At 34.6% G+C, this 72,089-nt stretch overlaps 2 protein-coding genes across 11 annotated transcripts; one reads left to right on the forward strand and one right to left on the reverse strand.

Annotated features, from left to right (window-relative positions):
* Positions 1 to 1,269: 1,269 nt before the first annotated feature.
* Positions 1,270 to 6,199, reverse strand: LOC120251714 (putative MYST-like histone acetyltransferase 1). Its single transcript, XM_039260350.1, has 9 exons — positions 5,863 to 6,199; positions 4,174 to 4,262; positions 3,749 to 3,808; positions 3,456 to 3,668; positions 3,239 to 3,307; positions 2,865 to 3,026; positions 2,419 to 2,512; positions 1,851 to 1,993; positions 1,270 to 1,714 (listed from the first exon to the last, which is right to left on the reverse strand). The coding sequence occupies exons 1-9, from the start codon at positions 6,134 to 6,136 to the stop codon at positions 1,511 to 1,513; spliced, it is 1,308 nt and encodes a 435-aa protein (XP_039116284.1). The 5' UTR covers positions 6,137 to 6,199; the 3' UTR covers positions 1,270 to 1,510.
* A 15,150-nt stretch (positions 6,200 to 21,349) lies between these two features.
* LOC120251608 (zinc finger BED domain-containing protein RICESLEEPER 1-like) lies at positions 21,350 to 28,951 on the forward strand. 10 transcript variants are annotated; one of them, XR_005533456.1, is made up of 7 exons: positions 21,352 to 21,602; positions 21,710 to 21,811; positions 22,269 to 22,341; positions 22,436 to 24,414; positions 24,518 to 24,594; positions 24,897 to 25,025; positions 26,170 to 26,555. XR_005533456.1 is itself a non-coding variant. In XM_039260191.1 (6 exons), the coding sequence occupies exons 3-5, from the start codon at positions 22,331 to 22,333 to the stop codon at positions 24,592 to 24,594; spliced, it is 2,067 nt and encodes a 688-aa protein (XP_039116125.1). In that variant the 5' UTR covers positions 21,351 to 21,602; positions 21,710 to 21,811; positions 22,269 to 22,330; the 3' UTR covers positions 28,831 to 28,951. The 10 variants fall into 10 exon arrangements, 8 of the variants coding, with proteins under 8 accessions (XP_039116129.1, XP_039116125.1, XP_039116126.1 ...); XR_005533457.1 differs by having other exon boundaries at positions 26,185 to 26,555; XM_039260191.1 differs by lacking the exons at positions 24,897 to 25,025; positions 26,170 to 26,555 and adding an exon at positions 28,831 to 28,951 and having other exon boundaries at positions 21,351 to 21,602.
* Positions 28,952 to 72,089: the final 43,138 nt, after the last annotated feature.

A 72,089-nucleotide genomic window follows, 5' to 3' on the forward strand; every position in this document is an offset into this window, starting at 1 on the left:
CAGCCCCTAAGTACATTTGTTAAGTCGTTGTATTTGATTGTAATGACATACTATCTACTTGTATAAATTCCAAATTTTATGTTTTGTTTCATATTGACAACTATTAAGAGATTTTTTTTTTTTTAAGTGTTTAAATGTTGGTTTGACAAGTTTGTTGAGCTCTTTGTTGAGTACTTTTGATGTTATCATATTTTTATCTATATATCTATGTAGAGTAGTTTTCATATTCCAAAATGTAATAATATGTTTGCAAATAAAAAATCCCTGTGAGGATCCCTACAGGAAGGGAATCCCCGAGGGGATGGGGATGTGGATGGAGAAGCAAATTCCCCATGTTGGAGAATCAGTAACGTGGAATCTCCATCCCCGCCATTGGCAGAGACAGGGACGGGGACGGGAAGGGCCTCTCTGCCGTTGCCTCGTCCGGTTACCACCCCTGGATATAGGGTAAGCAGAAGTTGTGTGTGTATTGAAAAGTTAATATGTGAAAGTGGGAACCCAAATGTTAATTTAATTCCAAAAGATTGGAACTAGCATATTATTAACTTGCAGTTCATGTGCGATGATCCTTAGCTTTGTCCCTATTCTACAAAAGGATAGAGCTTTGTCCATTTTCTTTCATTACTTTCGTAGAAACTTTTGTAGTGTGAAATGTGAATATCATGTTTGATATAGCAAAATACCCCTATATTATCTCTTTTAAAAATACAAAATAATTAAGATGCCACGTAGGATAAATACTCATAGCCAAACTTGGAACAAGAAAAGTAGAAGATCACTCACTTGTGGTGGACAAAAGTTACATTAAGTCAAAGAATATAATGTTCTTTTGCCAACTCAAATGCTGAAATGTCTAAATTCAAAATTTGTAAGTCGTTATTAAAAATTAAGATATTATTAACAATTATTCGCAAGCTTGTAGTAGTCTCAAGCCAAACGGATATGCGCAGTGCGAGAAATACAAGTTTCATCATTAATGGCACCAGGGCGTAGGATAGTTTGTAGTAAAAAGGTACCTAAAAGACCACCAATTTGCAAGAGACCCAAGGAATTTTTTTATTTTTTATTTTTTATTTTTTTATTATTATTATTATTTTTTGTTGCCATCAGATGAAAAAAAAACCATAGCATGATAGAGGACAAAACCCCCATACACCTAGTGTTAAAACCACCCACACAATTACTACTCACCGTTGATTCAAACTCTCACCGCTTACGATAAATTTTAACTTTTTGCAAAAAGAGTACCTGCGTTGAAGTCACCTAGCAAGTGTCAAATGGTGACAACTACAATCCTCATATATCTGGTCAATATTTACAGAAAGAACTACATATAAGCATAGTACAGGCAAAGAACAAGACTGATCTAGCAGAAGGCAAATTACCCAGCCATTGTTTAACGCATATTCAAGACAATAAACAACCTAAGCCTTGATTAAAAGTAATCTGGTCACTAATGCAATATTTGAAGGATCTGGCATGCACAGAATTTATAAAAGAACCATCAACACTAGCCCTGTTCTTTGTATGGGGTCCAAATCAATTTGCTAACATCGACTTCCAAGCCACCCCGACCAGCAGCCTTAAGGTGACGATCGAGCACCTTGGGATCGGCACATATTGCGTGCTGCCCTTTCCTGTATTGTATCAAGTCTAGGCTCTGTAAAGTGCTCAAGATGTCATCAGCTTTGATCGCAGTCATATCGCTCAGCTCCTGGAAAATAATACCCAATACCTCAGCTGATATATATCACCAGATGATGTAATCAATAGCAATCCATACCAATGCTTTTCCAGCAGCAGCCAAACCAATGTAATCAGTATCTGCAAGGGTCACAAATGAAGCTTACCTTTATAGAGATGTTGCTTTTATGTTTTTTCAGGATCTCAAGAAGAACCCTAGTCCAGTACCCTCTGTAGGAAAGTAATCCTAGGTCAGATAGTGGCCGCTCTGGTGTCCCCACTTTGCCCTCCTTCTTTGAGAGCTCATATGCTGATCAAAATAGCAGGTAATCATAATCTCATTTTGTAAAAGGAAACGAGGCATGCAACAAATTGCATAAATGTTCATATTGAGAGCTTTAGTAAGTTCCAAAAATTTATGCATTGAGCCATTATAATCTGGGATCATAAACCAAAAGGCTGCTAGTGGAGAATGATCAGACAAACAACAAAGAGATTTGAAAGGTGAAACAGGAAAATGAAATAAAACTGACAACCAAATGCCTGGTATGAAACAAAAAATGAACCAAAAATTGGATAATCACATCAGACATAAAAATCGGAAAATCACAACGCAAAAGCTTCAAGGCATCACAGCATAGAAACAGAAAGGCAAGCATGAATGGAAGAGGAATATATACATATCCCAACAGCAGTCATTGCTTGGTGAAATTAGAAGCACATAGTAGAACTTACAAAATGCTATTAGAAATTTTCCATATCCTTTTCTCTGGTAAGGAGGAAGAGTCAAAATGCAGGCCAAGTTGTAGGATTCTTCAGAATGCTTTTCCTGTATATTAAGAGAATAATGAGAAGATAAATCTATAACCTAATAAGCAAGATGATAAAAAAAATAGTCTATTTTACAGGAAATACACGTGTTGTCTGCTAGAAAATAATGCAGCTAACAACAAACAATATTCTGCTGATAAGAAAAATATATTACCGGTACATCTTCAAACCAATGAATGAAAAACAGATATGCTCCCATATGAAGAAAAACCAGATGTGTTATGAACACCCCACCATTTATTGTCTAACAGTTACTAGATACATAGTTGTGCATACAACCACTAGAAGATAGAATTGCTAAATAGAAACAGCTTGTTTTAGAAGTTGCGAAAAGAAAGTTGAATAAATACCTTAGAGAAGTAACCGACCATATGGCAACCTCGATCATCACATTCACAAAGAATGTAGAATAAGAATAAATCTACATCATAATACAGAGTTTTGTGATCAAGAAATAATTTTGCCAAATAACAGAGGTTCTGCCCATAAACCTTGTTCTTCTTCCCATCAACCTGTCACAAAATAGTTATAAAGACAAAATCATAAACGCAACTCTATGCAGAACATGGTAATGCAATTTTTATATGAAAAAAACTATAAGTGCAAACGCTGAGAAGCAAACAGTCCAACATAGTTTTAAAACCTGAAAACAGCACAAAAGTAGAACATATATATTCACACAAAAACAATGGAAAAAAGAAATGTTGTATGAAGAAATCCTTGCCTCAAACATAGACAGGGTTCCATTTCGGTAGATCTCATCGCCAGGAGGATGCTTTAGGTCACATTTCCTCTGCACAATACAAAAAAATTTTGTTATTTATGAATAAACCAAATGAAAAAAAGCAAAAATGGCACTCAGTAAAAATACAAACTTCAATGCATCAAAGTCTTGATTATTAATGCAAAGTGCAACTAGTGAAAATGCTGGCATAACTCACCATATGCCTCTGAAGCTGTTCTTTGCGCTTCATAAAATTAAGGCAAAACTCACAAAAGTACAGCTTCACAGAGTCATTATATTCTGGCGGAAAGGGGGAGAAATACCATGTGTCTATCTCATATCTTCCAAGTTCAATTTTGGCAATATTTTTCACTTTAGTGAATTCCTCATGTTCGCGCAAACTAGCAGCATCAAGTTCTTCATGGCCTGCCTGTTCAAAAATGGAATTATCTCAGTCAGGATCATAGCATTACAAGATTGACTAGTAAAAGCACAATAGCAGAACAAGACCTCAACATGTGTCTCATCAATCTTCCGCTTTTGATGACGGGTCATTTTTAAGCTTGTTGCCTGGATTGAAAAAGCACAAAGGACGCGCAGAGGCACTTCATGAGTACAAATATATCAGTAACATTCATCAAAGCAAAAGGCGTCTATACACAACAAGGAAAACTGTCCAGAAGCAGCCAAGGATTGCCAGATGACCACATAGACATCATATAGAAACAGTAACAGTAACATTTGTTTAAAGCCTCAACTATTCATTTAAGAAAATTCAAACTAAAAAAAATCAAGATGCAGGCAGATCCTAATGGTAAATGATCTAGCACATCCTTTCAGCTCAACTAAGTCAACGTGATTTTCTGTCAAACAGGAACCAGGTTAAAAACCAACCTGGTTTTTTATCAAGGGAAAGAAACTTATAAGCACAATACCTTGTCCTCAACTTTCTCATCAATGTCAGTCTCCACTGATGCAAGATCTAGCTGCTCAAGTTTAACCCATTCATCAAGCCTCCTATTAACTGCATAACAGTAGCATATCATGCATCATACATAATAAATGAACTACACATAAATCTCAAAAATAGTTTTTCAACCAAGTATCAGAAACACATACTTTCAGCTCACAAACAAGAGTTATACCAACAGGATCAGATTATAAATGGAATATAGTTTAAGTTTAAATATCAAGCCTGTGCCAAACAACTAGAGGGATATACTTCAAATCTTCCACACAAATACCAAATATATGGTTTGTTGTACTTGCAGGGGCCCATCGTTAAGCTATATACAAGGGGCACAAAATGGTAATATCTAGGCCCAATGGTATTTCTACTACCAATAAATGCTTTGAACAAACAATTTAGGAAGGTTTTGTGTAAAAGAAAATTCTAAGACCAAATTTCACCCTAGAAACCGATCTTGCCTTCACAAAATAGCATTGCGGTTGAGGGCAACAGACATAATCGATATCTATGGTAAAGGAAGCCCTAAGACAGAAGCCTTCAGGTGAACCTCAGTTTCATTTCAAAACAAGAACCAAGGTTAAACCTTTTAACAAATAAAAAAAAAATTAAAGAAAAAACTCAAAATAAGATACTAAAAAAAACAAACCCAACCATCTTCATGTTATTCCAATGCACAATCCCCACATTTTCAAGGGCATAGATGTACATCTTCCACTGCTTTAAGATGATCTAATTATGACTGAATACTGAATATAAACCACGACTCGATAAACCATCCAAGAAGTAGCATGATCCATGTCGATCTTCAGGAGTTACCATTACATCACCATGATTCCACTGTGGGCTTTCTCAATAGTCTGCCAATATTTTATTCTTTCACAGGGCATCAAAACAGAACTTTGAGGCATGACAGAATGCTTTAGTTTTTGTTTCACCCAGTTCAGATCACAAGTATAAAGAAGATTTTTGCATAATTCCTCCAATCATATATCTGTCTCTAGCATCGATCAATACATGGAATTCTCGACATAAATCATGAAATACAAATAACCACACTTCCGTCAAACACGGAGAAAAAATATTACAAATTAGGAGCACTTTCTTCTAATAATTCTGCAAATGATTAGGTTCCAGATAAGGCAGTAAAGAACAACTTAAAACTAGAATCCATGGACTTCAAAATGCTTACTTTACCATTAAGGACCACATACTCATTCAGATGACTATTGCCATGCCATAAAGCAAAAGTTTTTACACATTAATATCTTGTACAGATGACCAAAATAAAAGGCAAACAATCAAATTCCAAAACCCTCAAATAGCTACATTCCCAATTAATCCTTGCTACAAGATACAAAACTAATTCATGCGTTCCAAATCCTGAGAAACCTTAATGATGCCAAACCTTACCGTTCGCTCAGCCTCCTTCCTATATATTTCATCTCTAAAACAAGTTCCTAAAATCCGAGCAAATCAGCAAACCCTAACCCAGCCTGAGCTCTAAAAACCTAAATACTATTTTAATGAAAAATTCATAAGCAATTGGAATCCAAAAAATTTTCATGGCTCTAAATCTCCACAAACAAAAACCTTAAATACGTGAATCCAAATCAAGAAGATAAGTAGACGCGATCAAAGAGTAACGAGAACTCACACTCCGTATAGTGGACATAGTACTCGTAATCAGAGGAATTCAAGGAGGAAACCTTGCGTCGCTCAATGACCTTCACGGGGTGGAGCTTCTGGTCACGCCACCGACACATCACCCGCGTCCCAACCTCGAGAGGCAGCGCCACCGCCCCAGTCCCCGCCTTACCTTTCCTCCCGGCCAGCGAATCTCCGCCATTCGCCGTGGGGCCGCCGCCGTTATACGCCGGCGCGGCGGATCCGCCGTTCGCTTCCGCCCGAGGCGGCTCCATCGATCCCATCGCTGAAGATGACCGGGCCACAGCAATGGACGGTGGATATGTTGCTTTGAATGGTGTTCTCCGCGATTTTCTAGCCCTAAATCGTTCTGCTGTGTGCCATCAAATAGGATTCAAGGATGCAATGTTTATACGTGGCACTACTTTATTGGTGTGTAAAGTTGAGAGGAAACAGTAGAATAGATATGTACTCGACGAGACACAGAATACAAGAAAAACAGTGTTTGGATAAAGAGAATTGACATTAGGAATGATAAAAATAAAAAATAAATAAAAATAGAGTAAAATAACTTTTATACTTTTAATATAAACAAATTAAATTAATATATAAAATAGTGAACTAGTATATTCCACTCAAATTTTCATAATTAAATATTTAAATAAAATATTAATTGTAAATTATTATATTATTTTAATTATTTTAATTAATATTTTACTTTATCTAATATTTAAATTAGATTACAAACCAAATATGATGACGTAGACAATTTATAATTAAATATTTGCATAAACAATTACTCAAATAATTTGTTGTTTATAATTATGTAGACATTTAAATATTTTTCATACAAAATTTATGTATGGCGTTTGGTTCACCGAATGGAATGGAATGAGAAAAAGAATAAAACGATAGGAATAACAATGGGAATAAAAACTGTATTTAGTTTGAAGTTATGTCATTGACAATAAATCGAAGTAAAATAAAAAATGAGACAAACCTACCATCATACCCTCAATACAATTAATTAATTTTCATATATAAAATAATGAGTAATATTCAATAATAATTTTTTATTTATAAAATATTTTAAATATCATTATTCAAAATAATTATTATGATTAAATATTTAAATTAAATATCTATTTCATCATTATTAAATTTAATTATTTTAGCTAACTATTTAAATTAATAATTTATATTTAATTAAATATCTCTTAAGGGTAAAAGTGTCATTTCACTTTAATTATTTTTTTTAATTATTCTAACTAAATATTTAAATTAGTCCATTTATGTTAATTATTATTTATTATAATTATAATTAGTTATTTAAATTAATGGTTTTTATTTAATTAAATCTTAATTAGTGGTAAAAATGTCATTTCATTATAAATAGTGTCCATTACTCCCCATTCCCCCCAATTTTGGGGGTAATATAATTCTTTAATTGTAAATAATTGGATTATCTATAGTATTCATTCCCATTCCAATAATAGTGTACCCAAACATGGGATTAAATCATTGTACATAATGACTCCCATTCTAATAGTGGTCATTACTTGGATCCAAACGCCCAAGTCAGTATTCACTCCAATTAGGATAATTTATATTTAAATTAAATTATTCATATTACTTATTATTATTATTAATCTAACATTGAAAGCTATTATTCTCTAAATTTTGTTATTCGATAATTAAATTAAACAATTCATTTTAATCACTTTGTCATTTACAAAGTATAATTACATCTTTTATTTTAAAATAAATGACAATCATTAATTAGGCTCAAAGAAAATATGACATGGGCTCAAAGAACCATAATTTTGATACATCCTCAAGATGATTTTCACACATGCTCACAAATTGCTTTTATGTCTGCATAATATTTTGATATAATCATCACATATTACATCCTTGTTGAACATACAAACTAAAAACAATCATTTAACACCACAAACATTACAAATACAAACAAAACCATCAATTAAGCACCATGTTTCTTGAACCAACAATATATATAAATACCAAAGCGTTGACATAATCCAAAGCAGAACATCTTTTTTGAACTGGCAATAAACGACTTTCATTGTTCTTTGAACATACAAACTAGAACATGGCACATATGTTGTACCTTGTCCTGATTTAGACCTCGGGCCTATTTAAATTTTTATGCTTGCATTAGGGGTAAATGGTCATTTTGTAGTAGTGCCATTTTTGCATGTTTGCATAGTAGCTTTTATGTGAAATATCAGGGCAATTTCGCCATTTGGATCCATTCTGATAAACGCCTAAATGAACGTATTTTATATGTATTGATCTTGTATTATTTGTATATATCTTAAGGATTTGATGCCCGTTTAAGTATAAATTTGTTATTTTGGTGCTGCAGATCTTAAATGAGCCGAATGAAGCTCAAAAATGCAAATTGGATGAATTCGACACCAAAAACGGCATTTTTGGGGTTCCAGACTGTAGCACTGTAGTGTTACTGTAGCGGGATCACTGTTCATGCTGCGAGCATTCGGCTGTGAGCTTCACGGGCTCCATGCGCCCTCATGGGTGCCCGTGAGGTTTGCTGGAATTTCACAACCCTCGGTTACCGGAGCAGAAACACTGTAGTAAAGCACTGTAGCAGAATTATTGTAGCTGAGTACTGTAGTACCGACATATTTTCTGGGCGAAACGGCAGTGAGCTTCATGGGCTCCATGCGCCCGCATAGAGCCCGTATGGACCTGACGGGATATATTTTGGACTGAATTCTTAGGGCAAAGGGGAGAGGTTTTTGAAGGAGGCTTTTGGGGGAGTTCCTGGAGCCGACTTCCACCAGTTCAGAGGAGGCAAGATCACATGTTTTGGAGAAGGGGAATCAAAGGGAGAAGCTTGATTTGGCTAGATCTTCATCGATCTCTTCTTTGGGAGCTTGTAGATGACAAGGGAAGCCGCCCCGATCGCGGCGTCCGTGGAAGCTTTCCACCTCACTTGGCTTGTCATCTCACTTCTATTGTTTGAGGGAGTTTTCTCATGCCATTTGTAGTTGTTTTCATGGACCTACCCCAAGGTCACCGGATGCCGGTGAACCTTGGGGTGAACTTGTGTATTTGGATGATCTAGTTTTGTTTATTGCAATTGTTGTGTGTTTGTGATTCATTCTTGGTGCATTTGATGTGTTGCTTACATGAGAACTCTGTAAACCAACTCCTAGGTTGTACTTGGTAGCGTGACCATCGCCCTTGTACTAAACACACCAAGTTTGGAAGGGATTTATGTATGAATACGCCGTGACCATCGGGTATTTTGTACCCCTCCAACATTAGGGCTAGACCAAGTCGTGTTCCGGCTCTAATTAGGGATTTTCCCCTTTGTTAATGCAATCGTATGAGGATTTGATCGGAAGAAATTCTGTATCAATACTTATACCGGATTAGGGGTCAATTGCCGTGACCATCGGGTTGATCTAATTTAGGAAATCTCTAGGTCCAAACCCTCAATTGCATGACACTCTTAGCATCCTTTGCATTTTAGTAGCCCCTAGGGAATCCGTATCCGTGACCATTTCTTTCCCCTGATTTTATACCCTTGCCTTATTTTAGACTCCACTAGTAGTTCTTTCATTTTAATTAATAGATTAGAGAAACCCTTCGAATCTTTCGGCTAGACAATACGCAAAGAGGAAGTAAGGGTAGATCCTTGGGCCCAGGGAATACGACCCTCTCGTGCTCGCACGAGAGGTATTACTTGACGACTCCGTGCACTTGCGGATCTGGCACCACATTCTCTATGATTTTTCTATTAGGAGGGCAATTAGGTTCATTTCCTATATATATAAAAAAAAAAGAGAGAATTAATGAATGAGAAAAAGGAACCAACCTGTCTCCTTCTTCATTTTCTTCTTCTTTGTTTCTTGTTCGGCCGACCTCAATGTGAGAAGAATTTTTTTTTCCCAGTGAGAATTTCCGGCGAACTCAAATACCAAAATCCTTCCTCCCTAACACCTGAATTCGGTAAGCCTTAGATCCAATGTTTTTATTTTGTATTTCTCCTGTATTTTCTTGTTTTTGGAAATGTATAAAAACTTCAATCTCTCCATGGATTTGATGGTTTATAGGCTTAAATTGAAGCCAATGATTTATGATTCATGTGTGAAAATGTTGTTAAAGAAATTTCTTGATTTAGTGTTGTAAATTGAGAGAAAACCATAGTATAAGGTCTGGTTTTACTGTAGCAAATTCGGAGTTACTGTAGCGCCAGAAATTTTGAGCCTTTTCGGGTTCTTCCTTGGTCCAAATTGAAGCCCTTCTTACCCTGAACTCTTTGGAACTAGGTTTACATCATTCTGATGTCATTTGGGTCCAAAATGACGTTGTTTTGTCTCAAAACCCTAAGGTTTCGTAGTCAACTTGTATCATTGCAATTGCATGCATTCCTTTTAGCTATCAGTCTTGTGTTCATTAGTATTTGGATTCTCCTGCTTGTATCTAGGTGGCGAAACATCCTCCAAGGGGAAGGAACTCACTGATTAGTGAGCGCATCTCGAGATGAGACAACTAGTTCTGTGAGTGGTTAAATTTATAAATGCATATATTTAACAATCAAGAGTATTACAGTATTTCCTTATGTGTTTTATAACATAAATTTGATGCATTGGAGTTCATTTGATACATATATATATATATATATATATATATATATATATATATATATGTTGTGGGTATGAATATATTTGAAATGTCTGAACCTAGAATACTTACGTGTATTCATTTTGGAATAAACATGTTTACATGTATAAGTATGTTATTTGCAAATGGAATAAGGGTTGATGCACATTTCCGTATTTAAACATTGTTAGATGGTTTCCTTGAGTTGGAAATCGGAAAGAATATTATTCTTGTATTTGAGTTTTGATGGTAACTACGGACTTTAGTCCGACACTGCAGTGTGGGGTTCAACGGTCCTGCCTAATGGGAGGCGGCATGGTTAACCCTGTGTTTACCCTGGTCAAAAGGTGTGCGGAGCCATTGACAGTGGGTTATTTTTTTGAGAAACTCGGGGTTACCACAAGGGAATCTCACTGGCCAACACCAAGGAAAGGGCAGCATTATTTTTTTTTTAAGTTTTAAAACATCTTGGTGGTCCCGTAGCTAGTCGCGGCCACGATTAGCTTGGGAATTGTTTGAGACCAGCCCGTATTTTTTTTATTTAAAAACTGTGTTCAATGTGTTAGAAAGGTGACTTGCTTATTCTATTGTCAGGCATTGTGTTATTTGTTAACCTTTTGAATACTTGGAAATTTCTTTTATATGTTAGTATTATTGTGGTAAATAAAAATTTGAAATACTTTATCTCTCTGTTATATCTATGCTGTCACCACTCACTGGGTAACATGTGTTACTCACCACTCTCCTTTCTTCTTTCTCAGATTGTGACGTTGGACTGGGTTGTGCTATGCAGGCAGTAAGGTGATTGTCTGTTCTCCTTTTCTAGGTTTGTTATAGTGTGCATGTAAATTTTATAGATCCGCTAGACTTGACCATTATGTATTGTTCTTATATTTGTACCTTTGGATTGTAACTGGAAACCCTGGTCTGTACTTTCTGCGATGTTCTTTTGTATTTAGGGTCCTTGGTGTGAGGGAACCCTATTGTGTTTTCATTGTTGATATTGTTCCATGTTCTAGTAACTGTATTAGCATGTTTGTGTTGAGCCTTACGGCGACTTGAAGGTGGGGCCATTGTGGGACCCACTTATTGTTGTCGTGGCGGTTGCCACGTGCCCGGCTAGGTTCGGAGCGTGACAACATATAATAGAAGAGTTCATGATATTGGTCGATGTCTTAAAGTTGAACAAAATTCAAGAAGCCCTTGAAGCAGCATTTTTACAAAAAATAGTTTGTATGGTAGGTAGGTAATATCACATCCTTCCTAGAATTAAATGACAAAAACGTAGCTTCTTATCATCTGGTAAGTCCCAAAACATGTTCAGCTACTTTTCATCTTTTCATAAAGCCTGCAATACCACCAATGCCTCATCTTTAGAAATCCATCAACATTGAAAATTACATTACCCAGTAATGTCTTCTTTTCTTGAACTTCTCTATGAGCTCCTTCCTTGAACACATTGGCTTCGACATTGCGGATTGCACATTCAGCTATCGTCTTAAATCTTGGTCCAACCATTTCCACAAATTGCTGGAAATTTTTTGAAATTGCCTCGATATTTCATTCCTTAGCATGATTTTTCCTCTTTTAGTGTCCAGAACTCGAGGTATTATCATTTGAAGGCACTAGAGATGATGAGTCAATAGGTTCATCCATGGGCATAAAAAAATCATCACTTGGAATTTTTGAGAAGTTCGTATTCTCATTTAGGTTAATGTTTTCATGTAGTTATTGGTTTGGATAATCTCCAAGATCACCCCTTGCGTTACCATGCTTTGTCCTTTGTGAAAATGGGGTAAGATTATTGAAGAATGGAAAAGATTTTCCATAAAGTCCGGCTGCTTCCTTATGATTTTATATTGCCATGCAAAATAAAGTTAATAATGGAACTGTAATGCAAATTCTTTACATAAGTAACAAACATAATTACATATACCTTAGCATATTCATCATACACGCTTTTTCACATTCGATAGTACAATTTTCATGGTTCTAAACAAAATCACTAATGTATAGTATATCGGCGATCGTTGTAGTCTTGCTTCTGAAAAGTTTTATTGGAGACCCTATATTTGGCATAGCCTTCAGTGTCGTCTATGGGAATTTTTCTTTTATCACTTTTCCCAACTGGAACAGATAACCATTTCGAAATCCATTTTCACCCTGCCACAATATATTTGTAGATAGTTCAATAAAGCCTTCAATTAGGGCCTTATCTTCATGTGCGGTCCAATAATGTTTGTTTTTTTCCCTGCTTCTTTGTTGTGATTCTTGATCCATTCTAGATAAAAAAAAAATAATAAAAACAAAAAACAAAAAAAAACAAAAACAAAAAGCAATAAAAGCACATGTCATATAAGTAGAAAGTGTGCAACCACATTAGATGTTAATTAATATCATTATCAAGCAATTCAAATTTATCCCTTAACACACATCTTTAAATTGCAACATAACAATGTACGGTTACAAAACATATATTGAGAAAATCCATAACAAATATCTTTAAATACAACATGGCAATGTGCGATTACAAAACATACATTAAGCAAAAAAGACTAATACATTAAAACATTCATATAAAGTTAATAAACCTCAACCATTACATTCACCTGCTTGCTATGTGTTAAACTTGTCATTAGTCATACCAAGTCTAAATTGTGTCCATTCATCAATTGGTTCAACAACTATAATGTTATCGATATTATCTTTTGTGCTTTCCTCTAATGTTAGATTATCAACTTCATCCTTTGTAGGATATTCCTCCATCTCTCTTCTAATAAAATTATGTAGTAAACAACAAACATTGATGATACGCCTTTGCGTGTCTATGTTGTAAAAACAAGGGCTGGATAGAATTTTTCAATGAATTTTTAGGAGCCCAAATGTCCTTTCAATCACGTTTCTAGCAATAGCATGCTTCATGCTAAATAACTCTTGAGCTATAATGATTTGATGGCCCCTACCCCAAGAGCTGAAATGATATCATGTCTAAAATAATAATTAAATGTATGTCAATTACCGTAATTTTATGATATGATAGGCGTAAATGTTGCATCATCAATGCATTCCATGAGATTGCACAAAAAATTTGTGGTTGTTAATGAACTCTCTGTTTATAAGCATAACATTTTTTAAAATGTTATAAATGTGTAAAACAATTATTAATATTACATAACCAATTATTATTTCCTAACATAGTTGGTTTTCATGGAATGTGTGCTCATTGATATTACTATACATGATTGGTTTTCATGCAATTTGTGTTAATTGATATTACATAACCAATTATTATTTCTTTAATCAAACACAATTAATGTTATAATATTAGAGTATATATAAACACAATTATTATTATTATTGTTATTATTATTATTATTATTATTATTATTATTATTATAATTATTATTATTATATATAGGTATATACAAACAGAATTAATTTTAGGTATAATACCAAACAAATAAGCACTTTGACCAACCAATTTAAAAGTGAAAAAGCTATAATGATGTGTAAAGAACACAAACAAACATGATTAATAGAAGATAAGTTGAGAAAATAAGAGGGGAAAATTACACAAAGTCTCAAAGATGATAACTTTTCCATGAAGCACAAACAACTAGATGAAGATCAAATCCCATGAAAAGCAACAAGTAGATAAATTGTAAAAATAGGAGGGGAAAATTACAAAAATCAGGAGAAATAATTAAATTTTAAATTGAAAACAATTCTTATTATTAAAAAAAAATATTTTATTTATCTAATTACATTCACTGATGACCCTGGATACTTAACAGAACATAAACAAAATAGCAAAAGATAAGCGTAATAAATTCACCAAATAAATATTATGATTTATCTCATTATCACAATAAAAAAATATAATACTTCATGTCATAATTATCCATATCTCCTTTAAAAATTGCAAAGAAAAACTCAAACAAATCAAAACAAACCTTACCTCCTTTTTCAGCAAAAGAATCAGCAACACTTAAATAGATCCGGATGTTGGATCAAGCTTCAAAGAATGGTTGAAGCTTTAAGGAAAACACTAACCCAGGTCTTGGGCTTCATGGAATTAACGGTGGTTCAAATAATATGCTCAAAGGGAACAATAAACCAAAGGGCCAACACTAACCCTAGACAAAATGGTTGCAATCCACGTTGGCTTCAGAAAATCATCACCAAATCGATGGAGAAGTGATAAGTGCTTGTCTGTACATGTTTCAAGTTGATATTGTACATGGATTGAGCATGTCTTTTATCAGTTGTATGTGCTCATTTGGTATTTTTTTGTTCATTTGCACAGCTAGGATATGTGTGGGCACCACAAGAACAGAGTTGGTCATTTTGAGCATTTTTCAAAGCTTTTAAGCAGAAGATACTCTCAACTCGGACAGGAAAGAACCACATCACTGACCACACAACCATTGAGTTTATACGGGCATGATTCACAGCCGTATTCGGGTACAACACTATAGCCAATCACTATAGCAGGGTTACTATAGCATAGTACTATAGCTAATCGAGGCAAGACTCTAAAGAAGGCCACGACCGTGGAGTTGCCTGATTTCACCCTTTTTAAGTCATTTTGGTTAAGGGGATAATAAGTTTGGCTTGGGTTTTCTTGGAGAGGAAAGAAAGGGGCTTGGGCTAGAGCTTCAAGGGAGGATAGATCCGCCCAAGGGGAGGTTCCAACGTCGTTCTTCATCATCTACACCATCATCCACACCGCTGGCAAGCTTTGGGAAGCATCATTCGACCCTTCCCAGTGAATCATCATTCAGCCATTTGGAGGGGCGATTGTCTGGGCTTTCACCATATATTTGGAGGAAGTTTACTTGCTTTCTTTGATGTATTTGATGCTCATTTTTGTTTGTAGATTGTATTGCTCCATGAGGTGCTAAACTCTTGTTGGATGTTTGGGTGTATGAACCCTAGGGTTGTATTTGGTTGATTTAATTCATGTTTCTCTACTTCTTGTTGATTTGAGTTTCAACCTTGTGATTGATTGCCTTACTTCCATTTGTAGCGAGAGCTCGGATTGTATGTTAGGGTTAACCTAGTGTTGAGTTGAGAAACCCACTAGGGCTAGACCTACCAAGGTTAGAAAGGGTTGAGAAGGTAGAACCTTAGGTAGAGGAGAACCCATTTCCCTTTCGACTTGATCACACCTACCTACGCACTCCCGTGAGCGTTAGGCGATCATATGAACCCTAGTGAAGAGAGAGATCACTGCTAGAGTTTGTATAGGATTAAGGGTTAAGTCTCGTGAGAGCTTTTAATCTATTTTCGGGAGTCTAGTTGATCATTTGGGAGCCCTAGAACGGATTGCATTCGTAGGTGGCTTAGGCAAAGAGAGAGATCACCACTAGAGCCTCTTAGGGGAATAGTCATCGGTTGCTATGAGAACGGGATCGATGTATCTTGGAATTACCGTGACTTATCTTAACTTGAGTAGAAAGCATGTGTTAAATCCCATACTTCATGTTTGTAACCCTAGAGGATCATCACCCAAGCATCCACTCCATTCCAGATTGTTTTCTCATTTTATATTACTCTTGAACCTCTTGCTTTTCCTCTTCTTTTGTCTAATTATATCTGAATCCAACAACTTAGTTAAGGCTAGATAATAGAGAAAGAGTGATTACTAGTACTCTCAATTTCCCTGTAGATTCGACTACCTAACCTTTGGGTATTTATTACTTCAATACCCGTGCACTTGCCGTACACACACAAAGGGGTGTGTCAAGAAGATTACAAGAGTTAGGGTACGAAGAAGATGGAGAGTAAAATACCATGAAGCTAAGGGAGAAAAAGAAAAATGGGTCTTGGAAAAATTAATAAATAAAAAGCAAAATTGTCTTTTCCTTGAAAGGGATTACTCAATCTCACCAATTTTGAGAGTGCGTGGGATTACTTTGTAAAGGAGACCCACTCCTTTAAGAAACAAACCATTCATCCCTTTGCTACATATCAAATGGGAACCATTCCCATCATCCAAAAGGGGCCTTATAGGGGTTTTCCAAAGGGTCTTTGGTCGAGTAGTGCAGGTAATTTTTTGGGTGGGTAATGTACTATAGTCATTTTTTCATTTGAGCATCAAACTTCAATTTATATATTTTGGTCACCCAATTTTAATTAATCCTCTATGGGAGGATACCGAGGAGATTTCAGGGAGAATTTGATGACATATATGACTGATTTGTCATTTCAAGACTAGTTCACACATCATCTGCATATATGGGTAGGCCACATCATTAAAGAGAGCCACTTTCCCTCTTTAGTGACATGTTATATCCGTGTATGTAGAAATTGGTGTGACAAAAATGAACACGTGATAGAAATGTTTTTCTTTTTCTCGACTATTTGCTTTGAAACACAAGCAATAACATCATTTAAAAATATAGATCTTGAGGTATGTTTTCTAACACCACCTGAATCAATACAATTGGAGCATGATGAGAAAGTTATGGCCGATTCTGTATAGTTTTGCCACAAAACTTAGCTATAACTATATGAAGTGAACACGCGATAGAAATATTTTTTATTTTCTTAACTATTCACTTTGAATCTTGAATATTACCATCATTTAAAAATATAGAACTTGATGTATGTTTTCCAATGCCACCTGAATCATTGTAATTGAAGGAGAAACGAGAAAGTTATGGCTGATTCCATGTAGCTGCGCCATAAAACTAAGTTGCAGCCATATGAAATGAACATGCGATAGAAATAGGTATAATACCTGAATTGGTCCCTCTATTTTTTTCTCTCTTCTCTTTTGGTCCCTTTACTCAGAAATGCTCCCAAGTAGTCCCTTTACTCTTGAAAATGGTTCTACTTAGTCCCTTCTACTCTAAAATAGGCCAATTATTAGCTGTATTTTTCAAGAGTAGAGGGACTAGCTGGGAAGAGATTAAAGGTAAAGTGACTAAATTGGGTCATTTTTAAGAGTAGAGGGATTAGTGGGTTGTATTTCTGAGTAGAGGGACCAAAAGGGAAGAGAAAGAAAAATAGAGGGACCAATTGGGGTATTATACCATAGAAATATTAGTCATTTTCTTGACTATTTGTTTTAAATCTCAAATAATAACAACCTTTAAAATTATAGATCTTGAGGTCAGTTTTCCAACATCAACTGAATCATTGAAATTGGAGTAGGAACGAGAAAGTTATAGCTAATTATGTGTAGCGGCACCATAAAACTCAATCATAGCCATATGAAGTAACATGCGATAAAAATATTTTTTGTTTTCTCGACTATTCGCTTTGAATCTTGAACAATAACATTTTATAAAAATATAGATCTTGAGGTCTATTTTCCAATGCCACCTGAATCATTGCAATTAGATGAAGAACGAGAAAGTTATGGCTAATTCTTTGTAACTACGCCATAAAACTCAACTGCATCAACATGAAGTGAGCATGTGATAGAAATGTTGGTTATTTCCTCGACTATTCACTTTGAATCTCGAATAATAACATCATTTAAAAATATAGATCTTAAGGTTTGTATTGCAATGCAACTTTCTTTTCAGCTTCTTTCTTTTGTATGCTTTTAATCCATATTATATGTCCAAATTTGTTCTCAAATTTTACCTTGGCTAAAAAATATGGTGTATGATATGGACCATGTTTTCCACATTCATAACTTGCCGCCAATAACCTTAATTTTCTAGTATTTCTTTAAGTATTATTTTAAAGTGAGCAGTTATAACAACGTGGCCTTCGTCTTCCCTTAATCAATTTTTAGCTATTGTGATTTTTTGATGAGAAATGAAGCCTCCGGTCAACGAATCCAATCACTACAATGCCTTAAGCAATTATAAATGAAGAACAAATTAATAACAACTACATCATCATTAGAAGTAGAAATAAGAACAAAACAAATGGAAACGTAATAATCAATTTAAAAACACTTGTAATGGAAAAGATATATATATACATAAAGTACATACCTTATGATCAATGGTTCGAAATAATAAAGGACTGTAAGCAAGCCCTTAATTTTGATGAGTTATATACATCATTGGACTCTGATGAGTATTATAAAGCAAAAATCTAGCGTTGGACAAAAGTGATAGGGTAGCTATTGATTCCTAAAGTATTTGTGCATGTGAATGAATTAAATGAATGGCTCACATCCATTCTTATGGCACCAATTATCTTTACATGTCCTTAGTGTAAGGACCAAACTCATCCATTTAGTCATGCTCGCAAGCCCTAACGAAAAGATACATATATCTCCTCTAATCATGCTTAGTTGCTCTAAGAAAGCTAATATTATAAAGCTTAGGATTGGGATCTCATGTTACCTTGTCCTTTTCTTTAGATGGAGGTTGGGATGTGATTTGTTTCATTATATGTATTTTTTCTAACATTAATTAATTAATTTAATACATATTATTGTCTAAGAACCTTCAGAACTTAACATTTTCTCTTGTCAATGTTTTATATGCTTCTACGAATTTATATTGTTTCATGTATTTTTCTAAATGGCTAAAACCATGTTCATTTATTATAATAATATGTTTAAATATTAAAAGAAGGCAATGAACTTAAACATTAGAAAGCAAATATATATAGCGAGTAAAACAATTTTTGTATAACAAATGATAGTTTGTTAACTACTGAATTTTCTAATTGAGAACAACATTTTATCTTAACAAAGAAAATCATAATAACTAGACATTTAATTCTTTAAAATTTTTCTTCTTTTATGTCATAAATGATTTAATGCATTTGCAATCCCTCCCAATTGATGCTCGATATTTCGAGTGATTTCTTCCTCCTCCTTGATACGTTTTTCTCCTTTTTTACCCTCCTTGGCCTTAGAAGTGGAGCTTATTGGTGTGTCATTAGTAGGAGCTTGGCTTGGTGCAACATCATCAATATCATTAAACCCTTGGGTGTGATTGTCTAAATCAACTATTGGTGATGTTAGTGGTTGTTTCATGCATGCACCTAGGCCTCTAGAGCTTTGTGAGCATGTTCTTGCAAAAGATTTGGTGGCTTGTTCATTTCCACATACAATAGCCATATCTTCATAGCCTTGAATGAGCTTATTGATATAGTGTTCCTCCCCGGATGTGACTTCAAAAATAAAACATACATTCTATAATTATGGTCAATGTACAAGTCTCACACAAACTATTAATCATGAGATACCAAGCTCTGTAAAATCTAAACATCCATTAATAAGAAAGGATACCAAGCATGTAAAAATCAGTGTGCTTGTAATGACAGTCAAAAAGCTTCATCTTGACTTGCTTCTCTCTCCAAATGTCAGCAACTTGAAGCATGTGAGGAGAACAATACTTGGGCCTAGGAAAAAGAAGAGAGGAGACGAGAGGGAACTCTAGATAGGCTGCAAAATGAGGAGATGAAGAGAAGCTCGGCTTCGTGAAGGAGATCGTGATGGTAGTGACACATTGATTATATAACTTCCATAATGAACTTAGCCTTAGAAAGCTTTATTTAGACTCGTTTCTCTCTCTAAACCTCAGCAACTTAAAGCATCCTTCTTTTCTCTTCCATCTGCTCCACCTTCTTATTAACCTTTTTTTGAAGCTTAGCACGAAGGCTCTCAGCCTCTTCCATAGCCTTGCATTCTTGATCAACCACTTCAACGGACAACAAGGTGAACGAAGAAGAAGAGGAAAAGGAAAAAGGGGAAAGACGGATGACGAGGTGAATGAAGAAGAAGGGGAAAAGAAAAAAGGAAAAAAATATTTGAGAGGGTAAATTACTTAATAACCCTTAAATATATTTTTTTAAAAAAAACTTTTTTTACTGTAGATCTAAATCGTGTGGAGCTGGTTCACCCACATCTCGGTTACATTTTAAATCCCACGGAATCAAGTCAATGAGATCATTATTTAGGAAAGTGGGCTTTTATATGTTACTCACATCGGGGAAGATGATGGGGTAACATTAGATGGAAGATCTTTGGAAAAATACAATCACTAATCTTGTGATTGATGAAGTGGAAAAAAGGGGGTTTTATATGATGCTCATAATTCCCACAGCAGTTAATATAATTTTGATATCTAAATCAATTTAATTAAAAATTAGTCCAAGTATTAAAATGGGAGTTCTACCTCATACAAAGAAGCATTTTAGTATTAATTGAAGTCAGCACACTTTAGTAATTTCCCTCCACTTTAAGACAAATTAACTCATCCTTATTTGAACTAGTAAAGTTCAATCACATGAAGGCATGAACAAAAATTTAATTAAAATCTACTTCTATGGTGACCTCATGGTGGTTCTAGTGTATTTATAATTAATAAAATCTTCATATTCATTCATAATATTTATGTAAGAAATTTAAATTAATTTGACAAAAATGTTGATTTATTCAATATTAATTAATAGTAATTTAATATTTATTAATTCTTAAATAAATTTATTTAAATAATTAAATTTTGAGATAATTATTGGCTCAAATAGTTGACTTATAATAAATTATTTATAACTATAAAATCAATGAATTAATCTAAAAAATCAAGTAATGAGATAAGACAGTAATTAAACAAACTATATTTTATTGTGTGTGTGTGTGTGTTTTTTTTCGATTGGCTCCTCCAAAGTTCAAATCCACAGCCGCAAACAAGAACCAGAGGATGCAATGCATGCCTTGGATCCAGCACCCGATAACCCGTTAACCCGAATCCAAATCCGCAAGTGCGGGTTTAGATCCGATATTGGTATCCAATGGGTTATCGGATGAGGGTATGAATCCGATAACCTATCAACCAATTTATCGGGTTCGGGTTGAAACCGATAACCCGATCCTTCGCCCAAAGCTTCTTTCTAACATTAAAATTCGGGCGCTAGTTTCGCAGGTTTCAAACCCGTTAAGGCTCTTCGGATTTGGATCCCAATTCGCAAGATCCGCAATTTCGCTGCCCTAGATCCACCGGGTTTCGTCTTCGGAGCCGGCGCAACGCTGTGTGGTTGATGTGGATTCGGGTCTCGTGAAGCAGCGGCACAGCATCCGCAGCCGCCTTCTCCGCCGCGGCCGCGTAATCCCGGCGAGACGCGCCGCCGGTTACGTCCTTGTACTCCGGAGCGGGGTTTTTGAAGGCAAAGGTCTGTTTTTTTATTTTTATTTTTTAAACGATGGTTTGCCATCTATCTACTTCTCTCTTCTCCATTCTATCAGTGTGGGATTTTCGTTGTTGTTGGATTACTGATAGGGTTTTTGCGGCACTGGAATGAAATTGAGAGGAAAAAGGACGATTTTTGGCCGCTTCGTACACTGCATTGTTTTTTCCTGGGCAAACTCAGACTAAATTGAAGTATTTTTCACGAAGCTTTATGTTTGCATCTTGGTGATATATATTCTTGTGTTGTAAAATAAGGAGTTTTATAGTTTTCACATAGTACGTCATTAATATTCACATCTCAATGGAAGGAAGCATGCTCATGCAGGTGTTATTAAAGTTTCACTTTTGCATGTTGAGATATATTTTTTTGGTTGCATGTTTTTATGATACCATTGTTTGGACAAACTCAGACTAGATTAAAGCATTTAAGCATTATTTTTGTTTTCTGGTGATTCAGTAATATTATTGTATTATAAAAATGGGGAGTATTATAGTTTTCCCATAGTTGGGGAAGATGATTTTTTGCATCTCAAAGGAAGTGTATTCGCTATTGCTATGCAATTGTTATTAAAGTTTCGTACTTTATCATAGAAAGTATTTTCTACCCCGCTTTTTTTCATGGATTAGAATAATGGCATATATTCATTAGGTGGTCTGCATGTTTGGTCGCGTGTTCTCTGAGATAACTGGGGTTTGCTTCGGTGCCATTCAATGATTATATGGTTCGTGTTTTTTTGATCGAACTATTTCTTAAATTGTGGTTTTTTTTTTGGTGATTTGTAAAACAGTTTTTAGCATGCTTTCCCTTTTATGCAGCATGCCTGAGAGCATGGAGATGGATGGAAAGGATAGGAATGTAGAGGCTTCACATAAATCTCACAATCCCAGATCGAGAAAGCTGAGGTCACTTGTTTGGAATGACTTCACGAAGGAACAAAGGGCAGATGGGACTTACATAGCCATATGTAATCATTGCAAGAAACATTTGACAGCAAGTAGTCGTAGTGGAACTACTCACTTAAAAAATCATTTGGGTGTATGTATGTCCAGCAAGAGAACCAAGAGGAAAAAATTGGTTGTTAGAAGACTAGCACTGAAATCCGCTGAGGCAAAGAATGATGGAAAAACTGGTGGTGCTGACTGCTTCCAATTTGACCAAGAACTAAGTGAACAGGATCTTGCTCGTATGATAGTTCTGCATGGTTACCCTTTCGGTATTATTCAGCACACTGGTTTCAAAACTTTCTTGAGGAACCTTCAACCCCAGTTCAAGTTGGTATCTTTTGAAACACTCAAAGCTGATTGTTTGAGGATATATGAAAGTGCAAGACTTAAATTACAAGAAGTACTTGGAAAACTCACTTGTCGAGTTAGCCTCTCTGTTGACATGTGGAAGTCGAATGTAGATATGGAATACATGTGCTTGACATGTCATTATATTGATAATGATTGGAGGTTCCAGAAGAAAATTCTGGCCTTTTTGCCTGTTGAATCTCTGTCTACTGGTGAAGAAATAAGTAAAGCTATTGTTCAGAGTATGTGTGATTGGAATATAGATCGGAAAGTGTCCAGTTTACTCTTGGACAACTGCAGCTTTGATGATGTGGTGGCTAATGAACTTCTTAAATTTCTCCGACCAAAGGGTTCACTCCACTTAAATGGTGATATGCTTCATGTTCACAGCTGTGCACATGTTTTGAGTCTTATTGTTCAAGATGGTTTGGAGCTAATAAGTGAATTAATTAATAAAGTGCGTGATTGCATTCAATATGTTAAATCTTCGCAAGCTAGATTAGCAAAGTTTCAGGATGCAGTAAAGCAGGTTGGTGCCCCCAAGAAGCCAATAATTATTGATATACCCTCTAGCTGGACCTCAACCTATGTGATGCTTGAAACAGCATGCGAATTTCAAAGTGCTTTCACTTGGTTAGCTAGCAATGATGACGAGTACCTGCCTTTGTCTCCTAAGGATTGGGGTGATGTTAAAGCTGTTACTGAATGTTTAGATGTATTTTATCAATCAATATTAAAGTTCTCAACCATAAGAATTCCCACTGCGAATCTTTATTTTAATGATATATGTGGTATCCATTTGCTATTGAAAACATCATGCTTGAGCCAATATCCAATTATCATATCAATGGCTAAAGGAATGCTTGGCAAGTTTCAAGAGCGATGGGGCACAACAAGAATGGTAATGGCAATTGCTTCCATCTTAGATCCTCGGTACAAGATGAAGTCTGTTGAGTATTTCTTCCAAAAAATTTATGGAGATACATTTGATGCCAAGGATAAGATCGAAAATATTCGCAAGACTTTGGTAACCCTTTATAATGAATATGCTCTCCAGTCAACTCATGCTTCAAGTAATCAAACTTTTCTCTGCTATGCTGGGGATAACAGCAGTTGTGCAAGCAACGAGTGCAATGCTGGTGCGGAATCCAAAAATTCTACTCGTATCACATTGTCTGATGCACGAAGAGGACTTGATCAATATCTCCAAGAGGTATCGTCGAGCCAATCAATGAAATCAGATCTAGATATGTATTTGGATGAAGCTGTTCATCCTTCAAAAGAAGGTCCTGATGAAAGCTTTAATATCTTAGCCTGGTGGAAGTTTAATGCAGCAAAATATCCAGTCCTTTCGATGATGGCTCATGATATTCTGGGAATTCCTGTAAATATTCCATTAGATAATGATGGTCGAGTGCTTAATCAGTATTTGAGTTCGACAGAGCCGGCTACGGTACAAGCCTTGGTATGTGCTCAAGATTGGTTAAAAGTTGACATTGAAGGTAAAATATGATACTAAATTAAGATTTTAGTATATTTTGCTATCCTAATCACCTATTTGATTGATGATTGGACTAACAGATGAATTCTCGCACATTTGAACAGCTGGGAACTTGGATGGTGATGTTTGTATGCCCCTCGTACCTGTGAATGGAGACGAATTCTCTCCTTTATCCAAATAGGTAGTTCTCATGTTAAAATTTTACATAGCCTTCTGCTCGTTATTATTATGCTTATATTCTTATCATGGATAAGCTGATGAGGCCAGATGAGCTTATTTTGGGAGATGACTTCTCCAATATAACATGATGATTTTTTTTATGCTGCTTTGCCTCTGTTTCGTTATGTTGTTACTGTTTTCCATGTTTATGTTTGAAGATTGTTGTTTAAGTCTATTCATTTACTATCATCCCAAACTTTTTTTATTTATTTATTCTTTATATATTGCCCTATTACTCTCGTTGACTTTATGTCTCTTATTTAGCTTCGTGCAGGTAGCAAATTAGCATGCTAATGACCATAAATTGTTAATGGTGGCTGAGTATATAGATGTTGGTGCTTCTTTTCTGCGGTTCTATGCTATTTTCATGACAATGTGACCCCGAACAGCAAGGTTTCGCATCTTAGCTTGTGAAAACTATATCATCTTTTGATAATAGTTTTCTTGACCATCAATCTAGATTTTTTTTTTCTTTTATTGAACAGCAATTGCTGCATATCTGTAAATCAGTGGGTTTTCTTTCATTTCTAAAATTGATGATTAAATGACTTTTCTTTCTTCGTTCTTCTTTCTTCTTTTGTCTTAATTACTAAATTAGTTTCCTGCCCCTTGCATGGAAGAATGCTTGTATTCGGTGTAAAGGGGGTTCAATTTGTAGTAGGCTTTGTGTAGAACTTATTGAGATATGCAGAAGGTGCGGTTTGCCACTATACTTCAAGCCGGTTAATAATGAAGTACAGTTAATTTTTTAATCCTCTGGAACTGCTTCAGCAGCACATTTCATCCTTAGAATCAGTCTTGAAGGTTCCTTCCCATAGAGCCATGTAATTTTACGAGAATAGAGGAAGTTATTGCTAAGCTTAAGGTTTTTTGCTCTCCTGCCAGATAAAATATATTCCTAATAGAATTTGAAGTATGTTTACCCTGTGGGGTCTTAGATCTTTTGGCTGATTTTAAGATGGCCTTTCCCATTCCAACTGTTACTGATAATTTCAGTGATCTCGACATTATTTTTAGATACATTATGAATCTTATCTTCTTTGTTTTTTTTTAAATAATTTTTTTAAAATTTTTTTAAATTTTTATTTTTAATTTTTGGTTTGAGGTTTAAAATGCTTCCCCATATACGTATTGATCTTTTGTTTATTCCATTGTGAGTCAGCATGATCATTCTTTTCATGGTCATATCAGGCATAATATGCCTTTGAATGTACTTTAGTTCATAAGCTATGTTTGTTTAAATCACCACATAGTTTTCCTTGGGTTGCAATTCATTATATTGTCCTGGTGTGGGGTGGACTATCTAGGGCATGATAACGCCAATTGGGAAATTTTAAGGCCGGTTCTTTCAAATCTAGGGTTTTAGTGCCATCAAACAACTTTTTATTACAAATAAATGCATATTGTAGTTGCATCTAAAGATGCTTATGTTAATTTATTTTTCTCTATTCTAAAGACTATCATGCCTCTCTGTTTGCATTTATTTAGGTTTTTGGCATATGCAGTTCTTTCTTTTTAATTTTCTCACTTGATGTAGACCTTTTGCCATCAGTTGCGAGAAACAACTGCTTAGCAACTTCTAAAACAAATTTGTGGATGCCTGAAAAGAGAAGGAAGCGCCAAAGTTTGTGTAAAAGATTCTCTACTGGTGAAGCTTTTCTTGTATAATTGAGGATTATTGCTTCTGGAATGAGATTCAATCTGGGTTTTTTATTTGCTCAGTTTGATGAACCTATTAATCTGGGTTTTTTTTTATTTGCTCAGTTTGATGAACTTATCAATCTGGTCTTTTTTTTTTTTGTTAAATATGCTTCTTAATGCATTAAAATGTACAGCATAGTTTTGTGCAGTACATGCCTGTGATTATTTTTTAAACGATCACATTAACACAGGGAGATTCAATCTGGGTCATTTATTTGCTGAGCTTTGATGATTTTCTTTACTTCATGTTGATTATGTTTTGTGACAGTCTGAATTATGAGATGTTCCATGTGAAATGTTGAGCATGACTTTTTCTCAATGAAAGATGTTTCATTATCTTAAAAAAGGCTCCAGTTAATTTTTTTCTGTTAGCTTAGAAAACACATACTCTAAATATAATTTGATGGATTTTTTACCATGTTACTTAATGTCTTTTTCTTTTTGATTTTGCTCCTATTGAGAAAGTTATTTAGATACATTTTTGTGATGTATTCACAGATGAAATTAGACAGATCTGCTGATTGTCTAATTCTTTTTGATGTTCTAAGAGACTAATGTCCTTTTTATTTTCATTAGTGCTTTCTTGTAGTCTGTGCGTTTGATAATGAAGTCATTTCTTGTATTCAGTTGCTATCTTTGCCTTACACTAAACAAGTTCAATTTTCTAGTTTTTACAATCTTGGTAGTTTCACATATTATTAACAAATAAGGTAAGCCTCTGTGTTAAACAACTTGTCCTTAGGTTATATATCAAACTCTTTTTGGTGCATAAAATCTATTGTTATCTGGAACCAAGCATAGGGCAAGAGATTGCTTGTTATCTGATTGAGTTTCTTGGGGTTGATTAGATAATTATAGCTGATTGTATTGGAGCAATGCCTGACAGATTATATTTGTTGTTGGAGTATGAATGCAGCCCTAACTTGCCTCGAGTTTTATCAACGAAGCAAGCTACCCAAAGTTACTTATAGTGATTGATATTTTATTAAAATTTTATAGGTCTTTCATAAGATTTTTCCTTTCAATATGTTTTGTTTGTCAGAATTTGGAACATTCACCGGACTATTTTTACTTAATTCCCCAAAATTATCCTACTCAGGTCAACAACACTAGTTATATCTAAACCCTTATCATCCAGATCTGTGCTCATTAAGGATCCATCTTTTTACTTGGTAATTTTGGTGTTGGTTTGATTTATGCCTTGAGGCAATAACTTAACACTATTTTACAACTTACATTGGCAACTACCAAGTTATGTCATATGAGCTTAATCTGTCTTGGACTTGGACAATGTGCTTGCAGTGGAGCAAGTTGATAACTTTGTTGTGCGGTCCTTGTTAAAACAATTATGGAAGCAGAAATATTATATTTGTTAAGAAGGTGACTAATGAATTGAAGTTATTTAGTTATGAAGTGATACTTGTGGGCTTCCTGATAATTAGTTGATTTGTCCTTTTCAATAAATATGACAGCCTCTATAGCTAGTTCATGTGAGTTAATAGTCATGTGTAGAGACCAATGCTGCTTCAGATAACCTTGACTGTAACTAGTATATGATCTTTGATTTTTCTATTTCCTGTTTGTGAAATAGTCTTGGTTAGATCTTTCCTGCTGAAATTTTTACATATAAGTATGTAGGCTTTCTGAAGGCTCTAACTGATTTTTAATAGCTAGTGTCAATTTTTCATGTTTTAGATACATGTAAAGTGAAATTTCATCATGACCTATACTGACATGTTTATCTTTAGCATTTTTCTCTGAGATGGACCTTCACAAATTTCATCCATTATAACCCTTCTCTGATTTTCTAGGTGTCAATTGTTTAATTTAGAACTGTTGTAGATATATAAAAGAAAATAGTGAAGTTGATTTTGTTAACATCTTCATTCTAAGAAATATAATTTTCAGATGCTCTGCCATCATGCTCAAAATTAAGTTATGGTAATGGTTTCTCAGCTGGTTTTGTTATTATTTCTATCTCATTTACGGCAGACTCATGAAATAGTGTCAGCTTCTTCATCTGGCAAGCTGAAGGCTTCCCGATATTTCAGCCTTCAAATCATAGTGGTTGAAAAGCAGAATTATGACATCCGAGACTATATTATGCCAAAGTAAATGCATTCCTTGCTCCTAATAAGACTTGGGGTATTTGTTGCTCATGCAACCTTTATTGCAGGCTAATCAACTTCTGTTTGGTATTCTGCGTGATAGTTAAAGCATATATTTGTGTTTATGCGCGTGCACAAGCAAGACATGACATGTTTAGATTTAATGTTAGTCTAAATGATTACTGTCATGCATATGCAGTCTTAAATTGGCTTTAGATGTGAACTGTCATCAGATTAACTGCTTGTCTTATGGATCTTGTGTGATGTCTCGGTCTCTTTATCATTCTGTTTATCAGGTTACATGTAAATTTTTCTGATGTGGTACAGAGAAATAAGTGCATATACAATATTTAATTGATCATTATACGGCATTTCATCTTTCATTGCAGGGTAAACTTGATCAGGATCACTTGCCCATGAGGCTGATGTTCTCTCTTTTCTCACCTTTCTCAGATCACTTGCCGAAACAGGTTGTTTATTTCTGCATTTTCCTTTATGAAAAAAAGCAAATGCAAGTAGCAAGTCATTTATATATATATATATATATATATATGTATATATTTTTGAAAAAGGTGACAAGCGCTTGTCTCTACAGCGTGTGAGTTGGTTGTGACATCACCTGTGAGTTAATTTCCTCCAATAAGTAGCAAGTCATTTATATTTTTCATTATATCATGGTGGTTCTTGCATCTTAGGCATATATGCATGTGTAAAGCAGAAGAGATTGAACCTATTGCATTTTATTTCGCTCATGATATTGTTTGCTTGTTTATTTAGTTGTTTGAATCTATCAAGGCTTCCCTAAATTTCTATTGTTTTAGTGTGTATATTTTGGAATTGATTAATCTAGCTCAATCATTGAGCTGAATAAATCAACCTGATTGTTTTAATTTTATGGAGTTTATCATCATCTTATTGAGTTTTATTTATTTATTTATTTATTACATGAATTACAGATTCCGTGTTTTTAGAGAACCAAATTTTTAGAAATTTAATTTTTGATATAAATCTTCTTTGGTTTGTGGAGTAATTACCTGCTAATAAATCAGAAGGGAATGCTTTAACTCCTTAGAACATACTATTTATCTATGTGCGATTTGGGAGAAAGCAAGTTCGGTTTTTTTTTTATCCGAGAAATTTGAGAAAACGAGGTTGTTTCGCTTTTCTGGTTACAAGATTATTTTTGAATTTTGGTGATAAAAAATAAGATTAATGTTAATTACAAATTAAGCATTGGGAGAATAATTACACCTCTCAAGCATATAAGATGTTCTATCAGCAAACGACCTGTTTATGCTGATTTTTATAAATAAACAAAATTAATATATATATATATATATATATATATATTCAAATTTTAAAAATAAAAATAAATAAATAAATAAATCCAAAAAATAAAAAATATCTCTGATCTCCCGCAACAGGAGCGGAGATTTACGTTAAAAAAAAAACTGTAACAAGAGCGGAGATTTATGCAAAAGCAAAAATACCTGGGGGGTATTTTGGGATTGGTTTTGGATGGGAGGAGCCGGAGAGGAGAACCGGAAAAAGAAAAAGAAAAAGAAAAAGAAAAAAACAGAAGAAAAGGAGGTGAAGAAAAAGGGGGAAATAAAAAAACAAATGAAGAGGAGGAAGAAGAAAAGTGCAAGAGAAGAAGAGCAACTGAGATGAGAGCAGGAAAAACTAAAAATTGAGAGAGGAAATCCAGCTTGGGAGATCTCAAGAGAAACAAATAAGAGAGGAATAAATCTAAAAAAAGGAAGGGGATGAGTAGAAAAAGAAATCATACACAAGGAGATTGGATTGAAGAGACAAATGAGAGAAGATCATGTAAAAAGAGATCAGCGTAAATACTCGATCATCAACGACATCAAGGTCTTTTTTTTTTTTTTAATTTTTTCCTTTTTCTGATTCAAGAAATCTATGAACATACACTTTGTAAGTATGCTACAACTAGACAATACTCCATGAATTCTCATGTAATTGTTTCAGTGACACTATGACTTGATGTGTTGATTTATAGGATATGATATGTTTGATCTTTCAAATTCCAAGAGTGTAGAGTATATTTTTAGCCATGCATGATTTGTCCCATGTGAAATCAAAATATAAATTTTGAGGATTGTTATTTAAATTGTACTTCACATGATTATAAACATGAATGAATACATATTTGAAACAACTTTGCAAAATTTATAAGAAATATGATATGATGAAGAAAAATGAGAAAACGATTGTAAAATTGTTGAAAATGTGATAGAAAATGTGATAAACGAAGTATATGAGGTTATATATGCAAAAGTTATAAAAATGGAAACATGAGGCGCCTCGAGGGTTTATTTGTAAATGCCATGAAAAATGTTAAACCTTGAGGATTTATTTGCAAAATTATTAAAAAAAGTGAAAAGTAAAAATTTAATGGGCCTAGTTGCATGAATCCTTGAATTTGTGAAAAAAAATAAAGAATTTAAAGGTCTAATGTGCAAAAATGTTTTGAGAGGGGTTAAAATGCAAAAAAAAAAAAAGAGGAAGTAGGGAATTTTGGGTTTTTTCACTCTTATCTATTGATACTCACAGAGGTTTTTAAAAATCACTCTTCTTTTTATGACCTACGGATGAGGTCCAACGCAAACTGAATGCTTTTTTTTTTTATATAATTTTTTCATTTTTGCCTTTTCACGCTCACAGGGAGGTCTTTAAAAATTTCACTCTTCTTCTCATTACCCACTAATAAGGTCCAATGCAAAGTGGAAGTTCTTTTTTCGAGAGTTTTCTCACTTTTGTCTCTTCACGCTCACAGGGAGGTTTCTAAAAATTTCACTCTTCAACTCACAATCCTTAATGAGGCCCAATGCAAAGTGGATGCTCTCTTATGAGAGTTTTCTCATTTTTGCCTCTTGACCCGCTGATGAGATCCAATGCAAAGTGTGTGCTCTCTCTGGAGAGTTTTCTCACTTTTGTCTTTGACCCTCACAGGGAGGTCAATGAAGACTCTTCTTTGCAGATGTTACTCCAAATTATAGTCTAATGATGTAAAACATAATGCCCTCTTAGTAAAGTAGAAAAAGAATGACGTTTTATGAAATAAAGAAAGCTTTTCTCCATGCAAATATAAAAAGAATGTTTTTTTTTTTTTTTTTAAATTAAGAAACAAGGCCTATGATAATGACTAGATAATGTGAGCCGGTCATGGCTTGGTAGTTTTAAATGAAATGACAAATGAAACTTTGAAGCTCTTAGATACAAGTGAATCAAAGGCTTAAAAAAAGTTTTACAAGTCAAAGTTCTAAAGGCTTCACAAGCATTAAATGCTGGAGTCCTCAAGTACCAAAATTAAAAGAGATCAAGGTCATATGATTACAACTTGAGATCTATTCCGAAATCGAATAAGTTAAAGCAAGTACATGAAAGGTCATAACTCGATGATATGCAAGTTAAAGCTCAAAGCATGGGAGAATCAAGATGTAAAAACATCAAGTGAATGATGAATGAACTTTGAAGTTTCAAGACATCAAAAGTTAGAGAATCTAAGAGTCTCATAAGCCAAAGACTTAAAAGCTTCACAAGCATGACATGTCAAAGTCTTCAAGAAACAATATTGAAGGAAATCAAGTTCGTTATTCTCGAATATGGTGAGATCACAACTTGCAAGCTCAAAAAGAAAAGAAAAAAAGATCAAAGTCAACAGAGACATTCAAACATGATTGTCGGCAAAAGAGTAGGGAGAATTTAAATCGAATTGTCTCAGACCATGTTAAAGAGAGAAGAAAATTAGGAGAGTAGTGCTAGGAGAAATAGATTCCTAATTTTTTTTGTACTTGTGGTCATGTTTATGTACTTACATACTTTTTGGAATCAATAAAATATATTTTTATATTTTTTGCCTAATAATTTCTGATTCACACTTATTCTTAATCGGAGGTTTCCATGACATTGTCTGGGGTAATTAATGTTAGGGTCTTGCCCTAATAGGAGTCATGAACCTGTAATTACTTGAAATCATAAAAAAATAAAATTTGATTTGTGATCCATCATTTTTAACCGGTTAATTCTAATTAAAGGATGGGTAAGAATAAAAGTCTCCACAAATTCTGGCACGCCTAGTGGTATTGACTTTTTCTCCCATCATTGAAAGTAAGTGTAAAAAAGAAGTTATAAAAAATGTCAATGCTTTATCTTCTTGAGAGAAGTAATTTTGTGGCATGTCTCATTCACTATCTTATTGAGAGAAGGCACCAAAGTGAAGCTGTCTTATGCCTTTACATGCATGGGCCTTATTAGAGTAGAAATCAGATGTGGGACTAATCAAACTTTGTCACATTTGTGCCAAGTCCACCACCATCACCAATTGAAGCTCACGTCCCATGTTTATTATCAAAGGGATTTCGGCCTAATGAGATGCCACCTGCTGAGATTCAAAAAGAGATTCCTGCTATTAGAACACCTGTCTTCGACAAATTTAGTTTTCCAAGGAGAGTCTTTAACATCAAGAAGGAAAGGATGGAGATGAGCCTTCATTCACTATCATTGTCAAAGAAGAAGAGAGTAACATCTTCAAGAAGCCCAAGGCTTTTGTACCAAAATCCTTTGCAATAGAGCCCCATAGTTGACCAAGAGGAAATGCTTTTGTGCAAGAGAGGGCAGATTTTGTCTCATTTCAAGACTTGAGAAATGACTCCTCATGTTGATTTATAAACTCCTTTGCTGCACTTCAAATGGTAAAGGAGAATTCCATGACAAGTGAGCTTCGCTTCCAACAAAACGACAGGAAGAAAAGGGCCATGTCATTGAAGTCTCATTATCAAAAGAAGAGTATTAATAAGAAGATTTACAATAACTACATCTCCTCTATAAAGCTACAGGCCGAAAAGATAATACCAAAATGGTTCTTTTAATTTTTTTTTTTAAAAGAACTTACTTTTGGGATTGCCGGCTTTTCATAGGTTTGATAGGTTTGTGTTGCCAAAGAAGCTAGCGTGCAAAAGGTCAAATTGGAGAGGGCGGAGGAGTAACCATATCATTAGTTTCTCACTCAAAATTTCAATAGCGAAGAGAAGAAGATGAAGAGATGCAATTAGAGGACCTCAAGGTATATATCACGCAAGTAATCATTGAAGGGCCAAAACATTCACCCATGCCAGAATGTCCCTTTACTAAGTTGAAGAACAAATTGATAGTTAGTACAAGCGACATACCAGAAAATGGCAAAAAAAAAAAAGGGCAAAACCATGTAAATTGTATTGAGATGTACCACTGGTACAACTTACTCATGAAGAAGAAGAAGAAGAAGAAGATTCTCTTGGGATACATGAACAAGGTAGAGTATCAACAACCTCCTGAAGTAGTGAAAACTTGACAAGAGATCCAAATAATGATGGCTGTTGAGTTAAACTAAGTCGAAAGAGGGGTATGATTATGAATGATAGTGATAAACCATAAGTTCTTCTCGTAGTGCCCCCATCCTTCTTTAACATTTCATTTATGTTTAATTTCTAACCCAAAATATAGTAGTCAAATTGCTTACTTTAAGAGGTACAACATTCCTAAAGTTAAGCAGCTTAATGATCTAGAAAATCTAGAGCAAAACTTGGTTTTTAAGCATCAGGAGATACAAGCAACAATCCCTAGCTCCCTTCTGTTACATCATTTTGCTACTAGCCTAAATAGACTAGCATTTGGAATAAATATTTTATCATTTGAATAAAAAAACCCCTTTAAAGTCCAATTTAGTAATGTGGTTGATATATTTACCATGATAGGTAAGGTTAATAGAAGTCAAAATAAAAATGAAAGAGTTATTAACTACATGATGGGATGGTGAAAATTTAAGCATTAAATGTGAGCATCGACTTGATCAAGTGCAAGCAAAGGGTTTATTAGTGGGAAATATCATCAATTGAATGACACCTATCCTCAGCTTGTTTGACATGCACACATTTAAAGATTTAGTTTTTTAAGTTAAGAAGAGGGAAAGAACTAGTTCAATAGTTGTGTCTATGATGTAACCCCAAAGTCTCCAAGCATTAAGCATGTGACCTTTACAAGTAATAAAGTAAAGAAGGTTGCAACACCATTGAGTTACAATACACCAAAGGTGGTAGCACTTGGGAGTGGGATTAGAATTGACTAAACCCTCGAAAGATTCTGCAAGAAAGAATGTGCAAGAGATGTTTTTTCAAGAAAGATAAGGTTATGACGATATTCAAGAATTCACTAAAAGTGGGTTTGCAATTGGCGGAGAACAAGCAACATGAGAAAGTAAACAAGCAAAATCATCTAAATTTTGCCTATGCCATAGAGTATAGGGATATTCCTTTTAGAATTTTTATATATTTGAAGATTGGATTCAGTGATGATATCTAGAAGGGGAAATCACTTGTTTAAGTGCGCGTCACTTGACCAACAAGCTAAGCATTCTGTTGTATTAATCACGTCACAAGAATGAGCTTTATGTGGGCAAGATATATGTGATATACCAGATAGCATGCAAATAGGAGGATCTCAAATTCCCAAAGAGCATGATTTTCTTAGAACTTAAGCAGGTTTGTGAAGATTATTATATTAAGAACAGGGAAAATCTTGAAGATGCAGGGAGAGCATCTTGTGGTTAAGTGGCAAACAACTCAAGACCTTGGTAAAAGACCTAAAGAAATGTAAATAATAATAACAATAATAATAATAATAATAATAATAATAATAATAATAATAATAATAATAATAATAATAAGCAATTGAAGTAATTGAACTCCACTTAAATCCATAGACTCTTTGAAGGATTACCAACTAAGAACTTCAATTTTGCTCAGAGTTTTCTAGAATGTTGATAAATGATGATGATGATGGCCGCAATGATGATGATATTATATGGTAACTGACTAAACTAGAATTCGCAACAAGCAAGGAAGGAAAGAAAGTAGATGAGGAAACTCGATTTGGAGTATACCCCTCCTCTTTCACCCATTTTTCTACAACATGAGGATTGAAAGTAAAAGAGAGAGAGAGAGAGAGAGAGAGAGAGAGAGAGAGAGAGAGATTGTTAGAGACAAGTATCGTGAATGTTCATAGTGATGTTTCAAATACTATGATGAAAAAAAAAAAAAAATTCTAAGTCACTTTACCAAGTGTTAAAGATGTTGGAGAAGCTCGTAACTTTCTCTTAGCTTAAAAAAAAAAAAACAAAAAAATTCAATCAATCAATCAATGTCTGCAAGGGATTTAATAAAAAGTTTCCTAGCAATTGTGAACATTGACAATACTAAAATAAAATGGTAAAGATGGAGTGACCAAATTATTTGAAGCATCTGAGAATGATACAACACCCATGATTCAAGCTGGTTAGTCCATAGGAGATAAGATTGATGAGATGTCCAGCAAACCAAGGAAGTTAAACTTGAGAGCTTGAAGGAAATCAAATTAGAGCAAAGACATGATCATGAAGATATAGCTTTGCAAATACATACAACCATTACATTATAAAACAAGCACCCATGTTAGTGAAGAAATTATGCTGGGGCAAACTTTGCAAATGAAAAAAAAAAAAATCAAGTTTCAATAAAATGGAAGAAAAATGGAAAACACACACACACACACACACACACACACACACACACACACACACACACACACCTTGAGTTGGATTTTTACATGTTAAAAGTTGGAAGAAACACTTTCATAGCTGTAAGTTGTATAAGATATTTGCATCAATAGCAACACAACTATAGTGTTCTCTTGGTTGAACACCAAGTTATATCTCATGTGGAAAAAGATGATCATCCTCCAATTTGTCATCATAGCTCCATCATATGTGTTGAATAGTTAACTGAAAGAGTCTTACCATTTCATACTAAGTTAACTGTGTTTGAACAAAAGGAGCTTTCAAGAAAGAAACTCTATGGATAATTAATTTTAAAATCAAGGCAAATTCTTTTAAAGAAGGAAGAAACAACTCATTAATTGGGAACACATCATGAGTTATCTTCTACTTAAAAGGATTTTTCATAGTAATTTTGAAGCCAAGAAATCCATGGACTCATTTGAAGTTATTAGGAGAAAAGTTCATCAAAGGCATCAAAGATAGCCATCTAAAGGTTCAACTTTGCCTTTATTCTAGCAAGATGCTATAAAGAAACTTTATGGTTCTCAAACCTATAATACTTTAAAGTCAAATTACCTACTGAAGAAACTCAAGTATTCCTAAGTCAAGTCCAAAATGAAAAGATCTGTCAAAGCATCCATCCTTGGAGATTCAAATGTTCTAAATGGGAGAACATGTCAAGTATAAGCACAAAGTTAATTATAAATGTGAAATCCAAGTCAAAATCGAGCCTTTACAATGTGTGAAGCCTATATAATCTATCATCAAGATCATGATTAATACCTTGATGAAGACACACCAAAGATAAAATCAAAGTCACCTCCATGATTGGTCCTTAGATTCTTATACTACTAAGACCAAGAGGTGCTTAAAAGGTCATACAAAATAAATAAATAAATAAATAAATAAATAAATAAATAAATAAATAAATAAAAATTGCATTTCGGAAGCTCATTAGATTCATTGCCAAGGACTAGATCTTTGAGTGTGAAAAAGATTAATTAGATATTTAAAGCAAAGTCATGCCAAAGATTATACTCTTCGAGACTCATTTACTCCATTATTGAGATAAGTCCATCAAGTGTAAATGCTTTAAATATGGAAGATAAGATCATGCTGAATATGTTTCACTTCAAAACTTGTCAACTCCATCGCTAAGGGGTAAGAAGAAGAAGAAGTTTCAAAACCACAAAGCTCACTCATTTTGATATTGAGATTGAACTAATCAAGTGGAAAGGCTTTTAAATTCATGTTTCACTTTGAGGTTTGTCAACTCCATTGCTGAGGGTAAGTGAAAGAAGTTTCAAAACCACAAAACTCACTCACTCTGACATTGAAATTGAGCTAATCAAGTTAAAAGGCTTTGAAAAACATGTTAAAGATGTTACTTCAAGGCTTGTCAACTCCAGGAAGAAGTTTCAAACCACAACAGGAAGAAGTTTCAAACCACATATATATATTCATTTGAAAGCTCACTAACTCTATTATATATTGAGATCGAGCTAATCAAGTGAAAAGACTTCAAAACCCATGTTAAATATTTTTCACCTCAACTCTTGTCAACTCCATCACTGAGGAAAAGCTGACAAAGTTTTATAACCACTTATATACTCACCTCAAAGCTCAATTACTATGACATTGAGATTGAGACAAACAAGTAAAAAGGCTTTGAAAACCATGTTAAATATGTTTCACTTCAGAACTTGTTAACTCCATTGTTGAGAATAAGTAGAAGAAGTTTCAAATTCAAATATGTTTCACTTCTAAGCTTGTTAACTCCATTGTTGAGAATAAGTAGAAGAAGTTTCAAACTCAAATATGTTTCACTTTTAAGCTTGTTAACTCCATTGCTAAGAACAACTAAAAGAAGATACGAGCCTAAGTATGTTTCACTTCAAAGCCTCCTTTATTGAGATTTAGCCAATCAAGTGAAAAGGCTTCTAAAATCATATTTCATCTCGAAGCTTGTCAACTCCTTCATTAAGAACAAGCATAAGAAAATATGAGCTTAAATACATTTCACTTCAAGACTCATGCACTCCATTATTAAGATTGGGTCAATCAAGTGAAAGGCTTTCAAAATTATATATCACTTTGAAGCTTGTCAACTCAATCATTGCGAAAAAGTAGGAGAAGATATGAGCCTAAATATATTTTACTTCAAAGCTTATTGATAAAAGCCTAAATGTAAATATTTTATATGTATAAGTTTTGTACTATTCATATATATTTTGATGAATTGATGTCGTTTTTGTGGTTTAATTGGTTCCATTAGTGTTACAGGCCTCAAACAAGCCAAGGCGAGCTCAACAATGCAATTTAGGAAGAAATCGGCAGCAAAAATGGCGGTTTAGGGCTTTGGCATTGTAGCAAGTACTGTAGCACGAAGGATTAAAGAATTGGCAAGGTCTCGGGTTCTCCTTACGAGCAGCCTTGCGGACGTGAGGATGCTTGCTAGCTAGTCGAAGAAATTGTGCAAGTGCACTGTAGTAGATTCACTGTAGATGAATCAATGTAGCAAAGTTACTGTAGCACTTTTGACGGATTGTCGGGTAGAAATCCTGAGGGCTTTGCCGGCGTCCTTCTGCCTGCAAGGTAGGCTATGAAGCTAACCTGAGAGTGTTTTTAAGGGCTTCAAAGGGCATCATTGAAGGGGTCTTTGACCACCTATTCTCCACCATCACCTTTTAGGGCTTCTTGAAGGTTGGAGAAGGAAGATCTGAGGGACAAATTGAAAGGAGAAGAAGATCATACTCAAGGGAGAGCATCTAGGAGTTCATCGGCTAAGATCCTTCAAATTCTTATCACCACTTGTAGTCTACATCTAAGGGAGTTTGTTTATGAGATTCTTCATGATTTACTTGTATTCTAAGCTATCTTTCTTAATGATGTGGAACTAGACTCCTAAGGTCACCAGACATCCGGTGAACCTTGGGATGAGCTTGCTTGTATGGATGTTGTGATTTACTTCTAGTGCATTTGGTTTGGTTTGTGGTTCAAGTTTTGTGATCATTGATGTGTTGGATTGCATGAGAACTTTGTGGTTCAACTTCTAGGTTGTACTTGGTTGCGTGACCATCTCCCTTGTATTATACTCACTTAGCTTGAAAGGGATTCATGTATGAATACACCTTGACCATCTGGTATTTCATACCCTTCTAACCATTAGGGATCAACATAGATATTGTGTTTGACCTTAATTAGAGATTTTCCTAGGCGTAATGCAATCGTAGGAAGATTTGGCTGAAATAGATTCCGAGCCAATACTTGTATGGGATTAAGGGTTAATCACCGTGACCATCGGGGTTAACCTACTTTAGGATGTCTCTTGGCCTAAACCACCATTGCCTTTGTAATTCGAACATCCTTCTAGCTTTAGTAGTCCTAAGGGGATCCTCACCCATGGGCCTCGCTCTTTCATTATTAATCGCTTCCTTAATGTGGTTATGTGGCATGCCTTAGTCCATTTATTTATAGTTAGCTCTTTTGTTAGTTTTCTTATTTTGTTTTAAACTTATTTTTGGTAGAAGTAATAGCAGATCTTGGGACCCTAGGGAATACGATCCTCTCGTGCTTACATGAGAGGTTTATTACTTGACAACCCGTGCATTTGCGGACTCATCACTCATAAACTCCTTTATTGAGATTGAGCTAATTAAGTAAAAAGGCTTTTAAAATCATATTTCACTTTGAATCTTGTCAAATCCATCACTGAGAACAAGCAAAAGAAGATATGAGCATAAATATATTTCACTTCAAAGCTCATGAACTCCTTTATTGAGATTGAGCTAATTAAGTGAAAAGGCTTCTAAAATCATATTTCACTTTGAATCTTGTCAAATCCATCATTGAGAACAAGCAAAAGAAAATATGAACCTAAATATGCTTCACTTCAAAGTTTATGAACTTCTTTATTGAGATTGAGCCAATCAAGTGAAAAGACTTCTAAAATCATAGTTCACCCCAAAGCTTGTCAACTCCATCATTGTTAACAAATTTAAATAGCTTCAACCTTAAATATGTTTCAATTCAATACTCATTATCTCCATCCTTGAGAGTGAGTCAATCAAGTGAAAAGACTTCCAAAATTATATTTTGCTTTAAAACTTGTCAACTCCATTGTCCAAGACAAGTGGAAAAATAATCTTAGGCTTATAAACATTTCACTTCAAAATTTATTAACTCTATGATTAAGATTGAGCAAAACAAGTGAATAGCCTTTAAATACAAAATTTTAAAAAAACGCTAAGCATATTTCACTTTGAAGCTTGCCAACTCCATCACTGAGGACAAGTAAAAAAAGTTTTAGGCCTAAATATTTTTCACTTCAAGAATCATGAACTCTGATATTGAGATTGAGTCAATCAAGAGAAAAGGCTCCTAAAATCATAATTTACTTGAAGACTTGTCAACTCATCTACTGAAAACAAGTGGAAGAAGTTTCAAGCCTAAATATATCTCACTTTAATGCTCATTAACTCTATCACTGAGATTGAGTAATTTAAGTTAAATTTTTTTTCTAAAACCATGTTAAATATATTTTATCTCTAAGCTTGTTAACTTTATCGCTGAGAACAAGATAAAGAAGTTTAAAGCCTAAATATACTTCACTTTAAAGCTCATCAACTCCATCAAAGAGATTGAGTCAATCAAATTAAAAGGCTTCCAAAACCCTGTTAAATAGGTTTCACTTCAAAATTTGCCAACTCCATAGCTGAGGACAAGTGGAATAAGTCTCATGCTTATGAGCATATAACTCTATCATTGAGATTGAGCCAAGAAAGTAAGAAAGAAAGTGCTTAAAATATGAAGGTTAAAACAATATCAAGTATGTTTCACTTTTAAGCTTGTATACTTTATTACTGAAGCCAAGTAGAAGAAGTCTCAAGCTTAAATATTTTATGGATGGCACAAGCTTAAAATAAAATGGCTCACATTTGAATATATAAGATGGAGAGATGGTTTGGCCAATCATCATGAACAAGCAAGTTGGGGGAAAGTTCAAGCTAAATTGAGAGGGTTCGTATATCATCAAGATCGTCTACAAAGGAGGAGCTTATTAGCAAGTTGGCGTCGATGGAAGAAAACATATGCCACCAATCAATGATAGGTTTTTAAAAAGAAATAGCATCTATGATGTATGTAACTCATGATATATTAACATGTTGAAAATCTTGTGTTTGCCAATGTTAGGATGTCCAGTGCTCTTGTTTGAGCAATTTGGTCAAGCATTCTTTATGCTTCTTGAGGAAAAACACGAGTCTCACTTTGTTGTTTCATGTTGCAAATTAAATAAAGATAGTACCTCTGGAGATTTTTCAAGTCCTGTTATGGGTTTGATGGTATAATATGAATGCCATTGCATGCACATAGTTGAGCTTGGAAAGCATTATATGCAAATTAAAGACTCTTGAAGTGCTCATACCTTCCTCCGACAACTAGAGTTTGTGAGAAAGCTACAATGGGGCACTTTGTTTATGATGATTATTATAGATAAAAAAATAAAAAAAATTATGTGTATCTATATATATATAAATTTCAAATTTTAAATTTTAAAAATAAATCCAAAAAAGAATCCCTGATCTACCGAAATGGAGTGGAGATTCATGCAAAACAAAAAAAGCATCCTCGGGAATGGTATTGGATGGGAGAGGAGAGCGGGAAACAGAGAAAAAACAACAGAGAGTAGAGAGAAGAAAATGAGGTGAAGAAAAAGAAGAAAAAATACAAATGAAGAGGAAAAAGAAGAAAAAGAAGAAGAAAAGTTCAAGAGAGAAGAAGAGCAACTGGGATGTGAAGAGGAAAACTCCAAAAAAAAAAGAAGAAAAGAGAAAAAAAATCAGAGAGGAAGAAATCCAACCTGGGTGATCTTGAGAGAAACAAATAAGATTAGAGGAATAAATCTTAAAAAAGGGAAGAGGATGAGAAGACAAAGAAATAAGAGACAAAAGACAAGGAAATGAAATTAGAGACAAATAGATTGTATTGAAGAGATGAATGAGAGAAGGAGATCATGTAAAAAAAAGAGATCAATGGAAATACTTGATCATCAACAAGATCAAGGTTTTTTTTTCCTATTTCCAGTTCAAGAAATCTATGAACCACCTTGTGAGCATGCCACAACTAAACAATACTCCATGAATTCTCATGCAATCATTTTGGTGACCATACGACTTGATGTGTTGATTTATATGATATGATATGTTTGAAAAAGAAGAAAAAAAAGTAGAAAAGTTCAAGAGCGAAGAAGAGCAACTGGGATGTGAAGAGGAAAACTACAAAAAATTTATTGTTTTGTAACGGTAAAATCCATTGTAATTCCTTTGCAGCTATATGTTTTGTAACGGTTTTGCAACGGATTAATGCCATTGCTATTTTGCTCTTAGCAAATTTTTGCAATGAGAACTAATCCATTGCAAAATATTTGCAACGGATTGTCAACACTTTTGCAACGGATTAACATTAGATCGGTTGCAAATATATTATAAATTAGTAATGGAATTGTAACGGACTTGCAACCATTCCATTGCAAAGTCTGTTACAATTGGGTTGCAAATTTGTAAGGGATTTGCAACAAAAGGGATTTGCAACAAATCTTTTGATCCCAAACAAATCCATTGCAACAGATTTCCTAAATATAATAACGTCTTCTACATATTTGTAAGGGATTTGCAATAGATTTCCTAAATATGTGCCAATTCTTTGCAAAGAGGTTGTAAATTTGCAACAGCTTTGTAATGGATCCATAACAAATCCCTTGCAAAGGGGTTGCAAAACATGTAACATATTTGCAACGGATCCATAAACATGTCCCTTGCAAATTGGTTACAAATTCGAAACAGATTTACAACGGATCCATAAACATGTCCCTTGCATGCGCTTCCACTCACGGCGCATTTGCCTCATCATCTTTTGGTTCTGCTGTAGCAAACCTTGGTTTTGCTCTTCCAAATCTGTCATTTTTTTTTTCATGCCCTCCATCTCAGACACAATCTTTGGGAGGACTGTAGATGCTGAAGGTGGTGGGGGAGCTGATGTAGCATCACTACACAATGACTCTTAATACAAGCTTAATGCATGAGAACCAAGACATAGCATCCATATCAAGCGGTGACGGTTGTGATCCATCTGATAATGTTTGAGAAGTAGTCTCAACCATCATCTGCATAGCATCATGTAATTAATTATAATAATGTTAATTACAACATGTATAAAATAATCTACACATAAATAAAATAATATGAGATAAATTTTGAAAATTACATAAACCGTCTGTACTCGTGAATCAATACCTTTGCCTTCTTTATTCACATGAGTCTTGCAGAAGATATCAAACGCAGTAGGTGTCCTCTGAAGTGTCTTACTCTAATAAAAAAAATTATAAAAAACTATAAGTTTACTTAATAAGGATAATGTAAAACTTTAAAATTAAACAATGATATTTGTTTGGATGTTAAAAGGAAAAAACTCAAATAAATTTTAAAATATTTACCAAGTCCATAGCATGCTCAACAAATGACTTAGAGCCTCCTAGATGCCTACTAATTCCACCCCCGTTGTCTCCTGTCTCAGAACACCGATTAATGGAGGCTTGCTTGGACTTATGCTTGAACTCTTCTGTGTTCCAATGCTCCAACCATTTGTTCCAAATTTCATCTTCAATCAAAACAGGCTTCTTACCAGTCTTTTTGTAAGAGTTGTGCCACCTACGTAAATTCCGACTTTAATGGCCTTGACAGACTTTTTCCCAAATTGCTTTGATAGTATTCTCTTCTTCTATGGGCCAATAATAATGTTTCTGCAAAAATCAAAACAATAAAAATTAAAATTTAGTTCATTAATAAGAAAACCAATAAGAACTACAAATAAATTAATGCAACAAAAATAATATTACAATTACTAAAATTTTACTACACAAATTAAAACATAACTATACCTTAAACTCTCTCCAATAAAAATCATGTGTGTGCTTATCAATTTTGGACTATGTGTATCCTTCTTTATACTGCCACTCCTTCATTTTGTCAGTAATAAATTTAGAAATGGCATGACCATGCGGCACAAACCTAAATTATCATACAATGAATGTTAATGAAGATTTGTGTAATTTTAAAATACAAAAATGTGCATCTAAATGTTTTACATTTAATTTTTTGCTTTCTTGGCATAAATTCTTTTACCTGTCAGACAACACATAAATACAAAGCCGGTGTGAAGAGCCACCGTCACCTGTAGATGCACCGTCACTAGGAGCAAACATAGTTAAAGGGGATGTTGCTATAGTAGGTGGAATAGTAGCTGGAGTAGTACTTGTAGGAAGAGGCATAGAAGTTGTAGTAAGAGCAACAGTAGATGGTATAAAGATAGGAACAGGAGTAGTGGTACGAGCAGGAGTAGGGGGGGAGGGGGTAGTGTCGCTTTGTACAATAGCAGCTGAAGATGACATAGATGCCCCTATGGACTCTTCTTAAGATGTAGGAATACTACTTTGTCCCCGACGAATGGAAGAAAGATTTTTCCCAGCCATATCTATAAAAAGATATAAACTCAACACTAACAATACAAATTCAAAATATATAACTATCAAGCATTTGCAACAATGAAAAAAATACTTTAAACAAATACATCCTACTTGTATCCTTGCAATGTGAAATGAAAACTAGTTTACATATCACATTATATTTCAGTATTCATCTTGATCATGAAAAACATCTACTTTGTCTTCCTCTTCTTCACCTTCATCATCTTCTTCGCTCACTTCTCCTTCTTGACTTACGTCCCCATCAATATTCATACCATCAATTTCATTGAATGCACCGTCGGAAAAATTTAGAGATACTTCTTCATCAAGATTTTCAATTTCATGTACTTGTACTTCATCTTCTTGAAAAGCATTACAAATTGATGATGCTTGTGTACCAGCTACCTCAACAATAGATCTTGCCTTAGTTGCACAAACCGGCAACCAATCATTACAAGATTTTCTTAATGAAGGATATGGTGAGTAAAAAACTTGTGCAGCTTGAGTTGCAAGAATAAATGGTTTGTTTTTGTTAAATGCTTTATTCTTATGAACATCAATGAGCTTATATTGTGGGTGAATCCTGGTTCCAATTCGTAGTGTCAGATCAAACCAGGTGCATTTAAACATTACGACCTCTTTCATTCTCCATCCTTCATACTCCAACTTCACCATCTCGACCAACTTCCCAAAATACTCGAGCTCACTAGCACATAAATTGGATCCCTTAATGCACACTCCACTATTCATTGTGCTCTTAGAATATACATAAGTTTTTTGTATGGAATTTGTAGCCATTTATACAATAACCATTGTATGTTTTAACCTTATGCATTGGTTTGGAGGCAAGGCATTTTAACCATTCATTCATGATCCCTGAACTAGGATGGTGTGCCTGTGTATTAGATAAAAACATAAACATAGCAAGTTATTAATAGATTGCATATCATTTAAAAATTAACAGAGTGTAGATGCACACCATATATTTCAAGTATACCATAATGATTACCTCAATAACTACTTCATGCCAACAGTATACTCATCCAGTCACCATAACCATGTCATATATTAAAAATTTTATCTCCATGGTTATGATCACATAACCATGTCCCTTCTTGACCTATTATGGAACTCACCATCATGCTTTTCATGTCCTTCCTTTATTGTAGTGAAAGACACATGAAAAAATATCATGTATACTAGTCCTTGGTTACAGTACTGTGTAAATGTTTTTGTATTTTAGAAAGAAAAAAATAACTGCCACAAGATTTTTGGAGAGATAGAGAGAGAGAGAGATCGAAGCACTAACCCAAAGAGAGAGCTCATGAGCGGAAGGCCAGTAGAATCGATGATGATGATGATGTGACAGAATCGTTGGCGTCGATGGAGAAGAGACGACCTTCTTCTTCTTCTTCTTCTTCTTCTTCTTCTTCTTCTTCTTCTTCTTCTTCAAGTGTTTCTTTTTCAAATGATGGTGCAAGAGAGGCGATGATGGTGCTGTTGCTGGTGAAAAACTTTGCCCAGGAACTTTCTTTGATAAAAGGGAATGATGGATCAGCCGTGACCTATTGCATCAATTGTGTAGGTCACTTAGTTCACATCTTACATGTTTTATAGATGATCACCTTAATGAAATAGGAAAAGATGTGATTAGAAATAAATGAACAGTGCAAGCAAATGATACTTAAAAACATGGGATTTAATTTTCTTTCAAACAATCAACAAGACACACTTTCCTTTTACCTAAATTTCATTAAGAATGTTCTCATCCATCATGTTGTTAGTTTGGTGGCTGAAAAGTACATGTAGATCATCTGTGCTGCTGGTTTTTGGGAGTCTGATGAGCCAGGGCAGAGATTGATATATTTAATGGTAATAATGGTATTCAAAGAGTGGGGATGGTTCAGGGCTTGGATACAATGTCTCCTACTCATTATCCTCCTTTTCCTTGACTTTTTATTTATTTTTTGTTTGTAATTATTATTATTTTTATGATACGGATGTGATGGGGATAGGAGGAATCGGTTGATGGATGCTTTACTGTAGATAGATTTTTGGTGAAATTTGTAATAAATGAAGATGGAGATTGTTTTGTTAGCTGTTTGTACGTGGAGCTTTTTTGGAATTTGCAGGTTAAACAATTATGTGTATATATAAAGAGAGAAATATCAATGAATGTGTAATATAAATTATTCGGATTCATAGTGAGATTTTTACTGCAAGAGATTAGTATTTCTGAGATTCATGTTTTCTGAGTGCCAAGAACAAAAGATGACCATGGTTCAAGTTAGTATATACTCACTTAGGACGGAAACTAGACTGACTGGAAACTGTGGAATAGCAACAATAACATGAACTTGCTTCCTCAATAACAATGTAGAATGGGATTCCATTTTAAACATAGGGTTATAAAGAAAGGGAATCATCATCATGCCTGCTTTAAAGCACTTAGTATGACCAGAATTTTCCAAATGAAAAACAAACAAGCAGACAAATAAGAGCCAATGCATTTTTCTTGCCTCCTACGATAAATATAATAAGCAAAAAGCAGATGCTGATTCTAGTTGAAATCATTCCAAAACATTAACAATCTCATGTTTGAGCATTAACAAAGAGTAGCTTGAGCTTACAAGTGGGGGATGCTACTAAACTCTGTTACTGGTGCGTGATGGTAGCGTTATTGCTGGTGCTTGATGGTAACGCATGATGATGGTGTTGTTGCTGGAGATGGTGGTGAAAAACTTTGCCCTAAAATTTGGTAAAAGTGAAAAGTGAAAAGTTGGACTAAATAAGAACTTGGCCCATGGGTTGGATTTCATCTAGGGATTTGGGTTCTAATGTGGGTTGGATAATAATATGTAGGACCTTTTGTAACTTTGCATGGTTTGATGGGTCATCTCATGGTCCTAATAAACAAATTAGGGTCATTTTTATTTATTAATTGATTTTTTAATTGTATAAATAACTGATCTGATATATATAATATATTTAAAACTATAATTTTATGGAAAAATTTATGTAGGATTTGATATGTCTTGGGTTTTAATGGATTTGTTTTTTATTTTTTTAATATTTTTTTAATAAATTTCTAAGTTAAAAAGATAATTAAAATTATTTTGACATATCATTAATTAAATTTAGAATATCTTAGTAGGTATATTTATGTATATCAAATGACGGTATTGTAAGGCATCATCATTATATCCAAAATTTGACATAAAGTACATTTAATAACTCTAAAAATTATATAATATAAACAAAAAAAAATTTAAAAATCACATAAATTAAAAAAATAAATTAAAAACCGTAAAAACTTTATTAAAATTCTGTTGCAACTTTGTAATGTCATAATTCCATTGAAAGTATTGTTACAAATTTGCAATGGAACTTTGCAATGGAATCATTCCATTGCAAATTCTTGTTGCAAAATTGTAATGCTTTTGTATACATTGTAAGTTTGTTGCAAAGTCATTGCAAAATTTTTCCCACGCACTTCCCTCCATATGCTTGTAACGGAAATTTATGCCATTGCCAATCCGTTGCAAATTTGTCCCAAAGTAAGTTACAAATCCATTTCAAAATCACTCTCACTATTTTTGCAACAAATTTTTTAACTCATTGCAAAATCAGTTACAAATATTCAATGTCGTTGAAAAGCTATTCCAAGTTTGTTGCAAAATTGCAACAAAATTCATCAGTTGCAAATATCCGTTTCAAATTTTGCACTGTACTTTGCATGATTAAAAATGTATGATTTGTGTGATGTATTTGATACAGTGTAAATAACAATGCTCAAAATTAAGAATCATGCAGACTAAATCACACAAATCAAACTAATCAATCATGATATATTTTGAGCATTGTTATTTACACTGTACTTCACATGATTAAAAATGTGAATAAATAAATATTTGGGGACGTATTTGCAAAATTTATGAGACATATGAATTGTGCAAAAAATATGATTGCAAAATTGTTGAAAATGTGATAAATGAAGTATATGAGTTTATGTATGCGAAATTCATGAAAAATTTGAACACGAGGCTTATTGATGGTTTATTTGCAAATGCCATGAAAATTGTGAAAGCTTCAGAATTTATTTGCCAAATTACATAAAAAAAATGTGAAAATTGAAAATCTAGAGGGCCTAGTTGCATAAATCCTTAAATTCCTGAAACAAAAATAAGAATTCAAAGGTCTAATGTGCAAAAATGTTATGAGAGTGGTTAAAATGCAAACAAAAAAAGAGAAGTTAATGAATTTTTGGAAAAAGAAGGGACTTTTTTGTAAATTTATATGAACTCTCCTTTTTGGACACATTAATGAGGTCCAATACACCTTGAAAATTCTCTTCAACAATTTTTCACTAGTGCTTCTTGATGCTCATAGGGAGGTCTTTGAAGGCTCCATTTACATTTTTGACCCACTGATGAGGTCTAATGCAAGGTGAAAATTCTCTTTGAAATTTTTTCACTCCTGCTTCTTGATGCTCATAGAGAGGTCTTTAAAGGATCCATTAACCTCTTTGACCCACTGATGAGGTCCAATGCAAGGTGAAAATTTCTTTGAGAATTTCACTCTTGCCTCTTGATGTTCATAGGGAGGTCTTTGAAGGCTCCATTGACCTCTTTGACCAACTGATGAGGTCCAATGTAAGGTGAAAATTCTCTTTGAGAAATTTGCACTCTTATCTCTTGATGTCACAGGGAGGTCATTCAAGGCTCCATTCACTTCTTTGACCCACTGATCTGCTTAGGGAGGTCTTTGAGGTTTTTGAATGCCCCATTTACCTCGTTGACCCACTGATGTGGTCCAATGCAAGATGAAAATTCTTTTTATGAATTTTTAACTCTTTCCTCTTGATGTTAGCGAGGTCTATGGAGAATTCGTTCACTTGTTTGACCCACTGACGAGGTCCAATGGAAGGTGAAATTTCTCTTTGATAATTTTTCACTCTTGCCTCTTGATGCTCAAAAAGAGGTCTTCGAACGCTCCATTTACCTTTTTGACCCACTGATGAGGTCTAATTCAAGGTAAAAATTCTCTTTCATAATTTTTCACTTTTGCCTCTTGATGCTCATAGGGAGGTCTTTGAAGGCTCCACTTACCTCGTTAACCAACTGATGAGGTCCAATGCAAGGTGAAAAGCTTTTTGAGAATTTTTCACTCTTGCCTCTTGATACTCATAGCAAGGTCTTTAAAGGCATCATTCACATCTTTGACCCATTGATAAGGTCCAATGCAAGTTGAAAAATCTCTTTAAAATTTTTTAACTCTTGCCTTTTGATGTCAGGGAGGTCTTTTAAGGCTTCATTTATTTGTTTAACCCACTGATGAGGTCCAATGCAAGGTGAAAATTCACTTTGAGAATTTTTCACTATTTCCTCTTGATGCTCATAGAAAAGTCTTCGAATACTCCTTTTAACTCTTTAACCCACTGATGAGGTCTAATGTAAGGTAAAACTTCTCTATAATGATTTTTCATTTTGCGTCTTGATGCTCACAGGGAGGTCTTTGAAGGCTCTATTTACCTCGTTAACCACTGATGAGGTCTAATGCAAGGGGAAAATTCTTTTCGACAATTTATCACTCTTACCTCTTGATGCTCACAGGGAGGTTTTTGAAGGCTCCATTAACCTCATTGACCCACTGATGAGGTCCAATGCAAGATGAAAATTCTCTTTGTAAATTTTTCACTCTTCCTTCTTGATGTCACAGGGAGGTCTTTGAAGGCTCCATTTACCTTTTTGATCCACTAATGAGGTCCAATGCAAGGTGAAAATTTTCTTTGAGACTTTTTCACTCTTGTCTCTCGATGCTCACAGAGAGGTCTTTGAAGGCTCCATTTACTTCTTTGACCCATTGATGAGGTCCAATGTAAGGTGAAAATTCTCTTTGAGAATTTTTCACTCTTGTCGTTCAATGCTTACAGAGAGTTCTTTGAAGGCTCCTTTTACCTCTTCGACCCACTAATAAGGTCCAATGCAAGATGAAATTCTCTTTGAGAATTTTTCACTCTTTCAACTTGATGCTCACAGGAAGATATTTGAAGCCTCCATTCACTTCTTTGACCCACTGATGGGGTCTAATGCGAGGTAAAAATTCTCTTTGAGAATTTTTCACTCTTGCCTTTTGATACTCTGAGGGAGGTCTTTAAAAATTTCACTATTCTTCTCATGACCCACTAATGAGGTCCAATACAAAGTCCATGCTCTCTTTTGAGAGTTTTCTCACTTTTGCCTCTTGACACTCATTGGGAGGTCTCTAAAAATTTCACTCTTCTTCTCATGACCCATTAATGAGGTCCAATGCAAAGTGGATGCTCTCTATTGAGAGTTTTCTCAGTTTTGCATCTTGACGCTCACAGGTAGTTCTCCAAAAATTTCATTCTTCTTCTCATGAGCCACTGATGAGGTCCAATGCAAAGTGGATGATCTCTTTTGAGAGTTTGCTCACTTTGCTTCTTTACGCTCACAAGGAGCTCTCTAAAACTTCACTCTTCTTCTCATGACCCACTGATGAAGTCCAATGCTAAGTGGATGCTCTCTTTTGAGAGTTTTCCCACTTTTGCCTCTTGATGCTCACAGGGAAGTCTCTAAAAATTTCACTTTTATTCTCATGACCTACTGATGAGGTCCAATGCAAAGTGGGTGATCTCTTTTGAGAGTTTTCTCACTTTTTTTTCTTGATTTTCACAAGGAGGTCACTGAGGATTCTTCTTTGAAAATGTTGATCCAAAACATAGCCTAATATAAAACATGGTGCCCTCTTGGTAAAGAAGAAAAGAATGATGTTTTATGAAATGAAAGAAAGTTTTCTCTAGGTAAAGATAGAAAGAATTTGTTATATATTGATTAAGAAACAAGGCACATGTATTAGTCTATAAACTAATGAGGAGAGCTCTTACGTGGAAGAAAGGGTATGTCATTAATCAACGGATATGATGTTTCAAGTCAAAATAGAAAAAAAGAAAAAAAAAACATTTCAAAAATCTTAAAGAAACCAAGATGATGACTCTATAATATAAGCGAGGTCTATAATATAATATAAGTAAATCAAAGCCTTAAAAAGTTTCACAAGTCAAAGTCCTAAAGGCTCATAAGAATGAAATGGCAGAGTCCTCAAGTACCAAAATTAAAATAGATCAAGGTCATGATTACAGCTTGAGTTCCATTCCAAAATCAAACAAGTTAAAGCAATTACAAGAAAGGTCATAACGTGATGATATGCAAGTCAAAGCTCAAAGCATGGGACAATCAAGATGTAAAAGCATAAAATGAATCGGAACATCTAGATCTATTGAAATTCAAGCATTCAACTCTAAGAAATTAATGAAATTCAAGATCAACCAATTTATAAGGTCTCAGACCTTCATTACTATTATCATTAATCATCATCACCAGATCCACCACAATTTAGAAAAAAAAACATCAAAATGATAAGAAGAACATGAATAACCAAGGTTTGAGAAGAGAACAAACTCACCAAGTAAACACAATTATCTGTAAGTAATATCAAAAGTAATTAACTGAAGAAAAACAAGAAGAACCATGAACAATAACCATTCCTGCTCCCAAACACTATGAGAGAAACCAGGGCTTTCAATCCTCCACAATAAGCCTTCCTTTTCCTTTCTCATAGCCACCTTTTATATTTAGTTTCTCTGCTGGAATGATGTACCCACAGAGCTTGGAGCTTATCCTCCTCTCTCATTTGCTTCACCGATATGTGTCAACTTCTTTTAATTCTACACTTTGAATAATCAACCCTTTACTCATTTCGAAAGATGATGCATCCACGTGTCGCTTGCCCATTCCCTTATCTGATTCGGTCATGTGCCTACCACATGCCTTTGGGTTAATTACTTCTTTATTGACCAGGTTGACTGCCAATGTAACAATGCCCCTCTCATAAGCTGTGACCTTGTCCCCAAGGTCCAGTTATGGGTATTGTCTAATTAATTGATCCACATCCTCCCATGAAGTTTCCTCCGCTGCCAGTCCATGCTATTGGATCAACACACGAGAAACTAGTTGTTTCTCCTTTATAATCTTGCAATTCTGCAATATCACTGTCGAGAATATTATTGGACCTTGAGAACAAGATATCAATGACAATGACAATGTCATCATGCTAGGATCACCCAAACATTGTTTTAAGAGTGAAACATGGAACACTTGATGAATCTTAGCACCTGTAGTGAGATTCAATCTATTTGCCACGTCTCCAACTTTCTATAAGACCTAAAAGAATCCAAAATACTTCATCCCGAGTTTGTGATTCTGATGTAGCAACATAGAATGCTAATGATATGGTTGAAGCTTCACAAAAACCCAATTACCTTCCTGAAACTTAAGCTCTGAACATTTCATATTTCATCCTCACTTGAGCCCGAAGAAGATTACCCTTCAATTGAGATAATATCATATCACAGTTTGCCAACTATTTTGAGACCAAAGGAAGATCATCAACTATCTCTATATATGATAATAATCCTAGAGGATTGTAGCCATACACAATTTGAAAGGGAGTCATTTCAGCACTCGTCTAATACGATGTATTTTACCAGTTTTCCGCCCATATTGAAAAAGATCTACCCGATTGCCATGATGATCATTAGTAAAACTATGAAGATACATTTCAAAGCATTTGTTTAGAGCCTCTGTTTGTCCATTAGACTGCGGTTGGTAAGTGGTGGACATCTGAATAGACGGTCCCATCTTTGGAGAAAAGATGTCCCTAAAAGTGACTAGTGAAGCCTTTGTCTCGACCACAGACTATAAAGTGAAGAATCCCATGTAATTTTAGAACATAATGAATGAACACTTTTGCAATGACAACACTAGAAAAATTGCTCTTCAAAGGCATGAAATCACCATGCTTTAATACCCGATCAATCACAACAAAGATTACAGAATATCCTTTCAAACTTGGGTACCCACAAATGAAATCCATTGCTATATCCTCCCAGATTTGTTGTGGAATCGGAAGCGATTGTAACAAGCCACTAGGAGGTGTATTGAGGTGTTTGGATTGCTGACAAACCATGCATTCTTGAACAAATGTATGTACATCGTGGCACATTCCTTTCCAATAAAATTGATTGTCTATTCGCATAAATATGCGAAGAGGGCTTGTATGCCTACCCAGAAGGGTATTGTGAAAATCTTGCAATAAGCACTGCTTCAAATTGTGGTCATCTTGAACCATTAAATTCCCCTTTGAATATAATAAACCTTGCCAAAGAGAGTGAGCAGAATTCGTAGTACTTGTGCCCCGTAATGCTTGCATAATTGGACCATAAGTCCTATCTTGAGTTTGCAGCAACTGTAAATCATTGAGGAAAGATGCCTATGTTTGAGAAAATGTAAGAGTAAAACATCAAGATATTGCATCTAGAACTAAATTATCATGGCATGGCTTATACTCAATAATAAAATCAAAACCTAATAGCTTCAGAAGCCATCATTGTTGCTCAGGAGTCTGAATTGTTTGTTGATGAAGGTGTCGTATAGCTTGTTGGTATGTGCGGATGATAAATAGATGACCCACCAAATAATGATGAAATTTATTGGCAGGCTCAGTTATTGCAAATAACTCTCGTACATAGGCAGACTGATTTTGTATCCTCGGAGACATCTTCTTCGAGAATTAAGCTATATGATAGTTGTTTTGGCTTAACACTGCCACAATAGCCACCCTGAAGCATCAATTTCTAGAACAAATGGCATAGAAAAATTTGGTAATACCAACACTGGGGCAGAAACCATTACCTACTTTAAAGTATCAAAGGCTTGTTGTGTTGTGTCAGACCAAAGAAAAGAGTCTTTTTAGAGTAGATTAGTCAATGGGCTTGCCTATGTAGCATACTGTTTGATAAATTTCCTATAATATCCACTTAAACCTAAGAAAGCCTGAATTTGTTTCTGTAATTAAGGAATTGGCCAATGTATAATTGTTAATACTTTAGAGGGATCCATTTCCACCCCTTTGTTAGACACCAGATGACCCATATAATAAATTTGTCATTGTCCAAAGCTGTACTTAGACAACTTAGCATATAATTGATGTTTCTTAAGAATGGAAAGAATTGTCTCTAAATGTTGTAGATGAAGAGGCCAAATATGACTATAAATGAGTATGTCATCAATAAAAACCAATACATATTCCTGCAATGCAAATTAAAAACCTGATGCATTAGAGATTGGAATGTAGTAGGTGCATTAGCAAGTCTTAATGGCATAACCACCCATTGAAAATGCCCTTGATGAGTTCAAAATATAGTTTTAAATTTGTCATCTAGATGCAATAAAATATGGTGATAACCTGAATGCAGATCTAGTTTAGAAAAATAATTTCCTCCATAAAGTTCTTCCAAGAGTTCATCTACTATAGGAATAGAATAAGCATCCTTGATTGTGATTACATTCAAAGTCATGTAGTTAGTGCAAAAAACTCCATATGCTATCCTTCTTCTTAACCAAATAATTGGAGAAGAAAATGGGCTTGTACTATGCTCAATTAGTCCCTCACCTAACATTTGTTCCACTTTTTTTTTTTTTTTCTATTTTTGGCTTTTTGCTTTGAGGATATTGGTATGGCCTCACTTTAACTAGTGCACTATCTGGTAGGAGTGGAATCTTATGATTATAGGCCCTAGAAGGTTGTAATCCCACATGATTAGAGAAATTGTCTAAAATTTAAATAATAATGCATATAAGTCTAGTAGAGTATAAAGAGGAAGTGCATTTGTAATTTTTGTAGCTAAATTCATTGGCTTGTGATCAACTGTGTTGCTCTTATGAACATCTTGGTATAATTATAGAGAATAACATTCCTTTATTGCCTGAGAAGAACATAATCTTGTTAATTGAGGCACAGTAATGTAAGCAAGTTTTTCCATCTGATCACCCTTCAACACCATAAATTGATTATTGTGAAAGAACTTAATGATTTTCTTCTCATAATCATTGACATGAGGGCCCAATTTTTCTAACCAAGATGCTCCTAAAATTAAATATGCACCTGTTATTGCCAATACATAAGCAGGAACTAACAGTATGTGTCCTTGCACTTGAATAGGTAACTCAGGAATTTTGCCCTCCACTGGTAATGTTTGCCCATTTCCAACTAAACCCTTTAGTGGTGTAGTGGTAGGACATCTAAATACAAAAATCTGACTCTAGGTTGAATGAATGTATCATCACTGCCACCATCTAGCAGAATTTTAAGTTGTTGTCCTCCCAAAGAACCTATGAATGCATAGTACCAGACACTATGATACTGGACATTGCATTTAAGGAAAGATTAGCACCAGGGTCTTTACCAAAATCTTGTACTTCATTTGGTTGTTGGGTATCAATGAAAAATTCATTGTTATAAATTTTTGTATCATAGTCATCCCATTGGAATAATAGTAGTCTTTTGTTAAGGCAATTATGTGTGGGTGAGTACTTCTCATCACATTTAAAACATAATCCTTTAACTTTTCTAACTTTCATTTCTTGGAACCCCTTTTTGTGAAATGTTATTAGTGGAGTGGAATTTTGTGTACTAGGATTTGGAAGATTGGAACCAAGAAAGCCCTGTCCCACTGGTACATTAGTAGGAGAATTAAGGATAGGTGAAATTCCTAGAAAGGGTTTTACCTTAGTATCAGGAATAAAAATGTTCTTGGTATGCATAGACTTTCTTCCTAGCTGAAGTTTCTCCTGAGAAAACTTTGCCAATATCACAACCTTATCGAGCTCATCAGGCTACCATGGAATAAATTCTACCTATAATTCCTTTTTCAACCCACTGACAAAGCAATTCAATAAAATTTCATTAGGTAACCCATGTACTCTATTTGCCAATGTAGTAAAATGAGCATAAAATTGAGCAACATTGCCTTCCTGAGTTAATCAAAATAAAGAGTATTTAGGGTAGTGAAATATTGATTGACCGAAAGTACACTCTAAGAATTTAGTTAAAGCTTGCTATAAAGTGAGTCTGCCTGCTTTTTGTAGTCATTGAAACCATGGTACAATTGCCACATCAAATTGTACTGAAGCAATCTTCAAACGATGATGATCTGGCACCCTATAATACTCAAAAAATTGTTCTGCCTGAAATATCCACTTTAATGCATCATTTTTTGCAAATCTTGGAAAATCTATTTTAGTATTTTTCAGAGAATAATTTTCAATATAGAATGAACAACTAGATGAGAAGAATCATCAATTAATGAAGGTGATGCTAAAGTCTGCCATAAAGTTTAATAATCTGATGAGATTTAATCATTTGAGATATCTCAGCTAAAGATTGTTGAATTAATGGTAGATTGGTAAGAGATTGCTTAATTGTTTTAAATCTTTGCTCATTGTTACACATTAAGGTGAATAAAGTTTCTACTTTAGCTTGAATGTCCTTCATGCGAGTATTATTATCCATTAAAGGACAAGACAATGAAAGCACCAATTGCAATAGACAAATTTCTCAAGGAAAATTCAATGGATCTAAATCATTGCTCAGTAAAATTATAAGAACAGGGCATTCAATTCAACTGAATTAGAAACATCCAGATCTATTTAAATTCAAGCATTCAACTCTAAGAAATCAATTAAATTCAAGATCAACTAATCCATAAGGTCTCAGACCTTCATTACTCTTATCATTAATCATCATCATTACCAGATCCACCACAATTAAAAAAAAAAGCATCCAAATGATAAGAATAACATGAATAATCAAGGTTTGAGAAGAGAACAATCTCAACAAGTAAACACAATTATTTGTAAGCAATATCAAAAGTAATTAACTTAAGAAAAACCAGAAGAACCATGAACAATAACCATTGCTGCTCCCAAACACTATGAGAGAAACCAAGGCTTTCAATCCTCCACAATAAGCATTTCTTTTCCTTTCTTGTGGCAACCTTTTATATTCAGTTTCTCTGTTAGTATGATCTATCTACAAAACTTAGAGCTTAACCTCCTCTCTTGTTTTCTTTGCTGACATGTATCATGTTCTTTTAATTCTCTACTTTGAATCATCAGCCCTTTACTCATTTTCAAAGATGATGCATCCACATGTCACTTGCCGTTCCCTCATTTGATTCGTTCATGTGCCCGCCACACACCTTTGGGTTTATTGCGTCTTTATTGACCAGGTTGACTGGCAATGTAACATAATGGATGCCATCTCTATTATGTTGCCATCTATAAGATTTCTATGTAGAAGCTTGGGTAAGATTCATGTCTTATCAAGATTTAACCAAGTTATGCCAAGATGTGTCAGATGTGTGCAGGAGCCTAGGTTGATTGTGCCACAGGCAGGTAGGGAGCCTTGCGGGCTAGAAGGAGTAAAGGCATAGGGCTGTGCATAGGAACTGGACATGATTGAGACGTGTGGGAGTGGAGCTACTCATGAGAGCCATGAATGACCATGACACTTGTTGTGAATCATTGCAACAAGATCTAGCGAAGACGTGTGCATGACCATAAGATGTGCTAAGAGTTAGCCCAAGAAGTTAGCACACATCCAAGTGAGCTGTTGAAAAATTATTGATTAGTTCTTGGGCTATTGTAACTTTGTTTTAAAGGCTATTAGAATGAGTTGTAACATAAAGAGAGCACTGAGCAGCAAAATTAAGTTTGGTTGTCTATGTATGTGTGTGTTCTTTTTCTTGTTTCTTGTTTACTTGGTGTTCACAAAGGAGAGGCTAATAATAAATGAGTTTGTATTCCATGATGAAAATTTGACTAAGTGTTGAGATTAACCTTTTTATTAGTGAAATTTGTGATGGCGGTCCAAAAGCTAGCTAGGCCAATCCATAATGGCTGGAGGAACCAAAGATTGATTGGACCATTTGGAGGGTTAAATAAAATGGCTTGATGGCTAGACTTGTCAGCGATATTGTGAGCACATTTTACATGGCGATGTACCATTTCTTCCTATTTACAAAAAGTATGAGGATCTTATCAATAGGCTGTTAAATTTGACTTAATTGTTAGAAATTTTGCCTCTAAAAGTACAAGCACTCTTTAAGTGTGAACCTTTTGAAGGATGTATTTCTTAACTATGGAGTAATGTAGAGTACTTCCTAAATTATGGTCCGAGATCTATAATCTTTTGAAGGCACTGTAGTGCTAAGAACTTAGAGAGCTTTCTTTGGGACATTGAACGGACGTTAAATAGCAAAGTCCTGGAAGTTGAGCAAGTTCTACTAATGGGTGTTCATTTGATTGAAAATATTCAACTTTGGTAAAGGTCCAACCAATATGATTGTACTCGGGTTAGCAAGATGAAGCGAAAAATTTAGATGCTTGCAAGAGCACAAGTTGAAAAAGTATATGCGATGAGTAGAGTACCACAATTCCCAATGAGGATTGAGAATTTATTGATGTGAGTGAAAAATGTATAAATTCTTGATATGAATTGGGTTTTGAATTGTTGTTTAATATGGTGATTTTTTTTAATTTTTGTGTTAATATGTTTTTAGTTTGGATTACTTTTGATGTTTTGCATGTAGGTAGGTGAAGTTCGGATTCAGTTTGATGATGTTATGAAGCATTTTAGAAAGGGAGATCTGAGAGATACTATGAAGTGATGAGAAAACAAGAAGCCCAATCCAGTAAGAAGCACGACTTGGTCGTTTCACAGAGCACACTTGTGTTCCTTTTGGATCACTGAAGTTGTTTCCATAAATTTGTCCAATAAGGAACATGGCATGCCTATGTCAATCAGCACACCCGTGTGTTTGAGGACATGTGAAACCTTACTCTGTGGACCCTAAAGTGAAGCACCTCCTAGAATATTCTTGAAGTTCACACTGACCCTAAAGAGCATCTAGAAAGAGCTTAAACATCACCTCCTTACATAGTTGAATACATGAATCTGGAGCTTTCTATCCACCGCCTTACCATCCTATAAGTAAGTGTGTTTCTTATTACTAAGAAGGTGAGAGAGAAAGCCAAGCTATTAAGTAATCTAATCCTCTCAAAGAGTGTAGTGTGATAGTGTAGTTAAGAGTGTAAAGAATTTTTTGTCATTAATAAAAATAAGTTCCAATTATTTTCTCTCCACTCAACAATTATGGTACCAGAACCAATTATCGAGTCAGTTCTTCTGGAATCAACAACAAGCGTTAGAACATAGTACCAAGAGTCAGCTAGTCGAAGATGTCGAGTGTCAGTATTTTATCAGAGAAGTTGCCAATCGTGTATAGTATAAGGCTGTGAGGTTTGATAGACATTAGGCGACCTAGAAATAGCATGGATTTTGTAGTTATGACTAGTGCCTTAAAAAAATTAAATAATCATAATTATATAAATTGGAAGGCCTGCAGAGAGTCCATTTGCAAGGACAATACTTGTGGGAGGTCGTACGCGGGTCAGAGTCGACTTAGCTAGATGTTACCATCAAAGAGATAATATCGTCAGATACTATGGGTGCTACTAGAGTCAAGGAGAACAAGGCTCTGGCCACAGAGAAATCAAAAGAAAATGAGGCCCTATGAAAGTGGGGTATTAAGGCTAGCAAGGCAATGTATGTCTTTAGAACAACTGTTGAAATGAGTTGTTGGAGTACATTAGGGAGGTTGCTGCACAAAGATCACATGGGACATTCTAGCTACACTATTTTCTATGAAGAATAATGCCCGTCTACAACTACTTAAAACTGAGCTCGCAAGAAAGTATGATGGTCAACCAGTATTTCACCAAGGTAAAGTCACTCTGTAGTGAGATTGCTCAAATCTCCCGTAAAGAAAAGATCAATGAGCAGCGAATGAGAAGAATAATTATCAATGGCCTAAAACTCGAGTATAGTGGTTTTATGGCTACCATCCGAGTTTGGCCAACTTAACTGATATTGTTGGAGTTAGAAAATATGCTTGCTAATTAGGAAGCTTTAGCGAAGAAAATGGCTAGTACCTCGCTAAAACAAGAAGAGGGGGCATTGTTCAACCATAGGAAAAAGGGTCGACTAAATCCTATACAGAGACCTACACCAGAGGACAAGTCAAATCAGCAAAGAAAGCCAAAGAAGAAGGCTAAATTTTCTGGGGAAGCATATAGCCAAAGAAGCAACAACAATCATTCATCCAAGAGTGGTTCCCTTCGAGATAATCAAAGCTATAATTGAGGATAAAGAGGGCACTATACATGAGATTGTTGTCATAAAAAGAAAGGCTAAGGAAATGCAGCAACCTCAAGAAGCTTCCAAGATGTCAACCATCAAGAATGGTGTGATAGTGAAGAAGAATGGGATTTCGAAGCAGTGTTTGCAGTGGTAACCATCAAAGTGTAGAAGCAAGAAAAAAAGTAAGAAGTTGCTCTAACATCAGTTGTAAAGTATGGGAGAGTAAATTATGAGAATGATTGGATCATTGACTCTGGCATGTGAGCTACCATAAGTTAAAGTGATTGTTGACCAGTTAATGGTCAAAGGCTTGTCCAACATAGAAGTACGGATAGACACAGTCCATGCTGGGTGCCAATTTTGTAAGTCTCATCAACTTCCCTACCAGCAATCTAAATATAGAGCTAAGGAGCCTTTCATGCTGGTACACTCTGATTTTGGCCCAGTAAAATAAGAACCTATAAGTGTTACGAAATACATGGTGACCTTTATTGATGACTTCTTGAGGTATGTATAGGTATTCTTTATGAAAGAAAAATATAAAACATTCTCCAAGTTTAAAGAGTTCAAGGAGAAGGTGGAGAGTGAGCTCAACAAGAAGGTACAATGCCTTCGTACTAACAATGGAAGATAGTATATATCTCTAGAGTTTGATGCCTATTTGAAGAAGAAAAGGATCTGAAGGAAACTAACTTGCCCCAATACTCCACAACAAAATGGCATAGCTGAAAGAAAGAACCGACATATTGCTAAATTATGCTGAAGCATGCTACATGCTAAGAATATGCTAGGAAGATTCTAGGCTGAATATATAAGGACAAAGCGCACATTATTAACCAGCTACCTGAAGAAACGATGGGTTTTTTTTCTCTATTACAAAAACTATGGAAGACTAAACCCACAATAGTGCACTTCAAAGTTTTCAAGTGAGTGCTATGTCTTTGTTCCTGATCATCTCTGAACCAAGTTCGATATGAAAATGGTACGACGCATCTTCATTGGCTATGACAATGAATCTAAAGCATGAAGATATTGTGATCCAATGATTGGGAACATTTATACATCAAGGAATGTTGTCTTTAATGAAGCCTCAGCATGGTGGCCATCCAAATACTTAGTTCAACAAGATATAAGGGGTCTTGGAGCAAAGAATGAAGAAAGGATACATGATCAAGTAGATTCAAAAGATGTGGCACCTACAATTAAAGAAGATAAAAGTCTAAGATCATCAAAGGTTAAGCGCCAATGGAAGATAGGAGTTCACAAAGAAGTGGATAAATAGTTCCCACAACTACAATAAGAAATACCTCCATCATTACGAAGATCATTAAGAGTAAGAAATCCCAACTAAAAGTATGCAAATGCCTCATTGATCATATAGAACTCGATTGAAGAACCTGCAACCTATAAAGATGCCACTAAAAGTGATAAATGGAGAAAAGAAATAGAAAAGGAAATGACAATCCTCATGCAAAACCAAACATGGGATTTGGTTTCAAAACCAGCCGAAGTAAAAATCTGAGCAGACAGGACTATTGAAAGATACAAGGCTAGGCTAGTAGCACAAGGGTTCTCACAATTGTATGGACTAGACTATTATGAGATGTTTAGTACAGTAGTAAAAATAATAGTAGTGCGAGTACTACTAGCTCTAGTTGAAAGCAAAAGATGGAAGCTCTGTCAAATGGATGTAAAAACTACCTTCCTACATAGTAAGCTCGATCGAGACATCTACATGGATCAACCATAAGTTTTCGAGAGTAAAGCTCATCTAGAGTACGTGTGCAAGCTCAAGAAAGCATTATACTGGTTAAAGCAAACTCCAAGGGCATGATAAGGGAAAATTGCAAAGTTTCTTGTACAAAGTGGCTACAGGTTGACAACATCATATTCAAGCCTATTTGTCAAGCACACAGGAGGAAAGATGGCAATAGTCCTAGGGTATGTTGATGACCTCATCTTGACCGGAAATCTTATAGAAGAAATTCAACAAACAAAGGACAATCTATTAGTCCGGTTCCAGATGAAGGAGCTTGGAGAAGGGAAGGATTTAGAAGACACATTAATGTACCAACAACTGGCAGGTAGCCTTATCTAATTAACTCTTAATCGACCTAACTTGGCATATGCAGTTGGAGTAGCAATCCACTATATGTAAAGTTCAAAGAAGCCATATTTGGAAGTAGTTCAGTGGATACTCTATTACTTGAAAGGTAATTTAGACTATGGTATTTTACATTACAAGGATGGAGGGTGCCAATTAACTGGTTAATGTGATGCCGACTATGATGGAGACTGTGATACGAGACGATCAACAACTAGCTACATCTTCAACTTAGGATCAGGAGGAGTATCATGGTGCAGTAAGAGGCAAACTTTCATGTCCTTCTCAATAATAGAAGCTAAGTATAGAGCAGCAGCTATGGCAACACAAGAGAGCATGTGGCTAGTACAACTACTGAGAGATCTTCACCAACCAATTGAACAGGTGACTTCTCATTGCGATAACAGGTCAGTAGTATGCTTAGTAGAAAATCCAATGTTTCATGTTAGGTTCAAGCACATTGAGGTACACTACATTTTGTTAAGAGAAAATGTCCTACAAGGAGAGATTCGCATGAAGTTGACGCCAACAGAAGAACAGGTTGGTGACATATTCACCAAAGGACTTGGAACAAAGAAGTTTGAAGATATACATGTACAACTTGGAATATTCAATAAATCAGTAATTCAAAGTAAGTCAGTGTTGAGGGAAAGTGATCAAGAGAAACACCTACAAGAATGCTCGTGAAGTTCACACCGACTCAAGTATCTAGAAAGAGCTCAAACATCATAGCCTTACATAGTTGAAAATGCATGAATCTAGATCTTTCTATCCATTGCCTTACCATTCTAAAAATAAGTGTGTCTCTCATTGCTAAGAAGATAAGAGAGAAAGAAAGATAAGGTTTTAAGCAATCCACTCCTTTCAAAGACTGTAGTGTGATAGTGTAGTTAAGAGAGTGTAAAGAATTTTGTGTGATTAATAAAAATAAGTTCTAGATATTCTCTCTCCACTCAATAAACCCTTTATAAAAGGAGATTGAAAAGCATAAAAAGGGAGAACAATTGGGGGCTGAAATGAAGACGTCTCCTAGGGTAAAAGGAGATTATAAAGCAATTCAAGAGTGGTGAAGATAGAAGATCAAGTTGGATTTGTCTAGTGGTGAGCATCTACCCAACCTTAATGTAAAGGATAAAGAGTTTTCCTTTCCTTTAATCTTCATATTTGCTTGTCCAATGTTTGGATTAATGTCTATGATTTGTATATTAAATATGGATGTGTAAAACCTTTTTTCTAGGATTTGGGATTGGCCAAGGAATGTAAGAGTTGCTTATCTTCTAAATTTCTCTTCTTTGTCAATGGTTAATTACATGATTTTTCTTCATCATCACCTCTATGAAGGTTTGAAAACTAAATACATTACTATAAAAGACCAACTTATTTTCTAAAATTATTTAAAAGAAAGGTATGACCACCATAAAACTGTAATTCTTCCAAAAGCTAGTTATCACTAGATGCATTTGTGATTACAAGATTTTAAAATTGTAAGAGAGTATACCTTTGAAATATTTACAATTAGTTCTCAATTGAAATTATGTGGAGAAAAAATCAAAGATGAAGATCTATTAGATAAAACATTCTCTTCTTTTCATGCATCAAATGTGCTCCTACAATAACAATATTATGAAAAGGGTTTCAAGAATTGATTTCTTGCCTTCTCATGGCTGAACAAAATAATGAGCTATTAATGAAGAATTATGACTCTAGTCCAGTAGGTTCTACTCCACTCCCAAAAGTAAATGTAATAGCACACAATAACTACAATTATGGACAAACTCATGGATGTGGTCATGGTCATGGTCATGGTCATGGATATGGAAATAATCAAGTTTATTATCATATTGGTCATTCAAAGAACTCATCTCTCCACTTGAAGTGGAAAACTAAGAAAGAGAAAAATGAAAAGGAAAAAAGTGGGCAAACTAGTAAACATGTGGTTAATCGATGCTACCGTTGTGGTGGTAAAGGTGATTGGTCACTAATAAGTGCTTGTGCGATATGAATGCGAAGCGTTCATTCCTTATGTTGAGCATTACTTTTCTCAGGTTTTTACATTAATATATGTGTTTTTATGTTACTTTTATGCAGGTAGGGTTGTGAGGCCGAGTATGAAGGAAATAGGCCAATGTGGATCATAATGCACCTATTTTGGAGGAGATCTTGCTAAGGTTCAAACGCGAAGACATAGGTCGGTGTGAGATGCTAGAGTGTGTGCCAACCTCCTCGTATTCGAGTGAGCACATTCATTTGGAGGGCACAAAGGCGGGTCACACTCGAGCATTCCGACTTATGCATATAAGAACAAGAGATCCACCAACATGTACATCATTGAAGAAGCAAGTGATTCACTACGTAAACGCGTGCTGCTTTGCGTTACTCCCAATGAAAGTATGGAATTCGGGAGTATTTTTCGACAGAAATCTGTAGAAGGTATCGTAGAAAAATCATCGTAGCAGACTGCTCATTCTAACCGGTGAGAAATCGAGAAATAGAGAATCCACGCAGGGCGTGTGGAAATTATCCACGCCCGTGTGGAAATTCCACAGGGCGTGTGACATCATACTACGCCCGTGTAGTCGCTCGATTCGACTCTATTTAAAAGCCGATTCAGCCCTGATTTCATTATTCTTTTTCTCCATCTTTTCCCCAACTTGCTAGAGGGCTTGGCTAGGGGTTTCGAGGGGTATTGGCCAAGGTTTTGGAGAAGTTCTCAGCTCCGACATCGTGATTCCATTAGGAAGAAGGTTGGTAGGGGAGCTTCGATCGAGGCGTATCCTATACCCGGACTGAAGGAATCCTTGGACGACAGTAGAGGACTCTCCACAAGACCATCGACCACGACCATCGAGGGGGTTTCTTTATGGATTTATTGCTTTTTACATTCGATTTCTTTTGATTGTACTTAGCTCCATGGAAAGCTAAACCCCTAGTGGGTACTTAGGTGATTGTGAACCCTAGGATGTATTCGTTTCATTGAACTTCTTTATTATGCTTTCAATAATTTGATGTTTATTGTGAGTTCCAACCTTGAATGCTTGATTGTATGAATATTTCCCCTAGAGTGACACTAGGGTTGAGAGTTCTTGTTGGTAACCTTGTGAGTGAGTGACACACCACGAGCGTTAGACAAAAAGCTAGGTTGGAGAGGGTTGAGAGGGTGAGTCGAGGGAGAGTGCAGGGAGGCGTCCCTCTTTCCCTCCGACGTGATAGATTCTACCTCCGTTCCTTGAGTTCTTTGTGGCCATAATAGAGTGAATGGTCTAAGAGATGAACCTCCGTTGGGGTCTAGTTGCGCGTGCAATAGAGTGAAGCGTTGAGAGGATCTTAGTATCTAGGGGCTTAATTGTGGCTAGGGACCTTCCTCTGGACCAAAGGGTTAGGTCTATAATTAGGAAGCGATTTATCACTTGGAATCCCTAGAGCTCATTGCAAATTTATTCGAGTCGCGAGGTTGAGAGGTTATTTAATCTCTCCTCCGGGACATGAATAGAGTTAGGCATAGTTGACCTTAGATTTGGGACTATGTATGTAAGGATTTCCACGACTCACCATTGCATCGATTAGGAAGCATAATGAGAGTTCTTGCACTTGAAAAGCGATTTTTCCTAGGTGAAGCATCATCCGAGTACCCCATCTTTATCGATTGCCTTGCCTCCTCTTTTACTTTTTGCTCTCTTACTTGTTGCTTTTAATTGTTGAGAATTGAATCATTATCACACTTATCATTGTTGATACTCCACATACCTAAGAATCGAATTAAGTGTTTTTACTCCCTACTCCCTGTGGATTCGACCCCGCTCACCCGGGATTATTACTTTGACAAACCCGTGCACTTGCGGGATATACGCAAGGGGACCTTGTCAGTCACATACCTATCATCTGCCCAAACATCTCTTTGATTTTTAAAAAGAATCACTCAAAAATAAAGAGAAAAAGATCAAGATAATTTTTTTTATAAAGATGACCTCAATCATAACCATATATTGATGATACTCATTTGGATATTGTTGATTTCTTGATTGATCCTGAAGATAAGATTGATCATTTAATTGGCGATGGGAATATGATCTAAAAATAGATTTTTATGTCCTATTAATATCAAGTGTGTTTTTCTTTTACAAAGTCAATAAAAGATTGACTTATAAGACCATTTTTCATATTTTTAATTTCCATTTTCTAGATTTTAATGAAGAATGAGTATCCATTTGATTAAGAACAACATCAATGATGAAGATATGTGTCGCGTTGATAGTGGAACAACTCACACCATCTTTAAAGATAAAAAATACTTCTCTTATTTAGTAATGCAAGAAGCCAATGTCAGTACTATATCATGAAAATTCTTTTTCACTGATGATCTTCAAAAGAATGGTGATATTATTATTCAACAAGTACATTCAAATAATAATGTAGCAGATTTGTTTACCAAGGCACTTCCTACTTCAATATTTGAAAAGTTAATTTGTGATATTGGAGTTCATTGACTCAAAGATCTCAACTGATATTATCATGAGGGAAGTTAATATCCGTCGTACTCTTTTTCCCTTAACCATGGTTTTCCCATTGGGTTTTCCTAGAAAGGTTTTTAATGAGGCAAAAATTATAGTGTATAAATCTGTAAAAATTACCACCAATAAATACGTAAATATAAAACAACTTGGAGTTAAATCATATTTTGATAGGCGTCATGAAACTTCTTTCTAGAGATAAAGAAAACCAAAATCTTAGCAAAGCAAATGAACATGTATCTTACCACCAGTACAATAGCCGAATGGGAGTGCCATTCAAACACCCTTATAAGATAAGGTTAAAATACCTCTTTGAAAAAAAATTATCTTCTAAAAGCCACAAATGCTAACAGCACAAGCTCCCCAACCCAACATCTGCCTCATTGGTAACTACAGCTTGAAGTTGAACACAAAACCACTTATAGTGAAAGTTTGGATTGGTGATATAAAATCACCTTCAATACCCTTTTTTTACTTTGACAAAGAACCATACTTGCTTGACGAGAACTCATGGTTTGCCTACTGAAATGAAAAACCCTAATGAAGATGTTAATAAAGATACTAATTTCAAGAGAGAAAAAAAGGCCCACATCAAGCATACAAAAGCAACATGCAGGGGCATTACTTTTTTATTTTTGGTCATATAAAATCCCCTTTCAAAAATACTGAGCACCAAACATATGATGAATTTCCAACTTCTCATGATTTAATGAGTTAACAATTTATCAAACAAAACCAATAAAACTAAATTACCATGGAGACTTGTTCAAATAAGCAAATGTAGAAAACATAGATCAAATCCAGCTCAAATATGAAGTGCTCAAAAAACACACTACAAATAAAATCAAATTGGAGATTAGACTCCGGGTCATGGAAACCAACTAAAATTATATAAAATCCATGCTGCTAGATGCATGTTTCCCAAAATAGTGCAACACCTAATAAGTTCTATAAGTGCACTGGTTTAAAAGATTCTTAATCAAATCAAATCACTAAGACTCTATGCAAATTCCAAGTTCAAATTTCTACTAACAAACTGAATGGCCAGACTGCATTCAACAGAAAATTTAATAAAACCATAACATCAACCAACAAATCCTCAACAAACACAAACAAATATCTAGATCATACAATATAAAAAGCAATATCATGATCGGTAGATGCAAATCATACAATATAAAAAGTTGTTACAAACAAAATCCATTTATGCTTGTCAATTTTTTTGTTCAGTGTTCATTCAAAAAATAATCCATTCATAACTACAAACTAGGAGTACAAACACAAACCCCACTTTATAAACATAAGAACCCCCAAAATTTATCAGTTAGATTTTGCCTCATTGATAACTGCAACCTCATGTATGAAAACAACTGCAATATATAGAACAAAAACAGATTAGGGGCAATCATGCTTCATTTGGTAATAAACAAAGTCCCCCTATAAATTGGTCAAAAACAAATTATACAAAAATCATGCTTTGTCTTGTTTAGTTATGAATAACATCCCCTTTGAAAGACACTAGTTTCATTAGTAAGAACCATGAATTTCTGACATAAGACAATTTCCAAAAAACACCGTTTTCTGCCTTGATTGTCACAATAGATCAAAATAACATAATGGCTTGCATTGAAAGAATTTTTTTCATGGTGGAATGAAATCTCTTTATGAAAACCACACACCCAATATACAAAAAACCCTTCAAGGGATACTAATTTCATTGGTTATAAGACTCTAAACTCAATCGATTGATTAACTTCTTAACCAAATTTGATTTAATCCATAATATCAGTAAACAAATCCTTCATAAACACAAATTCCCTAGATCATATATGCACAAATTTAAATCAAATGATCAGTTATAAACAACATCAGAGATCAATCCAAACCTATCGAAACATCCACTACTAATACTTTTTGGTTGATCAGACTAGAGAAAAGAAAAGTAGCATGAATTTGTTCTCCAAATTATCCAATACCTCAAACCTATAAAAGAAAAGGGAAAAAAAACCACAGAAGCTCATGAAGGAAAAATCAATCCCTAAATTGGATGAATGGTAATTTAGTATGAAAGTCCATTATTGTAATGTGAAAAAAAATTAATTGTTTTATCCTCGGATGGATGGTATGTTAGTATGAAAGTCCATTATTGTGTTTTAACCATTATATCCTTCCCATATGACAGTAAAGATAATGTTAAGATTCCACTTGCTTGGTGGTTGTGGCAATTAGCTTATAAATGCCTATCCCTGCCTAGCAAACAAAGGAGCAGCTAAAGAGACCACTCATTTGCAAGATAAAACCTCTCATTTATGTTGATGATTCATTGTAGTTCTAATCCAAATTTTTTACAAAAAAGAGAAATCAAAACAACACTGAACATTCATATGCATCATATACATCCATAGTCCTCTACACTCCATACTAATTTACAGATAAATCAAAACATCATTCATTTATATTCCTTAATCTATGCACACTCTACACTATGTTAGACACATCATCCATCCAAGATTCCAATGCCCTCTCTGTATCAAACTAAATCCTTCTCTGTAGTACAAAGTCTATTATATTATAAAACATCTATTCATTCATTCATAAAAGAACACCAAATCTCACCAAATCTCTGATGAACTTCATATTAACAATGTAACAAACTTTATATACTGCTATACTCTCCTTTGCCTTCCAATACCACCTAAAGAACTTGAATTCCTAGCTGCAACTGGAACTTGTGAAAAAGAATTGTGAGGTGTTTTTTTAACGATCATCTTTAATGTCTTGATGTTTCTTTTTTTATATCATAGATATTTAATGAAAATCAGTCATTAATATATGATCTTTAAGGGAAAACTAATTGATGGTGTGTATTATTTTGTAGAAGCTATTATAGATACACTTACAAAGATCAATGGTGTCAAGCACAAAAGCAGGTTGAAGAGAAGGTCTGTATTATTAACCAACCTTTGTTCCTTGTCACTTATATTGGGCATCATAACCAAGAAGGAAAATAATCTTTGTATTTTTATAATTAATTCTTTGCATTTTTATATTGGCATAATTCCATGTACATCCCCTCCACTTTTCCAAACTTACCCTTTTAGTTCTTCTACATTAAATTATAACCTTTGAGTCCCTTCACTATTTAAATTTTGCCATGTCACCCCCTAAACCGCTCAAGAAGGGGACTAACATGGCTCACTTAAAAGTAATAAAAAGACTAAAAGATTACAATTTAAAGTAAGGGACTAGAAGGGTAAGTTTGAAAAAGTAAAGGGATTATTTGGTGAATTACCTATGAGAAACTTTACATCTTTTCTATCTTTTGGAATCTCTACAAAATCATAAGTCCAGTCATAATTAGGGAATACTTTTTCTATCAACTCTTGCATTATATTAAAAAATCAAAAATCTATTCTGCTTCTTCTCTTGTCTTTAGTTAGGTCAATTGTCCTTTCAAATTATGTAATTTAGTTTATAAAGTATTAATTTTATTAATTAAGTCTTGTTTTGATCTGTTTATAATTTTGGTTAAACAATCTTGTAGTCCTTCTAGGTTTTCAATAATCTTACTCCTGCATTTTCTACACTTAAATTCTCTTTTGATCTCTTTATTCCTATATTTAGATCCATAAAGTTTAGGAGTTTTGTCAATCTCCATCTTCTTTGTCTTCACTTTTTCAGTTATAATAGGTTTATGAGTATAATTTGTCATTTGGAAACAAATTGCTTCATCTTCATATTCATAACATTCTAATTTTTCTGGTAGTTGGTTTAAATTATTCACTATCTCTTCTAAAGTCCACTCTAATCTTGACAACTTAGTTGGGCCATATTACTTTCTAAGTAATGCTTTTATACCTAAAACCAACATTTTGCCAATTACAAAACTAGATTCCTGAAGTCCACAATACCAACAATGATTAATACATCAAAATAAAAAGTGTCAAGATCAATAAAATGAAGTTTTGCTTGGCGATATAAAACCCCCTTTAGAAGATACTAAATTGTAGAACTAAGAAACCTTCTATTCCAATAGAACACAGGCTCCAAAAACTAACTTTAGCCTCATAGATAACATTATATAGATGAACTCAATGACAACAAAATATAGATCACAATAGAAAAATAATCACCGAAATGAACTCAATGTTTTATAGTGATATCAAACCCCCTTTGAAAAAAGAAAAAAACTTTTTATTAGAGCTTTAGTTCACCTAGTTTTGATTTATTGATAACTACAAATAGGAAAATTGAAAAAAAAAAATGCTGCTTCAATCGCATTTGATTAAAATCATAATAGCAGCAAAAAAAATCCTTCATAAACACAAATTATCTAGATCATATATACATCGATTAAAATCAATGCTCAATTATATGTAGCAAATGGACAACACTCAATGCAAACTTCAAAAATCAGCTTTCTAATTCATAACAAAAGAAAAATCAATCCAACTTACAACTTTCACACACTCCAATCACAGATTTTGCATTAGTAGATCCTTTCATCGAATTGAAGTAGCAAAACCATACACTCAAAAAAGAAAGAATCAACTAGAAAGAATAGAAAAAGGCAAAACCTGACCAATTGTAGAAAAAAAGTCAATAATAGCACCAATAAATTAAAAAAATACAAAAATCTTGTGGTCAATTTATGTTAAGTGTTATGAAACCCTCTTTCTCGATATAAGAAAAGAGACAAGTTCTAACCAAATCATTAGCAAGGTCCAATTTTCAATAGGTTGTCGGAAATTCTAACAGAGATTGAAGCAAACCATTTGTGGAGAAAAATTAAGTATCAA

Source organism: Dioscorea cayenensis, chromosome 20 (assembly GCF_009730915.1).
Source record: "Dioscorea cayenensis subsp. rotundata cultivar TDr96_F1 chromosome 20, TDr96_F1_v2_PseudoChromosome.rev07_lg8_w22 25.fasta, whole genome shotgun sequence".
NCBI classification, from domain to species: Eukaryota; Viridiplantae; Streptophyta; class Magnoliopsida; order Dioscoreales; family Dioscoreaceae; genus Dioscorea; species Dioscorea cayenensis.

Coding starts and splice junctions, on each gene's coding strand:
- LOC120251714 (XM_039260350.1), bottom strand. CDS start 6,136: ATGGGATCGATGGAGCCGCCTCGGGCGGAAGCGAACGGCGGATCCGCC. Junction 4,263..5,862: donor CTATGTCCACTATACGGAGT/GTGAGTTCTCGT, acceptor ACTGTTATGCAG/TTAATAGGAGGCTTGATGAA. Junction 2,513..2,864: donor TGGTCGGTTACTTCTCTAAG/GTATTTATTCAA, acceptor CTTAATATACAG/GAAAAGCATTCTGAAGAATC.
- LOC120251608 (XM_039260191.1), top strand. Junction 24,415..24,517: donor GTTAAAAGTTGACATTGAAG/GTAAAATATGAT, acceptor ACATTTGAACAG/CTGGGAACTTGGATGGTGAT.